The sequence below is a fragment of the Camellia sinensis genome, chromosome 9 (genome assembly GCF_055761805.1).
Source record: "Camellia sinensis isolate YWXY chromosome 9, ASM5576180v1, whole genome shotgun sequence".
NCBI classification, from domain to species: domain Eukaryota; kingdom Viridiplantae; phylum Streptophyta; class Magnoliopsida; order Ericales; family Theaceae; genus Camellia; species Camellia sinensis.
The window spans coordinates 183,629,935-183,702,023 of record NC_138969.1 but is presented as its reverse complement, the minus strand read 5'-3'; positions in this window follow the sequence as shown (position 1 = coordinate 183,702,023).

Here is a 72,089-nt window from a genome sequence, read left to right as displayed (position 1 = left end):
TGCTTCTATGAAGTTGCGTCTGTCCTTTGATTTCCGTTGCTTCCTGAATCTAGAGAGAGAGAGAGCGAGAGAAAGGTCTGGACTTGCTTGTTGATGAGTATTATATTTATTATTGTCCTTTATGCTAATTATATAAATGGTGTGTATCATAACTTGTCTTTGTAGTCATTTTACCTAAGGTTAAAATTATAATAAAAAATGAACTAATTAATGATTTGTCTTGAGAGGAAAAGTGGTGTGTAAATAGAGCCTCCCTTGTGTTGAATTCCACTTATCAAATTTACCTCATTGAAGAAGTCATCGGCCCATTGTCGTGAATCAAATGTACCTCAATGTTACATTATATTTTGAAGCTATTATATATATTCTGCCATTAGTGATAGTGATATATGGTATTCTTGCAATCTTTTGGCATCTTATGTTATCCGTGTTGCTTTATCATCAAAGATCACCTTAACTCTTTGAAGTTTTGAATTGTTATATGCATTTCTACTAAATTGGTTTATAAAATAAAATTATTTATATATGAGTTTAGATGTAATTGATAATATATTAACGTTTTCCTTATTTTTTTTTCTTTGCAGATTGGTTTTTGATGACGTTTGGAAGCATACTTGCAAATGAAGATCAACTATTGAATTTTTTTTTCTTAAACTGATACTTAGTTCTAGTTGCAAATCAAGATCGAGTGTTATTTTTATTTTTGGACTCAACGCTAGTTCGTTTTGGAATTTGCTATGATGGTTTTTGTTTATTATACTTAATGGATTATTAAATTCATTTGTGTGATGGATATATTTTCATTTATAATATAAATTGTTTAGTGAATTTTTTTGTGTAATGGTGTATAATAGCTAGTGAATTTATTAATACATTGAAAACACTATTGAGATATGAGCAGGGATATTTGTGAAATAATAATTTAAATTGGAATATAAAATATGGAACAAGTTCAATGACGAATTTTTTTCGTCATTTGTACTTGTTATTATGACAAAGTGATTATTTGTCGCTAATAAATATTTTTTGTGACAATTTATTATAGCTTATATATGAAATATTTGGTTCATTTTGTTGTTCGGTGACTAAAAATTTCGTCACGTATATATATATATTTGTGACGAAATATATTTCGTCACCCATGTATGACTTTTGGAGACAAACAATTTCGTCACCTTTACATCTTACTGTGACGAAATTATTTCCTCATCAATGATCAACATGTGTGACAAATTTATTCATCAACTAAAGTTATAAATATGGTACTGAATAATTATTTGGTGACGAAAATGAGAATTTTTGGCGACAAAATGTTGTTTTATTAGTGACAAAAAATTTCGTCACTGAAGTAATCTCATTGGTGACGAAATTATTTTTCGTCACGGTGGTTTTTAGTGACAAACATTCAATGACGAAACCGGTGACGAAAATATTTCCTCACAAATATCTATAGTGACGAAATTAGCTCTTTGGAGACAAAAAAATTTCGTCATTCAAGGCCCAACTTGTTGTAGTGATTTATTCCCTCTCTCTCTCTCTATCAATTCATCTTACACATCTGATGGATTGACCACATTAGAGAAGGACAAAGACTGGTTTGAGTAGAGCAATGTGCACTCTTTCGTACAAAATTGTCACATCCTTGGACTTGGGGCATTGTTGTACTACTTCCTGAGTCGCTGTCACCACGTAGTCATGACAAACATTGGTGGACAAATCGCCGTGACAAAGATAGAGACCATAAGCTATGGCGGGGAAGCTGCTGCTAGATTTGGAGTAATCAAAGCCATTATCGGACAGAGTGTTGAAGGAGAGGGAAGAGAGGAGGGTGTTGAGGTTGGATTGGTAGGTGCTGTTGGGAGTGTAAGTAGCTGTGTTTGTGCACCAAATATTAATGTAACTTGGGGTTGCTTTGGTTATGAGGCTAAGCAAGCAAAGGGTGCGAAGAAACTGAAGGACTCCAAAGATATTGAAGATAGCATCATGGTGATCAAGCTCTTTCATTCTCGAGCTCCATGGCACAGTGGTTGGTTATATCAAAATCAGATTCAATAATGCGGGCTATATTCCCTCTATGTAATTTATCAAAATAAATGGGAAATTATTCAATACTGGAGCATTGCTCGTTTCTATTCAGAAGTTAGAAACATTCTCAATTGTCTTCTATAATTCTAACATAAAAGTGGTGGATTCCATAATTTAAATCAATTATTACTATTTTAGAACACTACCTAACAATGTTCCAAGAGTATTGAATAATTTCCCCAAAATAAATAGATAAATAGAAAATTATATACAAGTCGACTTTTTAGGAGAAATTATAGAATATTCTTGAAATACCATGTATTCGTACTCCTGACCAATCATTATTTATTGTGTCCTCTCATGTCCATTAATCACCCAACACAATACCCTACCTATCCACATTTTCCACAAATCACAATATTATGGAGTATCACGCGTCTATACTCTAGGATTACTGAATAATTACCCACTTTTTAGACTCATTTTATAGATCCAATGATGTGTAAGTGATATAATTGATTGATAATTAGAGAAAATATGAGAGACACTATTACTTTTAATATTTTAATTGATTGCCACATCACTATTGAATTTAATTATTTTGTCTTGAATAACAATACTCTAGACAAATTTGATTTGAAAACGTAACATTTTTATTTTAGATTGGGCTACTCTTATGTTTACGTCTCAATATGGGAAAACTTGATGAGGTAAGGCCTAACATAGGTCTCGTTTCGATGATTTAAACTATTCATTTTATAAAGTCCTCAATATATATCATTCATTAAAAAAAATTAGTTCGTTCCAATAATTGTAACATTTTTATTTTATCTCATTTAAAAAAAATTTTGGACGGTAAATATATTTTGAAAATAGACAATTCATTTTTGTAGAGACAAACTCTATAAAATAAAATAAAATAAAAGTTATGATTTTCGAATCGATCTAATTATTTTCATGGATGATATAAATTGAGGGTTCTACAAAATGAATATTTCGGATTATCAAAATGGGACTCGTGTGACGCCCCAAATTTTTTTTTTTGAAACATTATAAGATTTAAATAACAATAACTTGCTAGATAAAATTTTAACTACTAATTAGGAACTTTTAAATTTTTACATAGTCAAAGCCCAACAACAAAATAAAATTACAAGTTCACACACAACGTTAGAACATAGTTAAACACTAATGCAAGAAATAACATTATTTTATTTCGATAAAATATTGACTCTAAGTTAGCCAAGGTTCGATATGAGCAGCAGCTCCAATTTCAGCCTCAGTCCCTTCCTCGACATAATCTGGCATGAAACGCCAGGGCAACAAAATATATGCCATGAGTTTTGCAACACAGTAAGAAAACATAACCAATCTACCATTATTTTTGAGAGAAAATAGTGAGATTATAAATTGTAAACACGAGATAATAATATAATTGTAAACATAAATTACAACCAATAAAATAATTCAAATAATTTTAATAACTTAGGTGACTTTTGAAATCTCGCCAAAGAGGTTTAACTTACCAACCACTAAGTCATGGCTACGGTTAATTTGGAAACCCCCCCTTGGTCAAATATTCAAGAACTATCAAAGATGTCCACGCCCGGAGTTATTTACCCAAGCCGTGACATCCGTGGTCTGCCCCAAGGGAACGGTCTGCCAGGGGTACGTAACTTCCCTGCGTGCCACCCGCACATCCACCCTTATTCCAAAACCAATTACCGATAAGGGTTCAAATAAGCCCCGTGCAACCTTAGGGTTTCGCGACACAATTTACTTCAAACTTATTAAAAACCAGGACTCACCCTAAATACCCAGTATTAACCCTTTATCAATAACTTATTATATGCCGTTAATCATTTTGGTTAATTTATATATTAAACACAAATTATTCAAATCTCAATCACCAATAACGTTATACCAACTAAAGAAAAACTCCCAACATAAAACATTATGCATGTCACACAATAATAGTTCAATGTACAAAATTTAGTAGACAATTACTTAAAACCATGGTATGAACATAATAACTTAGATACAAGAAATAAACCATAAATACACACATGCATACATTTTTGATTTATAAAATTAGACTAGCACAATATTAAAGTGATGATTTTATCCTGTCTAGAAAAATTTTCAGAATATATATCTTGTAAATAAAATTATAAATACATTACTTATACAACTCTAAAATTCATATCAATCTTCAAAATACTCAATAAACATGTTATGGTCATTTTTCAGAAAGCATTTTCCAAAAATAAATTATAAATAATTCTTAAACATTCCAAGGGTGTTTATGACACAGATTTGTCACATTTCTTTATATTAATTCCATGCTTAAATTTATAGATCAAACCCATAATCTAAAAATTTATCATGAAACTAGACTTCTCAAATTTCATCTTTTAGTTAGAAATTACCAGATTTGGCTTAGTATAGAATTTTAAATAAATTTTCAAATACTTGGTAAAATCTGTCTCACAGTTTCAGATTTAGTTAAAAATTTGTATAAATTCGTAGAAAGCTAAAAAATTGTTTCCAAAATTCCTGGATGAACTAGACATCATTATAAACAACTTTTTAGAAGAAATCATCTCGAATTTTGAGTATAAAATTGTCTAAAAATTCGGACAACATTCTGGCAGATTCAAAACATGCTATTTTCACCACAGTTTCAGATTTAGTTAAAAATTTGTATAAATTTGTAGAAAGTTGAAAAATTATTGCCAATATTCCTGGATGAACTAGACATCATTATCAACAACTTTGTAGAAGAAATCATCTCGAAATTGTGAGTATAAAATTGTCTGAAAGTTCGGGCAACATTCTGGCTGATTCAAAACAGACTATTTTCATCACAAAATTCCTACACATATATATAAAATTTCTATTTATGAGTAGTCATTTTAATCACAAGGAAGTAATCTGAAAATTTCACTAATAAAAAGAAATGAGAGGGTTGAGAGGGTTTTCTTACTTAGTAATAGGGTGACAAAATAGTTGAGAATTTTGGCTTCCTTAATCTCCTACTCTTCTTCCTCTCCTATCACTAAGCTTGGTTGCTTCAGGGATTTCTCTCCTTTTTTTTTTTTTTTTTTTTTTTTTCTCACCGAATGCTTGCATGCACCCTATAGACAATGAAGGCTTGCATGCATATATATATACAATGCTTGTTGCACAAATCTCTCTCTCTCTCTCTCTCTCTCTCTCTCTCTTCATTCTAAGTTTTCTTTCTCTTAATTCCAAGAGCATCATCAGCTCTTCTTCCCTAAACAAGCATGCAAACCAACATGTGGAAAGCCTCCACCGAATTTCTGTAAAGGTTTGATTCCCTTTTTTTTTTTTTTTTTGTATTTGTGTGGGTTTCTGAAAATTGATACACTAAGATTTTTAACTAAGGTATTTAGTAAGAATAATTATTATATTGAATCCTAATTAAAATAATTTATAAACAACAAATATTGAACACCCACAAAATTATTATTCTTAATAATGTCTTTGTTAGTGATTGAATTGAGTCAATTTAAAACTAACTTTTACACTAATATACAATTCAGATAGACTGTAGATAAAATTAATTAATTAATTAATTAATTTATTTTCTTTTAAGAATAATTAAATGTGGGGTTTTCACAACTCGTGATGGGTCTCACGAACCCTTCAAGTAGGGGTGAACATCAGCCCACTGACCCACCCAACCCAACCCTATTTTTTTAGGACTTGAAAATATTATTTTAGCTCAGAGGGTTAGGTTATAGCGATCCCGGTATTTCCTATTGTTGTTTAACTGTAATCCGGACTCGGTTCCGTAGATTTGTTGCTGTCTTATTCTCATTTCTATCCCTTACTCTTTGTTTTAGAGTTTTGGGTTGTGTTGGGCAAGTTGGGAATAAGTTGGTTGTGTTTCAAAACTTAGAATTGTGCCCAGGTTTTGGTCTCTTCGCTCAAGCGGCGCTTTGATGCTCAAGCGGGCTTTTGTTGTTACCTCTCCGCTCGAGCGATAGTTTGGACGCTCGAGCGTAAATTTCCTTCTCTCAGCATTTTGGTCGTCTGTAGAAAATTCTGGGAGGGTGCATCTAGCGCTCGAGCGGATCTTTGGACGCTCGAGCGTGAACCTGTGTCTGACGCTCGAGCAGGGTGTTTTACGCTCGAGCGGACATGTTTTATATTAGTCCGTGAAATCACTTTTTGAATTACTTTTCACTTTTCTTTTCTCTTTCTTACTTTCCCAAAACCATTTTTTGAGAGCTCCTCACTCTAAAACCTAACTTCTCTCTAGGGTTTGATCTAGTAGGAGTGTTTTTCTCACCTTGGGCCTTTGTAAGAAGTGTGTTGATCGTCGAGGGCTTCGTTTTGATCCAAGAAATTTAGGATTTGGAGCAATTCCGAGTTTTGCTCTTCTTTTCCTTGGGTTCTACATTTGAGGTAGGGATTTCCTTGTTCTTTTCAATACCTCGCGTATAGATAGACATGTGGCAATTTTGTATTGCATGAAAATCATATCCATGTTGGATTTGTTTGAAATCATGAGAAGGAACCTAGGGTTGGTGTTTGAAAAAAATGGTTATGTTATCATTGATGGTTGTTTTGGGCTAATTGGAGTGTAAATTAGCATGTTATAGTTGAAAGAGAAGAAAAGCCCTAAATTATATTTTGATTTGGTAAATTAAAATAGAGGGTAGTTAACCTATGTTGTAAATCTCTATTGTTATTGTGAGTTGGGTGAAGGTGTTAATGCCTATGAGATTAATCATGGCTTTGGAATGGGTTCGAAATGAATATAATGGACTAATATGAGTTATGGCTTTATTATCCATGGATTTGGTTTTGCGAGAACAAAAGGAAATGGAACTTGTTTTGTGAAATGAGAAAAGTGTTTTTGAAATACGTATGAAAATTGGATTGTTGTTTCTTGAGTGTTGAACACACACATGTGAGGGATTGTTTCTTTAACTACCATGTTAATGTTGTTGTTGGGTTTGCGGTCTCATAGTAGTTGAGTCTTTAACAGATGTACTAAATATTTGCATCTAGAGGTTTTGTCCTTGGTCATCTGTGGAGGATGACACGGTTGTGTTGAATTGTCGTGTGTGCATTATACCATTGTTGATTGAACATCGTATGTGATGAAGTGTTGAGATACATTATATATGTATACTTGCTCGGGAAGAGGTAGTTATGTGTTCATATACTTTAACACATTGCTTGTGTCTTGATGGTTTGTGTATATGTGTTATACATGTTGGTTATGCCCTGTTGTGTTTGGTTGGTGGCGTTATACCTTGCGCTAAAAATCAGAGGTGTCGTGACCTTCCAGCTAGTGCCTGGAGAACTGATTGCGCTGAGAATCTAAGGCACCATACCCTTCCAGCTAGCGCCTGGTAAACTGGCAAGTTGTTGTGAGAGGTGTATCTTTGGTTTACTACGCACATAGCTAGTAGAGCAAAGTTTTGTTGTTGATGTTTCAGTGTGTCTAGGAATATCATGGATTGTGTCGGTTACAGTTTTGGGAGGGCCGAGTTGCCTCATTGGTTTATCTTATGCATGTTGGTGAGTTGTTATCTCCCTTTTTATAACGGTGCATGTATAGATTTGATTGTATCGGGAAGAAGCCAAAATGTCATTTTTGTCTTTTGGAAAGTGTGAAGGAGAACGGATTTTTTTTTTAAAGAAATACATGTTTTGAAAAGGCACATCTGTGTATGTTTGGAAAATGGGAGAGAGTAGTGGGCTTAGTGAATTTATTTCCTAAGGAATTGTTAATGTTATGAAAGATTGGGAATGAGGGTTAATCAAAGGAAAAAAGGAAAGATGAATCGCCTATGGCGTTGATTAAACTGGTTGTTTTCAAGAAAAGTTTATACTTACGTATATTTTGTGCAAACTGTCACATTACTACCTTAGTATGAGATTGAGCATTCATGAACATAGCTATCTGTAAGTTGTTATTGTTGAGGGCTATGTTGAGATCCCTACTGGACTATATGTTCATCCCACGTTGTTGAATCTTTTTCAGGTGTTGAGCTGAATGTGCTGCAAGATTTGGATCTTCTTATTTGTTGGCCACGGGGCCTTTCTTGTATTGGCGGAATGCCATATGTGTAAAAGGGTTGCACCCATCTTCTTGATTTGTTAATGATGTAAGCCCAAGGGCAATTCATTTGTTATACTCATGTTGCATTTACTTGCATACGAATGAGAGCAATGTTATTTACTTCTATGAATTGAATATACGAGTTTATTTTCGCATGTTATCTCTGAAATGGAATTAAGTAAAGGAAAATGGTAATACTTCGAGTAATAAAAAGTAGGGCGTGACAACTTGGTATCAGAGCGAGCCGGGTTTGAATACTTTGGGCTCGTGGGAAGTTTTTTTTTACCACAGTGGGTTTACTACGTATAGTGAGGACGTTGCATATAGATATCATGAAAGTTAGGATTTGTGTGTTGCATTTATGTGAGCATGGGATTCAGTCTCTCAGATAGTATTTATAGTCGGTAAACTTGCTTTGAGGTCCTTTTGGAAACACGCCTGATCAACGTGGTTTCTGATAGGAATTCCTTGAGAGTTCCGGGATGAGTAGCTATCTTTATGGACTTGATTCGATTATGTGTTTACATGTTTAGATGATTATATGCAATAGAGATGTATATTTTGTGACTAAGTGAGTTTTGTGACTTAATAGTAGTGGTGTGTGCCTCGGAGAAGGCTATTGTGTTGTGCACTAAGCGTGGTATTTGCTTTTGTGCTTTATAGGATGTCTACACGAGGAAGTAGAGGACGGTTGAGTAGTAGGAGTATCGGTAGGGGCACAACAGTTCCTTTAGCGCCCGCCGTTGCAGCATCAACTGTCGGCGAGGATGTCGCACGTGAGATTGTGAGAGCAGTGCAAGACGCCCTAGCTCGCACTGAGGGTGGTAGCAGGCATGCTCTCAAGCTTACTAAGGAGTTTTTCCGCTCCGCCCTACCAGAGTTCGTAGGGGAGGCTAAACCGTTGGAGGCAGAGAATTAGTTGGAGCAGATTACTAAGACTCTTGATATGCTCAGAGTCGAAGAGGAGGAGTTGAGGGTTTCTTTGGCGACTTTTCAATTGAAGGGCGATGCTAGTTATTGGTGGAAGTATGCTAAGAATACCGTAGGTAGCACGTGGGTTGCTTTTACTGAGGCCTTTTAGGCCAAGTATTTCCCTCCTTCTGCTCGGGAAAGGTTGAGGGATTAGTTTTTGGAGTTGCGTCAGGATGACACTCCTGTGGCGCAGTTCGAGATGCGGTTTACCAGTTTGTCGAGGTTTGCTCCAGAGTTGGTGGCAACAGAGGAGCGTCGTTGTTATGAGTTTGAAAGGCGGTCGTGTTTCGATATTCGGGAGAAGGTAGCTAGATCCTTTTGGAAGGATTATTATAATTTAGTCGAGACAGCGGCCCATGTAGAGGCCATGGTTGTGAGTGATGGTCGGGATAGGGAAGAGACCATCTCAGTAAGTCCAACGGTTCCTAAGCGCTCTAGGCTCAGTAAGGGGTGGAGGCGGAAACATGCTCAGTCAGGGGCTAATTCCTCTTCTTCGCCAAGGGTTTTGGACTCTTCTGTTGGGAGGTCCGGGGAGGTGCAGATTTCAGACCAGTCTCAGAGTAGGGGGTTTGGTGGTTGTTTTGTTTGTGGTCAGCTGGGCCATGGTAGACATTTTTGTCCTTTGCGTGTAAATTCTTCGGGTGTTTCAAAACCCAGTCAGACTCAGTTGTACCCGTCCAGTCAATGGCGTTATCGGTACCACACAACGTAGCCTTTGTGTATCTCTCTCTCTCTAAAAACATTTCCCCTTTCTTCTCTCTACATTTCCTACCAAAAACCTCACAAGATCTTTGATTTCTCCAAATCCATTGGGATTTAGATCCAAGTCCTTCATCAAAGTTGGTTATCTACACAAAGGCTACGTTGTGTGCAGAGGAGATCAAGTGTAGGCATCGTTGATTTTGGGGTTTCAACTCATTTCTTTTTCAAACTTGAGGTAGGGATTTTCTACACTCTAATATGGTTTTTAGCTTAGTTATTTGTTATTGTGTATAGATGATGAGATTTGGTTATGGTTTGGACAAATCTAGGATTTGGGTGTGAAATGAAAAGAGGGGTTTTGATGAAGATGAGGTAGACGAGTATGATGCTTGAATATAAGATCATGTTGTTCCAAAATAGTTGATTTTTGTGTTTGGGTTGATATTTGGTGAAAGGGGGATTTTGTCCTAATTTTGATTAAATTATTATTTTGCATAGAAAAAAATTTGGGATGAATATTGAAAACGTGAAATTAGAAGGTTGTGATTATAAATGGTGACATTGGATATGTATTATCTCACCTATGGAAGTTTTCAATAAACTATTTATTTTGATATTGAACATCTCTTCAGAAATAATTGCATTGGACTATCGGTGGAGGATAGCTACGATTGTTGTAGAAATTGCATGAGGATTAGACGATTTAATGCTAACCCATTGTTGGTGTCATTGAATATGACCATGTTATAGATACATTGTATATGTATGTTTATTGGGAGGAGAAAGGGGATGTACTCCATATGTGATTATGTTTATAAATACATTGCATATGTATATCTATTTGGGAGAAGAAAGGGGATGGACTCCGTTTAAAGCAAGTTGGCCGAAGTGTCCTGGGTGGAAGACCCGAAATTTTATATATAAATGGGTGTTGATTCCTTCGGACGAATATCCGTAAAATGGCAGATTTGAAGTGTTTATGTGAGTTTTGCATAATTGGAAAATCATTGAGTTGTAGTCTCATTTTGATTATTGAAAGATAACGAATTTAACTCATGAATTGAGTAGCATATATGAACTGGAAATGAAATTAAAGGAAAATGGAATAAGGTTGGTCTTAGTGGCATATGGATATGCAGGTCATGTGGATGTTTCAGGCTCGGTATTGTTTATGTAAGTGGTATTTATTCCTTTGCTAAACCTCATAAATTGTGTTAGATTATTTCTACTGGGCTATTGGCTCACCCTATATGGGAATACCATTGTCAGGTACAAGTGAGATGCTTCCTCCAAGGCAATAGCGTGAATGGAGTTTTGGGAAGCAAGAGTTTTTTAATTATGCTTTATGTGTGTATGTTTGTTATTTGTAAAGCCAAGGGCTTAAGATATAATGAGCGAGACTCAATTTGTGTAACCAAGCAATGACTTGGAAACATGTAAGCCTACATGGCACTTAACTGGTTGTTAAACAGTGAACTCTGATATATGAAAATATGTTGTTTCTCATATTTATTCCGCATAAGAGTTATCTTTATTATATTATTTTGGGGGCGTGACACAGTTTTTATGCATTCGTTTGGGAAGTAGCATGGCTTAAAAAGCCTCGTTATGAATGAATTTTTTTATTTTTTTTGACTTTTATGAGAGAAAAATTGAAATGATTATGGTTTGGATGTAATATTTTACTTTTTAGTCTATTTTATCATTTTGTAACTATTTTAGCCCCAATCTATAATGCCAAATGAAGTATGTAAAAATATTTCCCCACTTAACACAATTCAGTTGTGATGATGGATTGACGAGAGCTTCTGTTGTGAAGATGTTTTTGGGATCAATAATTGTTGGTACTCCGTGATTAGTCAATGGATTGCATGAAAACTTCTGTTGTGATGATGTTTTTGGTATCAATATTTATTTTTTGAATTTTTACCAAATTATATATAACAAAGATTCAATACAGGCAATGGTTTCACTCAAACAACTTGTTTTCTTCTACATTTTCTTGTACTTGTGTGGCCATATAATGATCATGAGTTCTTTTATATAGAGCAATAATGATATAGGCCCCCACTATCTCCCACCCCCACCACCCCCACACACACGTGAGGGTTAGTGAAAATAAAAAATAAAAAATTGGGCCAATGACCACCCACTGGGGTCCTGGGGGTCTCCCCAGTGGGGGTCCCAAGCATTTTGGCTATATAGAGGACAGAGATGCATTTAGAATCTTACAATAAATATATTCATCTCATTTTCACATACATCAAGATTTATTACATAATTTTTAACTACCTAAGTGACTCTTCAAATCCTAAGAATCTAATACATGAACTATATCATTCAATGCATACAACTTAATTACTAATTCAATTCCAAATTACTCCCGTCCCATGGTATCGTATTTAAAGAATTCAGTTAATTTTGGAAATCTTTATCCATTTGATTCCTCAAATTAGAGTTTTGTAACGTTTACGTTTTTGGTTTATATTTACAAAAATTTTATAAACTAATTTTTGTTTATTTTTAGAATAACATAAATTACAAACGCATTTGATTTGGACAAAATGTTTAAAAATTTTTAAAAACATAAACAAAAAAACATGTTTATTAAGTCCTAAAATATTTATATTTATTTTTTATTATTTATGACAATAGGATCATACACATTATAATAAGCATCCATTATAACCATATTGATACAATACCAATCATTCTGATCACATCTTAGTTGTTGGATTCGTCAATGTTGGGAACCTCTTCATCGACGAATCACGTCTGACATCACCACACTGATCAGCGATGTTGATCTCCATCTGTCTCCTGTGGCCGTCCTCTTCCATCACCGCCATTGTCAGCAACATCTCCATCTTTAGATCTGAGATCGTGAACAGATCGTCATCCTCATCATCATCTTCATCGTCATCTACAGCCTTAACCAGAGGCCCACCAGAGTTATGAAGCACTTCTATTTCATCATCGATGTCTTCTTCCTTCTCATCATCGTCAACTGAGATGTTTTATTGTTGTTTTTGGAAGGTCAAAGTGGTCAACTGAATTTCTCTCTTTGGCTTTTGTGATTTGGAATTTAGGATAAAGTTGATGCGTTTTGGTGCTTGTTCTACATATATGTATGACGCAGCGGAATACACGAGGATTAGATATTGTTCTAGTAGCCAAAAGAGACTCTCGAATCTACAAGAAAAATAGAACCTTGAATTCACAAGGAATTCACAGGGAAGATAAAATATCTTATTATTATTGATTGAATGAATAAAAGTTGTCTCAATTACATATACTCGTAGGCTTATTTATAATAAACTAAATCTTATACTAGCAAGAAAAGCAGTTTTAAAATAAACTAGGAAACTTAAATCAACACAAATTAGGAAACAATAAGCTAATCTAATTCTTGGAAAACAAGAAACCTAAGAAATTAGAAAAACAAAATCAAAACAAATTAAGAAACTTAATAACTCTAAAATATTTATACTAAATTATAATAATCCTTATAAAATAATATATCAAAAATATTAAAATTAAAAATATAAAAATTCTTAAAATTTTGTCCTACATAGTCAGCGAAGTGGCAAATATGATAGGATTAAGATCACAAACTCCTCTACATAGGTACAATTCGGGTTGGATTCGGATCTAAAAGCTCATAGCCTTACTTAAATAAAAGAATGAATAAACATACAGCTAAAAGGAGTTTTTTCAAACGGGATTGCCAAGAATAAAAATCTAACATTCATATTAGAGATTTACTATCGTCCATGCCAAACAAAAAGATACTTGAAATATTTCAGTTGTTTATCTCTCTTCTCTTCCAAAAATTATATGCAGAGAAGTCTATTTTTTGAAAGTTATTGTCTATATGCTTCAACTGGTTGACAAGATTAATTAGACAAGTATTGAAAATCAAATTAAATTGCTCTACACCAAGAAAATCAACCAAATTTACTTTATGTAGAATTTGCATGCTCTCTTGATATTGCACCATGCCAGATTCAATTGATCCTTCAATTATCAACCTTGGAATATTAAGTGTAGCATCAACCAATTTCTTTGTTGCATGCAACGGTTGTATTATCTCTTCTTTTATTTTTACTTTGTTACTAGACTCAATCAGATCCTCTTTTTTCCTCAATATTTTTATGATTTGTTTGTTAAACTTTCTCCCCAATATTCAAATTACCATGTGTTGATGCATTATCAACACTCGAACAAGACTTTGTATCTTCTTCATTAGTTTTACAAACAATCTCACCACAAATAATATTTGGATACAAATTCTTTTCTTTTGCAACTACAATTTCATTAATTTTTTACCAAATCCATGGAAGTATCTTGATTTGTATATGACAATATATCTTCATGATCATGAAAGTAAAAATTTGTTGCCAAAAAATTTTTCATTGTTAACCATGAATGAAATTTGTCTTTACCTTGGCAAACTCGATTATCTTGTAATCCATTCCACCACTTTAATGCAATTTTATCAAGTTTATAGGATGCAAATATAACCTTCTTTTCATGAGGAATCTTCATGAATTCAAAGAAATTTTGAAGATCAAGCAACCAATCAAGAAAATCTTCTTTTTGAAACTTACTAGAACCGTTAAAATATGAAATTTTTGCAAAATAACGTAAGCTAACAGGTTGGCCTCAGGCGAATCCTTCGGCGCAATTGCTGTTAACTATTGGTTGCCTCTGGTTAACGATTAGTCCCAAATCGGCAAGTAGATTACAAATCTCATTGCAAAGTTCATGCACCTCTAGCCGATGTTTCTCAATCGCATCCCATATGGCTTCCACCCTACGATCAATGTCAATAGGGATTGTGTGCTCTCCATTGTCTTGTGTCATTGAGTTAGGCGAATCCATGCTCTGATACCACTTGATGCAGCGGAATATACGGGGACTAGATATCGTTTGAGTAGACGAAAAGGGATCTCGAATCCATGATAAAAATAGAACCTTGAATCCACAAGAAAGAGAAAATATCTTAATATTATTGATTGAATGAATAAAAGTTGTCTCAATTACATATGATCGTAAGCTTATTTATAATAAACTAAACCTAATACTTGTAAGAAAAGTAATTCTAAAATAAACTAGGAGACTTAAATCAACACGAATTAGGAAACAATAAACTAATCTAATTATTGGAAAACAAGAAACCAAAGAAATTAGAAAAAACAAAATCAAAACAAATTAAGAAACCTAATAATTTTAAAATAGTTATACTAAATTATATACTAAATTATAAGAATCCTAATAAGATAATATATCAAAAATATTAAAACTAAAAATATAAAAATTCTTAAAATCTTGTCCTACATCAATGGATTTGTGTGTGTATTTGATTTGATTTGTAATTTTTTTTTTGATTTGGTGTTTGTTGTGATTTAGGGATCTGAAAATGGAGATGGAGAGAGAGAGCTAGTGGAGTAGGTTGAACTCGTAAAGAAGGCGGCGGACTCTATGGCTGCCAACAGTTCTCCGTTGAGAGGTCCCAAGGTGGATCGATGCATTAATTAGGAAGCAAGTGTAAATCAACTCTCTACTTGTTGATCTGTTGATCTTTGTGTTCTCCAAATCTCAAGCATTCACTTCCATTGATGATGATGATGAAATAGAAGTAAGAGAGAGAGAGAGAGAGAGAGAGAGAGAGAGAGAGAGAGAAGTCTTCAAGCTCTTGGTGAAACACAGAGAGCGAGAGAGAGATAACTTCTAATATTAGAGCATCTCCAGTAAGGATAGTCAAAATAGCTATTCAAAATTTCACTCTACTACTTTAGGTAGTCATTTTTTTAATATACACTCCAATGAGGCTATCTACTTTAACTATCTTCTATTAAAATATTCTTAGAAACAAATGTTTGAATTTAAAAAGGATAAAAAAAATTAAAAGGTAGTGCACAGTGCCTCGTCTTTCCTAGCAAGGTACTGTAGCAAAATGTTAGTTTAGCTTCACATTAGCTAGGCTGCTGGAGAAGAATTTAAGCCTTTGGCTTGCTATTGTAGAGTTTTTGGTGAAATGAAGAGGTTGCGGGAGATGCTCTTACCGTTGTAATTTGGAACTTGAAAATTGCTTCTACTGCTTCTACGCAGTTTCGAACATGGCACCAACTTACTAATACTGTTCCTCCGCATTTTTTTTTCAGCTTTTGTTTCTATTTAAAAACCAACGTAAACTCATTTTTTGAGTTTATAATTTTTCCTCAAATTTATAAACTAAGACAACCATTTATAAACCAAACAAAAACTATCAAACAAGTTTTTATGATAGTTTTTAAAATTTTTGTAAATATAAACTGAAAATTGAAAACAAAAATGTTACAAAATAGCCCTTAACTGGCAGAAAGAGTCAAAACCAAAGAGGAAGACATACAAGCTTTTGTTGGGCATGCACTCATAGATGAGTAGTGACTCGTTTTCCTTCAAGCAATAGCCCAAGAGTCTGATAAGATTCCTATGTTGTAGCCTTGCAATTAAAATGACTTCATTCTTGAACTCTCTTAGTCCTTGGCTAGAAGTTCTTGAGAGCTTTTTTACTGCAATTTCTCTGCCTTCGGGTAATGTACCCTGCAAACAAATTTCAAGTCATGTAGTCACTTAAATAATGGTATTTTGAACCTAACATTGCATTGTCAATCACTTGACCCACAATGAATACAATTGATAAGCTATATATGATTTATACTATTCAAAGATTCATTTTGAACTTGGCAAAGTACCTTGTAAACTGGACCAAATCCACCTTCTCCGAGCTTATTTTTTTTTCAAAAAAATGTTCTGTTGCTGCAAGTATAATAACTAACTGAAATGAAGTCTTGTCTTGCAATTTGGCGTGCTTTTTTGCTTGCAAATTTTCACTGTTGTAGTCATTGCCAAATCTTCTTCTAGCCAAGTCAAGCAATTCAACTTCTGAGCTATTTCCATCATCTTCTACAGAAAAGAACAAAGAATTAACTAATAGTGGGTTGTAATTGTAATAGAATTATGGAAATCACTAGAAGATTGTAATTATCTTTCTGTAGATGTGTTATTTTACTTTTCCTTTGGTAGTAGATACAAGAACCAAGCAGTGTTACCACTAGGAATACTGATAGACTTGTGATTGTAATTATTTTTCCTTTCTTTCCTTCAGACAGCAAATGATCTTCATTTAGCAACTATTTATAGCATGGCCATTTGGTGTACAGTGCTCAATGATAATAAGAATTAAGGAGTAAATTACACTGTTCACCACTAAATTATTATCAAATTCTAACTTTGGTCTTTAAACTGTAGATTTTCTGAATTTGGTCATTAAACTATTGAATTTTTCTTAATATGACTCAGTTTATAATAACTAACATCCCAATTTTTTTTTTTTTTAATTTTTGGATAAGTAAGTCATATTATAACCAGAAAAGAAAGATATACAATGAAGTTCAATACACATCTTTTGTAGGGAGAACGAAAATAAATAAAAACAAACTACTCCCTCAAAAGAAACAAAACAAAGCGTATAGAAGACAAACACAACATCCACAACAAAAAGGATTCAAAATTTCCCTCTAACACTCTTCAAGTTATGAAGTTTCGTATTGAGTTTGCTTTTGTTATCCTCCTTTGTAGCATCCACATTACTGTGACTCCCTCTATTTTTTAGGCTCTTTATTTGGCACAACAACTCTTGACTTAATTCTCCATTCCGTAACTCTCTCATATCCCATGATTTAATGACATCAAAGGCATTAGATGCTGAGGGGGTGGAAGACTGCCTCTCTCTCTCTCTCTCTCTCTCTGTTTATCACCGTCTTTGAACTTTGCCCACCATCTCTTCTTTTTTTTTTCACCACTTTCCATTTAGTTGGAATTTGTATATTAGTCTCCTTAACTCTCCACTCTTATTTGAAAGAGTGAGGGTTCAAAGTCTTTGGCTTCTGAAAACAAAAATTAATAGTATAATCAAACGTCTTACAAACATCACACCTTTGAGGCTTTCATGGAACCTCAACTCGAATCTCATACAGGTCACTAAATTGCCATTGTATTTGTAGCAAATTCAGTAGAGCAATGCATATTTCTTAAGATATTGAGCATTAGGCTTCACCTGGTACCTAAAGTGCTAAAGTGGGATGCAAAGTTTAAGTGCAGTGAATTGCTTAAGTAAGAGGTTCAACAAACATGGAAGAGTTTTTTGATCCTTTAAAAAAAAATAAATAAATCAATAATTCGAAAATCCAAGAGATAAAAAAATCAAGAATGGATGGCAAATTATAGCCAATGTGAAAGGAAAATTTTGTAAGTGTTTATTTGAATGACATGTACATGGAAAAAAAATGTGAAGGCGTTTTTAAAAAAGATCAAAAAACAAAGTTTGCATATCCTATTGCCTTGAAAATTGTTGCAATTGAGAGAGATAGAAATATTGCATCTAAGCCCTCAAAAGTGATGTATTTGCAAAACAAAAATCGGGACATCAATTGAAAAATCAAGTTTAAAGAGGTGTTGGAAAATAAACTATTTTTTAGTAATTTGAGAGTTACTATCATGCACATCTATAGTTAATGGTTTTAACAGATGCGTTTTACTCCAAAATCACATTAGGATTTTCTGACTATATTTGAACCATATGGGGCTAAAATGTTCTGGCCTCAAACCAAAAGGGGCAAAATGAATTTTGCCCCAAAAAACTAATATGTCCCAACTATAAAAATTAAAAAAATAAATTAATTAATAAGCCTAGCTGAAAAAATTAAAAAAAAAAAAACTCGACTCCTATTTGGGAACATAGTATTTTTAGTGTATTTTTACCTTTTTGACTTTTTTATGAATAGAAAAAAAAAAAAAAACTAATGTATTTAAAATGGTGTTTTTAGTTGAATAAATAATTGTAAGAAAAAAATAATTAATTGATGTATATGATGTGACATTTTAATTAATTAATTTTTTTTATGACTTTCAATGTTATTAGCCCAAAAATTTGTTGCCAAATTAGCTTTCAACGTTTAATTTATCAAAAAGTCTACAATTCCAAAAAAAATAATCAGAAAATAAACCCTAATTTTTTATCAATGGCTCACATGTAAAGTTGTTTTTGTGAGCCCATATTTCAAGTGAATAATAACCTTTGATTTGAAATTATTTTCTTGGACTTCGGCAAGTTTAAGCAACTACCAACACAATTCAGTTTCAATAAGAACTCTGTTAGGTTTTTATTCTTGGCAATCTCATTTGACAAAACTCCTTTCAGTTATAATTTTATTCAATCTTTTATTTCAGTGAGGCTATGAGTTTTAGATGCGAATCCAACCCGAATTGTGCCTATGCAGAGGAGTTTGTGATCTTATCCCATCATGTTTGTCACTTCGCTGACTATGTCGGGGATTGCTGTGACAACCCTCGCCACTGATTACTGCTAAACTATGACTGAATATGATAAGTAACTGATTGATTGAAATTCTGAACTGGTTGATTGGGTGTATTAGTTTAAATGCATATCTATCTGTTTGACTGCTAAATGATCTGTTCATGTTTTGTGTTTTAAACTGCCAATTGAAGGCCTTATCGGTGGCCGAATCAGGAATTGATTGGTGTTTTATGCTAATTAGAATTTATGTGATTTTATGGTAGATTTAATTTAAATTTAATTTGGAGTGGTTAAATTAGATTAAAAAGTTGTATTACATCAATTTGAGTTATTTACCAAATTGCCATTAATGGACAATGCTAGGCCATCTATTAGTCTTGATTTATCTATGCTTGACATTACTCTTCATTCATCTTCCTAGAGACAAAACCGAGAGAGAGAGAGAGAGAGAGAGAGAGAGAGAGAGAGAGAGAGAGAGAGAGAGACTTGAGAGAGAGAATTGCTTCATCTAGAGAATTGCTTGGAAAATTAGAAGAATTGAAGAGTAATTGCACACAATGAGCTTCCATTCTAGGACCTAAGGTAGGAGAATCATCTTCTTGAACTTGTATTTAAGTTGTATCTTGCACGTTTCATGAAAGTTTGGTGATTAGAGTCCAGAATTGGTTCAAAATGTTGAATTGAAGCTTAAATCATGCATGCATGTACATGTTCTAGTATTTTGAGGTTGTTTTCATGGAAATTGCTACATGCATGTCCATATCTTGACTATAGTTCATGAATTCATCATGTTTTTGAGTGAATTGACTCTTTTGATCAAGTATTTGAAGCTTTGATTTCAATTGAACACTTGCATATTACATATACATTATGTTCATCATGTTCTTGAAGTCATTGTTGGAATTGTGTCTTATTTGAACTACCTATGGGCGTTGGTTTTGTAAATTGATCTTTGAAACATGTCATATTATGAGTTTTAAAGTGTTTTCCTGAAAATTAGTCCAAAAGGATCGAATTTGATGCTTTAAAAGTTGATTTGAGCTTGGAGGTTCAATCTGGAAATTTCAGATTTTGGACTCGCGCTCGAGCGTAAAATTTCACGCTCGAGCGTATACTCTGAGTACATGCATCTCGCTCGAGCGGGGAAAGTAACGCTCGAGTGTGAAATGCGTGTATCCAGTACTTTTTATGTGTTTACAGTCCGCTCGAGCGAGAGAGTTCACGCTCGAGCGAGGACCTGTGTCTCACGCTCGAACATGGATTGAGCGCCCATTGAGCGTGATTTTTGTGCATCCAGTACTTTTAATGTAGTTTACTGTCCACTTGAGCGCAGGAAGTCACGCTCAAGCGGAGATCCTTTGTCTGCGTGTCTGCTCGAGCGTAGAAAGCCACGCTCGAGCGAGACCCCTGTTTTCTGAAAATTTTGAAAAGTGTTTTTAAGTACATCTTTGCATCCTCTTTCCATCCTAGGCATTCCTAGGCCTAGTTTATGGCATCTTAATGAGGATATTGATGTAGAACTACACCGAGTCAAGTTAGGGACTAAGTCATTGATTCCCAAGTGTGTAACTTAGTGTGTGTTCATTCTGTAACTGTGTAGGGTTGGCACCCGAAGACGCTCATTAGCCGCTTATAGCCCAGTGCTCTGTGAGTAACAATGTTGTAAAAATATGTTCAATCATGAATATGTTCTGAATGATCAACTGTACTGCTTTCTGGAATGATATTTCTTATTGAATGAATGCTTGTCCTATTTGCGAACTGTATTCGTGGCATCCATAACAATTTACTGTTACTGTACTGTACTGTACTGCTACTGTCACAGAGATCTCTGTCGGTTCCCATGTTTGGAACCGCTACTGTTTACTGATATGATGGCCATCAACTGACTGTTCGGTCTGTTAAGACCTACTGTACTGTTTGCTATTGGATGTACCACTTATGACTGTTATGATCGAATAACTGATATACTGTTCAAATGACTGTTTTAAATACTAAAAGGACATTCATTCCTAACCCCTTTATGCATATGTTATTCACTGGGCTTTAGCTCACTGTTTATATATATATGTAGGTGTCCAGGCACCGGATCAGACCTAGGAGCGTTGGGTTAAAGTTCATTTTTGTCCAGCCAACCACTGTGCCTCACTGCGAGGTTCCAAGTGCTGCCAAGCTAAGGCTGTTTTGGGATGTTTTAGATTTCCCCCTTTCTATTTCTGTTTTGTATAAACTGTATAGACTTGTACCGTACTGTACTGTTATGTAGGGATTTGGTCCCTAACCTGATTGTCTATATATGATGTATGTACATATTACTTTTGTTCCGAATGTGAATGTGTTATGAAAAGTCTTTTTGCATGCAGACTGTCACAGCTCATTGGACATCTTTCATTTACTGTTTTGGCTTCCGCCAGCCCCTGTACTCTGTATTACTGTCTTTACTGTTAACCATGCCTTCAGTAGTCACAGATTGCTAGCCGGTTATGGTGCTAAACCCATAGGGGCGAGTTTGGGTTGTGACAGAGTGGTATCAGAGCGATAATAAACCACGAGTTATACCGCACACACGTGTCCAATTGAGCTATAGGATGTCCTAGAAAAATAATTGGGGCATTGTATGAGCATGAAAAAATGTGTGTGGCCGTGACATGAATACATGTGCTAATGTGCTAATGTGTTTAAGTATGCAACTGCCTATGTTTATTATCATTGTATTGCATATAGTGAAATGGACAATGCAAGGAATGCCGATGAAACAGAATCATCTGATGCCAAAATGGCAAGATTGGAAAGGACAGTTGAACTGTTGACCGAGGCCTTAAGGCTACAACAGAACCAACATCCCCCATCTCCTCCAGTTCAACCCGAGTAGAATGTTAATGATGATATAATTGCTCTAACACAGAAGTTCAGCAAAATGAAACCACCATCCTTTCAGGGAGGCCTTGAATCGCTAAAGGCCGAAGCATGGGTGCTAGAAACAGAGAAGTTGTTTGAAGTGTTTCCGTGTTCCGAGGCACACAAGGTATTGTTGGCTACCTTCACTTTACAAGAAGAGGCCAAACGGTAGTGGATGCTTGTCCGTGACACCGACACTGTTGTGATTTGGGCTCAGTTTAAGGGAGCCTTCTTTGAGAAATATTTTTCTCAGTGTGTCAGGGATCGTAAAGTAACCGAATTTGAACAGTTGAAGCAAGGTACTATGTCAGTGGCAGAATATGAATCAAAGTTTACTGAACTCGCCAAATACGCGCCACATGGTGGACACTGATTACAAAAAGGCCAGGAAGTTTGAAGGCGACCTTAATGTTGAAATACTTGACAGAATCAATGTTCTGAAATTACTGAAATATGTGGATGTTCTTGACCGAACAATAATGGCCGAGTCAAATATCGAAACATTGAAACAGACTGAAGCACCAGCAACTGAATGGTGTGGTAAGAGACGGGGCTTCAAGTTTAAGAAAGGCCGGAACAGTTCATTGAACAAGAAGCAAAACACTAGGTCTTCAAACAGTTCTAGCCAGGGTAACAATTCCATACCGCCCTGTTCAGAGTGTGGCAAGAGACACAAAGGGGTATGCTATAAAATTTTTGGAGCTTGTTACAGGTGTGGCAAGGTGGACCACATGGTCAAAGATTGCCCTTCCACTTCTAAAGGCAATAGTAAAGCTGCAGCCAGCGCAACAGTATTAACTGCTCCACCAAAGCCTAATCCGAAAGCTATCGGAAAAGAGCCTATGAGGCAAGGCCGAGTGTTTGCACTCGTACCGGGAGATGCATAGAATACCGAGACCGTCGTGTCAGGTATACTCTCAATCTGTACTCAAAATGCTTATGTCCTGATTGATTCGGGGTCTACACATTCATATGTATCACATGCTTTTTCACGGAAATTGAATAGACCACAGGAACCCATTAATTATTTGTTAGCTATATCTTCACCTGTTAGAGGATCTATGACTTGTGCTCATATGTACCCTGCATGTGAAATTATTGTTGGGGATATTCATTTGTATTTTGATTTACTGCCTCTGAATATTGATCACTTTGATGTGATATTGGGAATGGACTGGTTAATGAAATATCATGCTACCATAGACTGTGTAACAAAACAAGTTGTTTTCTGTTCACCTAGACTGCCTGAATTCGTGTTTAATGGAGTTGGTGTAGTACCTCCCCCGTATCTGATTTCATCCATGAAAGCTTTTAAACTGATTAAAAAGTGGTATAAAGGGTATCTGTGTTGTGTATTGACTGTACCTACTGATGCTAAAACTGATGTGAATAATATTCCTATAGTCAGAGAATTCCCAGATGTTTTTCCAAATGATTTACCAGGGGATTTGATTGATAGGGAGATTGAGTTCACCATTGATGTGATTCCGGATACACGACCAGTATCTAAAGCTCCTTACAGAATGGCCCCGACTGAATTGAAAGAGTAGAAAGTTCAGCTGCAAGAACTGTTAGATAAGAAGTTCATCAGGCCCAGTACTTCACCGTGGGGCGCGCCGGTCTTATTTGTGAAAAAGAAAGACGGGTCATTGAGACTCTGCATTGACTACCGTGAACTAAACAAGGTAACAGTGAAAAATAAATATCCATTGCCTCGTATTGATGATTTATTTGACCAGTTATAGGGTGCCCATGTATTCTCCAAAATTGACCTTAGATCTGGATACCACGAGTTGAAAGTCAAGATAGGAGACACTAAAAAGACTCCTTTCGAACGAGGTATGGACATTACGAATTTCTTGTTATGCCTTTCGGAGTCACTAATGCACCTGCTGCATTTATGGACCTTATGAACAGAATTTTCAAACCATTCCTTGATGAATTTGTGGTCGTTTTTATTGATGACATTTTGATTTATTCCAAAAGAACGAAATAACATGAACATCATTTGAGAATTGCCTTGCAGACCCTAAGAGAATAGAAACTGTATGCAAAACTGACTGTAGACGTCCCTGAACGTCCCGGGAAAAATCCCGTTTTGTTCATCTGGGCTCACTACAGCTCAGACTCAAATGTCATGGTTCTTAATTTGATCTCGCAAAGTGCAATGCGAGATTGATAAATCACCAAAGAGTCCAAATCCGGCAAATCGCTTTGAAAAACTGATTTTTAGAAAGAAGTGCCAAACATGGACTGCTTTGCCAGATACAAAGTTGCCACCTAAATATTTTATTTTGGGGAAATTTAGGAAACCCTGACTCGTGCCTAAGGCCACGTGTCCGTCATCACCAAAGTTGCCTCGGCTCGGGAACTTGGGTACGATTGGGGTAGGTCATTTCATGAGCACCCCCGCTCGCCCGATCAAAGATCGGCCACTACTAAGCATGATATCTTGTTTTTGAAAACACATGTGCTCTTATTCCAGTTATTAACCAAGAATTACTATGTGATGCACACAACATACAAGTATAGACTAGATTGCTTAAGTTGGAACAAAACATCGCATATCCGTTTGTTTTGAAAATGGATTGAAGTTTGCTACTCGCAAGTAGGCTAAAACACGGGTTTCGACGAAGTATTCCAATTCAAGCAACCCAACCTTCACCCACAGGCATTCAGGTATTTATATCGCATAAGCACATAGCCTCATTCTAAGCATGCTATCATGGCAGTCACTCACACGCATACAAGGATGCTAAAGCATAAACACTTACTGAGTACTCCGAGCCAAAACAGAAACTAGTTAGTAATCAATACATGATCCTAGTTCATGTTAAGATGGCTAGTGCAACACATGCAAAATGAGACTAAGATAGGCTCGGCTATTCTAAGATGGCATATGAGATGCTACAGGTAACATGTATTCAACTTAGAATTGAAATACGATGCAGTTAGTCTGATGCGCCGAGCCCGGTGCATGCAAAATAAATGAATAGATGCAAACATACGAGCATAAGGATGCTAATTGAAACGTGCCCTAAGGCTAACCATCATAAGCTGGTAAATAAAAGGGAGAAAGACGTGGGGTTGGAAGACATGCATCACACACACGCACACTAATTGCAACATTGCCCTCTCTCGGAGGGTCCGAATGAATAATACAGAATCGAATTAACTAATTATTACACAACACTAGCTAATTAACAAATAAAAAAAACTAGCATGCAAACTATCTAAATTGGGCTGCCTCAGCTCTGCTTTGAATGATAAAGGATGCAAGCATGCTCGAGTCGCCTTGTTGGGAAATCCATTGCGATGCCCTAGCTCGCCTTTGTTTGTAATTGATTTTAGAAACTTGCACAAAGCTTCCAAGGAGATGAAACTCCACCTTGGGAATTTGTGGGAAGGATGCCGACCAGCTTACGGGCATTGGAGACCACCTACCGGCCACCCTTGGTGGTGAAAATCAGAAAAGGTGGTCGGCCTACCAGAAAACCTAGTCGGCCGACCAGTTTCTTCTCCTGGTTTCTGCATTTTCTACAACAAAGGCAAGAGAGAGAGAGAAAGCAAGGTATTTGCAACACATGTGTGCACGACCACTCTGCCCATCATTGCATAAGCTCTAGGGAGTGTAGTCCTTGATCCTCGGGCCACCAATCACGCATGTCGATGCATGATGGCCGAGGAGTCGGATTGCACGACTCAATGTGAAATGAATGCACATATAAACACGTAAATGCCTAAACTCCATCCTGTGTTAGTCAAGAGTGTCGGCGACCGAGAATCAAGGCACGTTTCATCACTTGGAGTATGAAACGTCATTCATTTCCCATGTTTGGACTAACTCCTATTCCAAACACAATACAACAAGTAGAATGGCATGCATAATGCGACCTCAAGCATGCAATCCTAAGGCGATGCAACGAAGTCATGCGAACATGCAAAGGATGACGTGCAAACATGCAAACTAGCATACGCAATGCTACGAACTAACAATGGCATACTCAATGCACATGATACTATATGTCATACACAATGCACGTGTGAAGACTATCATACACAATGAAGTGAACAAGGCATGCGCAATGTAATGATCAAACATGCGACAACGCGGCATACTCAATGCTATGAACTACAATAGCATACTCGATGTAAAATGGACTTAAACCAAAATGAATGGGCCTCAGCAACACCCAAATCAGTGGCCATACATGATGAAAATAAGGCAACAAAACACAGGCAAACATGCAAGATGCAAGGGCCCAAAGCCTAGGGCACAAGATACAATTGTATGAAAGCATGGAAATGATGAAATATCGCATACAACAACACATGTTCCAACTCTAAAATGACATACAAAATGGTCCCGAATCATGCAAACAACTCATGTTATGCATGTTGAATGGCTCAAATACCGCAACTAGTGAAATGCATTACACTAGAGGTATGCAAAGCAATGCCCAAATGAACAAACCAACCCCAAACAGTCCCTATGCAGGCCCAAAACAGTGACAAAATGGACTAAGATGATGACTTGAAATGCATAAAAATAAAGCTCATGCAAGGGAACATAAATGAGGTATACAAGTACAACTCTCAAACGCATTTAAAGAGTGGAAAACACAGGAACATGGCACAAGTATAGGCTCTAAAATCATGGTAGGAATGATGCTAAATCATGCTAAAAGCCCAAGTAACGAATGCTAGTGGACCCAATGTATAAAGCTAGTAAGTTTGGTTGAACCATGACCATATACAACAATGCATGGATGACCCAAAACACTTCAAACAGAGTTAAGGCAGCCTAAAATATGAATAAAATTAGTTTGGACCATGGCCAAAATATGCTAGAATCAATGGCCAAAACAACATGCAATGTAAGCTAGTGAGCATGGTTTACACTACAAGCATGTGAAGCATTCAAGAGGCCACTAAACCAGTCAAAGAAAGAGCTATGATATGCCAAATAATGACCAAATACCCACTGAAACATGACCAATACATGCAAGAATGACATGCTCCTTTGATAAGCTATGAAGAGGATTATTCTGCACATGCAAGAGGCAAACATGAGGTGACCAAACCAGCCCTGGACAGAGTCTAGGAAGGTCCTAAAAGTCACTAAAAATGGCCTGAACCAAGGCTAGGAAGTATGGAAATATAGGCTCATTTGAAAGGCCAAAAATGCCAACAAATAAGGCCAAAAGAGAGAGGGTCACCCCTCTCTGATTTTGGCCCTCAACACAGGATGCCAACCACTGAAAATCTGCTGGATTTTAGTGGCTAAAAGGCCAAGCAAAGGTCAACACAAAGGCCTTAAGTCATGGCCCAAAACAAGACTAAATGAAGCATGCAAGAGGGTAGATGACCCCCAATAGGAAAATGACCTTAAACAAACATGAAAAGGACCTCAAAACAAGAATTTTTTCAGTTGACAACAAAGCTCAAATATGCATGCAAGTATAACTAAAAGAAGGATCAAAATAATGCTAGAAAGAGGGAAAGATGATTACCCTTGAAGCTCAGCCAAAACCAGCAACTTCTGGACCAAAAACTCAACCTTTGAGACCTCTCAAGACCCTCCAAGAACTCAGTAATAATGGTGGAGGTGTTAGGCTATTAGGTTGTGTGCAATGGTGCAAGAACAAGGCACACTTGAGACCAAAATAGGGAGATATATATATATATATATATATTGCCTTCAAACAAAATCTAAACCCTCACAAAGGAGGGGGGCCCTCCTTTATAGAGATCCAAGGCCTTAGCTTCTCAAAGAAGCTAAAAACCAAGGCCAAAGATCCTCCATACACGTGTATGGAAGATGCAGTCTGTGCCTTCTAGCTGGCACAACTGCCAACAGCTCATAGAGACAAGACTGGGGGAGGCAGGCCGACCAGTTCAGGTGGTCGGCCGACCACTTTCCCTAGCCGGCCGACTAGTTCAAAAGGGTCAACCCAAAGAAAGGTGGTCGGCAGCCCCATTTGGTGGTCTCCCAACTGAATGCAAGCTAGTGGAGTGGTGGGAGACCAGCAATTATGGCCCAAAAACCAAGGAGACCAGCTTCCTGACAAGAAAATCGACCGGCGGGGAAAAAGTGATCTCCAAGAACAAAAGGTGGTCTCCCACCCTTGTACCACCTTCCAAACAATGAAAACAAGGTCCATGCCAAAAATGAACCAAGACGGATGCAAAACGAGGGTTCGGGGGTCAAAACGCGCAGCCGGGTACCCCGAAAATAGGCTGTTAAGCCTCGAAAGTGGCGTGCGACCACAAAGGTAGTCTCCCGGGCCACAGTGTCCCTCCAGAGAGAGGAAGCGAGGTGTGTGCCAAAAACTGGGCCAAACAGAGAAATTTAAGCGGTCCCGAACCGAGGCGCACGGCCGATGGCTCCGAAAACTGAAAACTGGTCTACAAACGGGAAAAGTGCCCTACGACCACGAAAGTAGCCTACGGCCACTGAGAGATGGTCTACGTGACCTCTCCCTCCCTTCGGGAAGAGAAAACAAGACCTGGTTCTCAAACCGAGGCAAAGCAAAAAAGGGTCCCGAGGTCCGGGCATAAGGCTCTCAGTCGAAACTCTGAAACCTCGAAACGAGCACAAAATGCGCGAATACCGAGCGCTCAATCGATGACGCCTGAGTCTTAAGGTCGGTCAAAAATGGGGTGTCTACAGTTGCCCCTCTTTGACAGAACTCGAAAGTCATAAGTGACGGGAGTGAATGTCAAAGCCCAGAGACGACCCATTTTTGACAAGGCCGAAGACTTAGACAAATAGGCAAGATAATCAAAGAGATGTGCCCGCAGGCATGGGACAAGATGCAAAAGACATGCATGAGGCCAAACATACCTTATGATCAAGCAAAGAAAGCTCTAACGAAGCATAACATGCAGCAATTTTAAGCAAGCACATACAAATCTGACTACATTTCATGCAGAAATGACGTAAGAGAATTATACAATTCTCACTACGTCTCATGCGGAAAATACAATACCATCCGGTTCATCTAGTTGCACCAGCTTCAAATGAACCGTACATACAATATCGTCTGGTCGCACCAGCCTCGAATGAACTGTACATATAATATTGTGCCTCAAGCTACTGGGGATCTTTCGCTTCTTCTTGGTTGAACCACAAGTGCTACATTTCTCCCTGACTATAGTCGCAGCTTTCCCTATTCTCCAACAGGATGACAGACTAGGTTGGTTTAGTATTCAGAATTGAGGCGCATACACATGCCATCTCAATCTATGGGGCTCCCATACAGATTTCAAGCCGAGGATATACCTTTGGGTATTCAAACTAGACTTTAGTCTCGGAAATCCCAAACCTTTGCGTTCTAGGCATGAGCCATTCGAACTCTAGTTTCTACTGTCTCAGTTGGTCTCTAGGAACTCACCGTAAACACAAGTAGGTGGCTATACCAGACCACCGGAAGTCATTCGGGCACGACAAACACCAAAGAAATTGCACCTTTAGAGGATTTAAGGTCTCCTAGACCGGAATAAAATAGATATGATGCAATGGATGTAACAGATAGAGCAATAGATGCAAATGGGGTAACGCACTCCAACCACGCTGGAATTGTGAGAGGAGAAAAAACAAACAATCAGGCGCGCATACGATGCAACCTATGTCAAATTCCAAACACGCTGAAATCGCATGAGGAAAGGGACACTCAAACCACGCTGAAATCGTGAGAGGAGGTCCAAAACAAACCGCCCAGCGCGTCTACAACGCAACCTGAGATAAAACCCGCCCAAGCCCGCACATCAGGCGTCCTGAGATAAATTCCAAACGCGCTGAAATCGCGTAAGGAACGGGACACTCAAATCATGCTAAAATCGTGAGGAGGTCCAACAATCCGCCCAGCGCGTCTACAACGCAACCTGAGATAAAACCCACCTAGGCCCGCACATCAGACATCCTGAGATAAATTCCAAACACGCTGAAATCGCGTAAGGAATGGGACACTCAAACCACGCTGAAATCGTGAGAGGAGGTCCAATAATCCGCCCAGTGCGTCTACAATGCAACCTGAGATAAAACCCACCCAGGCCTGCACATCAGGCGTCCTGAGATAAATTCCAAACACGTTGAAATCGCGTAAGGAACGGAACACTCAAACCACGCTGAAATCATGAGAGGAGGTCCAACAACCCGCCCAGCGCGTCTACAACACAACCTGAGATAAAACTCGCCCAGGCCCGCACATCAGGCGTCCTGAGATAAATTCCAAACACGCTAAAATCGTGTAAGGAACGGGACACTCAAACCACGCTGAAATCGTGAGAGAAGGTCCAACAACCCGCCCAGCGCGTCTACAACGCAACCTGAGATAAAACTCGCCCAGGCTCGTACATCAGGCGTCCTGAGATAAATTCCAAACACGCTGAAATTGTGTAAGGAAAGGAACACTCTAACCACGCTAAAATCGTAAGAAGAGGTCCGAAACAAACTATCAGGTGCGTGCTCGGCGCAACCTGAAAATGTCTCGGAGGACAACGATCCTAAACGTAGCTCGACGTAAAAGGATAAATGATACAAGATAACACAAGATGCAAATAAACGTAATAAGTGCGATGATACGATACATGTTACAAGCAATGTAGAGCATGATGCTTAGGGATTGCAGTAAAGAAACAAAACGACACTTTAGAAAGCACCTCACGGGCTGAGTGGTGATGAACCGCTCTACTCTGATGGGAATCTCCTCTTGTATTCTTCGAATACTTACCTTCAACTCACAGTATACAGGTTCTGAAATGCTGACAAGGAGCAACATCTGCATGTAGAAACCACAAATTCCATTTTCCGTCCTGATCATATTCATAACTTTCCTTAAGAACTCATTGTAAACACAGCCAAGATGCCTCTGGCATGGAATGGTACTCAGAGAGAGCACTTCTGATCGCCATTCTGGCTTTGAAGCAGACTTGATCTTGAGCTTGAGGTAGAGGCGCACTTATACTTCGGAGTATTGACAAGGCTTAAAGAGGCACCTCCGGAGTACAATCACGGAATTTTTCTGAAATTGAAACAAACTCAGACGCTTCAATTTTCCTTCATTTCTTTTGCTGTGCAGTCTGGAACCTATATAGCTTCAGATAGGTCCTTGTTCTATTATTCACACATGACCTGGGTTGAACCCTGTAGTTTTATGAAAGAACAAATCTTGTTTTGCACAAATGTGGAGAACAGCACAGCACTTCGATCACAAAACAATTTTATTTTTGAATTTGAAATTAAGAAACGAGTTCTTAACTGGGTATTGAGCCGACGACTAGCCTTAGCCAAAACGACTCGACAAAGGAAAAACAAAGGTAAAACAACCTAAACACATCCGTTGACACTCAAAACGACTTAAGACAAGAATTAAGACAAACAAAGACACAAACGTGACACTCGGATGTGTATCACCAATGGCAAGAGACCTCTCAGTTCACGAGGAGCCAGTTTCTTCGGGTATTGTTCCTCACCCTTTTCTCATTTGTGATTCTCACATCACTCGGCCCTCAGGCTCTATTTTTTTGAAAAAGCCATTTCCTCACTTTTTCTCTCAACGTATGCCTCTCTATTCTTCAATCTCTCATTTTTTATCCCTCCCCTGGGTGGTTGATGGATAAGCAGGAAGTTGTGGGTTCTTGCCCCTGGTATTCTACCAGATTCTCATTCTTGTTCACAACAGTGAGTTTCTCCCACAGAGGGGTTGCAATACGACCAGACGCGCAACAGATCTACAATTGACATCGGTTGACGATGCTCTGCTGGGGAGTTTGGACGTGATCAGATCTGTCCGGATGAGGGAGTGGAATACCTTGTTCCATTCCAGTTCATTAGCTTAATACCTCATCGCTTGGAGGATGTGGAGAGCTTTCAGCCCTTTGTTGTTAGCTTCAGTTGTGCCATTTTCTGACAGGTAGAGTGCCCTTTCTAGCAAGTAGAGTGCCCTTTTTTGGCAAGTATGTTGACAATGGGGAAAAGACAGAACACCTGACTCAACTGTGCCCCTAGTTCATTATTTTGATCATTTTTTTGTTTTTGCTTTCTACTAAAACAATTTTGACCAATATGAGGGTTAGATTAACACACTTGTTCGATTTTCTGATTTGAAATCATGCAAGTTAGGTTATGAGCACTGAAAATTTCCTTTTTGGGTCCAAGAAATGGTCCAGTTTTGGAAAAGTGGAATAATTTTCGAGAGAATTAGTCAACCTCAGTAAAACTTCTCAAAACTGTTTTTGCAAACGGCCACTGCTCAACGAGCATGGAACCTACTCTTGAGATGCACAACCTTAGACCCCAAATCAATGGAAAATTGCCCATTGTTTAAATGGCACTGCATGGCAACGGAAAGTTGCCCCTTGTTTGAATGGCACCGCAGCGCATCGTGTGGCAACAGAAAGTTGCCGCTTTGTTTGAATAGCACCGCAGCACATTGTAACCAGTTTTCAAGGTGACAATCATAACCGAACTCTCGGATACAGAGAAGACAACGACGATCAGAACCATTACATGGACACAGTCGATTTGGAAGTGTTTGTGGATGGACTTCAAAATGAAGTTGCCTACGTACCCCAAACATGGGAATTAAGCCTTACGTAGTTCGGGGTTAAGGTACACTCGGGTATTAACCTCTCCTTTTGCGCTCTAACTTTTGCGAAGGCCGCCCTTTCTGGGTTTTCAACCTTGCGAGCTTTGTTCTTCTTTTCTTTTCATTTCTTTTCTTCTTTTTTCTTTTTCATCTTTTCCTTTCATTTTCTTCATTTTTCTTCTTTTTCTTTTTTTCATCCTTTGCATTTTTCTTTTTTTGTTCTTTTTGTTCTTTTTTCCTTGCTCTAACTTTTGCTTGGGTCGCCCTTTCGAGTTTTCGGCCCAGCGAGCCTCTCAAGGGTAAAAGTGTAGCTTTGTCCATGTCGAATGGTTTTGAGATCCTGAAGTCATCTGAATCCAGGAGAATGGCTGTTGTTCACTGACGATGCAAGAGCCCATCCAATGGGGGGCTGAATTTGCCCGTAGTGTTGTGGATAGGAACTCGGTTATCCTTCAGCAATACTTTCTTCTTTCCTCCATTCTGGGATTTGGCATTCTTGCTGATCTTTGTTAGCTTGAGAAACATCCCAATTTTTTGGACTCTTCGAGCACCTTTGACATTTTTTTCCCTAGTTCGAGGGGTGCTTCTGATCTAGCTTTGCAAGCTTCTTTTGACGACATCTGATCTTCTTGATCTGACTTCCCTGCTCCTAGTTCGAGGGCTGCTTCGAATCTAGCCATACAAGCCTCACATTGTAGTTGACCGTTGAACATTCTGAGTCTGAGTTCGAGGTTTGAAAGAAAGGGGTCGAGTCTCGAGGTTGAGAGCGATCCTAAGCTGCACAATCTCAAGAGCGATTCCACATAGGTCTTTGCAGGATCGCGCAAAACATTTTTTGAAATTTTTTAAGAAAGCGACAAATCGCTCGCGCTGAAGATAGTGTAGAACCAATCTGGATCAAGCTAGGATCCTTCTCAGTACTCACACTAACAAATATGATTTCATTCATTAAGGGCTTAGCATGCCTCTTTTTCTCTCAATTGATCAAATTTTTGCAAAACCTAAGGAATTCCTTCCTTTTCGTTTTCACCACAGTGTTTAAAAAAGTTTTGAAAAACATTTAGGTCAATGCAATGACTTAAAAGCACAGAAGAAGTAGGTGAAATGTGCTACCGTCTCCTTCAAAATTCTGGCACAACTGGCACAAAGCAGAAATGAGCACAACAACATGAAAACCAACTGGCTGTTCGTTCAGATCTGTTGACACCACTGGCTCCACAACTGAAACAGACTCAAAAGAAAACAAAAAGACAAACACAAAGTAAGCAAGTGATATCCGGGGCGACATCCCCGGAATCACCTGACTTCTATACAACAAGACTGACTCGGTACAACAAGATAGACCCTTAATAAAAAAAAAAACTGACTCAAAACAAAGAGACAAACTCAAAATAAACCACAAAACTGACTCAACACCCAAGTCAGAACGTAAAACTAGCATTCACAAATGCTCAAAACAGTGCGTGCCATATGCCATATCTGGAGTAAACTGAGCACTGCCCGCGGGTGGTCCAACCTCTGATCACATACTTGCATTATCCTCGAAGTTCACCGACTTAGTGATGACAGACTTTGCTAAGCTAGGTGGGAGGACAACCCCGTTATCAAACAAATCATGTACTTCGTGGTGAAGACGGAAGCAATTGTCGGTGCCATGGCCGGTCTGCTGATGGTACGCGCAGTACTGGGTGGCATCATGACTAGATGGAAGACGACTAGGGAGAGGTCGAGGCTCGAGAGGTTTGAGATGCCCCTTTTCAGCAAGGATTTGAAGAGCCTTGGAGAAAGGCATATAGAGGGCATGGAAGACCCTGCGACCTCGGGGTAGATACTTCGAGGTTTATGAATTTTTGCTGGACGCACTAGCAAAGGGGTCGGCAGGTGCAAGCTTGGTCTGCTGATCTTTTCTGGGTACAAAATTAGGGTTGGAGGGAACGGTTCTAGTATGATGACCCTTCTCTCGAGTTTTTCCTTGACTTAAACTGCCCTCGGTTTGAGTGACGAAAGTATCCTCCACAGTTTTTGTAGCAATTGCGAGCACTTGTTGTCTGTTCAATCCCCCGGCTTTCAAAGCCTCAACAGCCTGCAGAAGTTGTTCATAGGGGTCAGTGTCTACCCCCGCCTTGTTCTTACCACTAGCCTCAGCTTGGTTGAAGGTTTGGGTTGCTACCTCAGAGCGGAGCCCGGTTGTTGTCGACATGTCATTGCCGGAGCTTGAGACAGCTTCCGGTTGGCTGAGCTCAATTACAATTCGCCCCAGTAGTGGGGGCTCCTCCGGCATGAAGTTTCCGGCATACAATGTGGTTGGTGGTGGAGTCGACATTCCGTAGGCTAGATCAGCCATAGATCTCTAAAGATCACCAATCATTCCCATCAACTCGAAAGTAGTGGGCTTACAGGTTTGAAATAACTGGGGTTCCCAGATCGGATGTGCGGCAGGTGACCTGGGTGGGTGTGGCATGTCAACATCGGTCTCACCCTGCATGGTGATTCCTTGATTCAATGTTGTTGCCATGACCATAATTTGTTCTGAATTCTGCGTCATCACGATTCTGCTGAACTGATCGGAGGTGATGTGACTGGTGACTGACGGATCAGATGAATCGGCGAGCCCTAACTGGCCTTTCTCTGCCTTGCCTCAATGAAGGAAGGCACTGACTGCTCTGAACTGAATCTTCGAACCCCTTGAAAGAGAAAACAGGCGACATCTCAGCCCAATTTCACTAGGACAGATATAAGCATAGCTGGATAACTATAATCAACCACTGATCACTGTTTCCCAAATTACTGCCCAAAAACTGAATCTGATACCCGCATATATAACTGATTCTCGAAACACTGATACTGATGCCCGCATGCCTGATACCTAGACTTGCAAACTAATACATGCATTCCTGTAGAGACACACTCTAAAAGCACATAGCAAGCAAGCGAGAACCAAAACACCCTATGTTGGGATAGGGTTTCCCTGTCCTATTTTGTCAGGAGCTAGGGTTTCACTACACACGCAGCAGTTTCAAACAACCTATAATCGGGTAAGCAACTTGTCCAAGCTTGGAATGGTCACTATGGATTTCAAATATGCACTAGGTCGAATGGTCAAAAAGGGTGCCTCTGTAAAAATCGGGGTTTGTGTTCCCATCATGGCAGAGCCCGTAACCGGTCAGCCTTATGGCACGCTTCTCAAAGCGAGCCTTCGACAAACCGTTCAGGAATAACAGATGGTGAACACGGTGTCCTAGGCGCACCAATGCAAATGCAATGCAAAGAAACACATAAAATAGTCAAAATAAGATATCATAAGTTCGAGTCAAGTTCTTTAAGTCCCAGCAGAGTCACCAGAAACTGTAGACGTCCCCGAACGTCTCGGAAAAAATCCCGTTTTGTTCATCTGGGCTCACTACAGCTCGGACTCAAATGTCACGGTTCTTAATCTGATCTCGCAAAGTGCAATGTGAGATTGATAAATCACCAAAGAGTCCAAATCTGGCAAATCGTTTTGAAAAACTGATATTTAGAAAGAAGTGCCAAACATGGACTGTTTTGCCAAATACATAGTTGCCACCTAAATATTTTTATTTTGGGAAAATTTAAGAAACCCTGACTCGCGCCTAAGGCCATGTGTCCGTCATCACCAAAGTTGCCTTGGCTCGGGAACTTGGGTACGATTGGAGAAGGTCATTTCATGAGCACCCCCACTCGCCCGATCAAAGATCGGCCACTACTAAGCATGATATCTTGTTTTTGAAAATACATGTGCTCTTATTCCGGTTATTAACCTAGAATTACTATGTGATGCGCACAGCACACAAGTATAGACTAGATTGCCTAAGTTGGAATAAAACATCTCATATCCGTTTGTTTTGAAAATGGATTGAAGTTTGCTACTCACAGGTAGGCTAAAACACGGGTTTCGCCGAATTATTCCAATTTAAGCAACCCAACCTTCACCCACAGGCATTCAGGCAGTTATATCGCATAAGCACATAGCCTCATGGTAAGCATGCTATCATGGCAGTCACTCACATGCATGCAAGGATGCTAAAGTATAAACACTTACCGAGTACTCCGAGCCAAAACAGAAACTAGTTAGTGATCAATGCATGATCCTAGTTCATGTTAAGATGGCTAGTGCAACACATGCAAAATGCGACTAAGATAGGCTCGGCTATTCTAAAATGGCATATGAGATACTACAAGTAACATGTATTCAACTTGGAATTAAAATACGATGCAGTTAGTATGATGCGCCGAGCCCGGTGCATGCAAAACAAACGAATGGATGCAAACATACGAGCATAAGGATGCTAATTGAAACGTGCCCTAAAGCTAACCATCATAAGCTGGTAAATAAAAGGGAGAAAGACGTGGGGTTGGAAGACATGCATCACACACACGCACACTTATTACAACATTGCCCTTTCTTGGAGGGTCCGAATAAATAATACAGAATCAAATTAACTAATTATTACACAACACTAGCAAATTAACAAATTAACTAAACTAGCATGCAAACTATGTAAAATGGGCTGCCTCAGCTCTGCTTTGAATGATAAAGGATGCATGCATGCTCGAGTCGCCTTGTCGGGAAATCCATCGCAATGCCCCGGCTCGCCTTTGTTTGCAATTTCAGAAACTTGCACAAAGCTTCCGAGGAGATGAAACTCCACCCTGGGAATCTGTGGGAAGGCTACCGACCACCTTATGGGCATTGGTGACCACCTACCGACCACCCTTGGTGGTGAAAACTAGAAAAGGTGGTCGGCCTGCTAGAAAACCTGGTCGGCCGACCAGTTTCTTCTCCTGATTTCTGCATTTTCTACAACAAAGGCAAGAGAGAAAGAAAGCAAATTATTTGCAACACATGTGTGCACGACCACTCTCCCCATCATTGCATAAGCTTTAGGGAGTGTAGTCTTTGATCCTCGGGCCACCAATTACGCATCTCAATGCATGATGGCCGAGGAGTCAAATTGCACGACTCAATGTGAAACGAATGCACATATAAACACGTAAATGCCTAAACTCCATCATGTGTTAGTCAAGAGTGTCGGCGATTGAGAATCGAGGCACGTTTCATCACTTGGAGTATGAAACGTCATTCGTTTCTCGTGTTTGGACTAACTCCTATTCCAAACACAATACAACAAGTAGAATGGCATGCACAATGCGACCTCAAGCATGCAATCCTAAGGCGATGCAACCAAGTCATGCAAACATGCAAAGGATGACGTGCAAATATGCAAACTAGCATACGCAATGCTACAAACTAACAATGGCATACTCAATTCACATGATACTATATGTCATACACAATGCACGTGTGAAGACTATTATACACAATGAAGTGAACAAGGCATGCGCAATGCAATGATCAAACATGCGACATGCAATGATCAAACATGCGACAACGCGGAATACTCAATGTTATGAACTACAATGGCATACTCAATGTAAAATGGACTTAAACCAAAATGAATGGGCCTCAGCCACACCCAAATCAATGGCCATACATTATGAAAATAAGGCAACAAAACACATGCAAACATGCAAGATGCAAGGGCCCAAAGCCTAGGGCACAAGATACAACTATATGAAAGCATGGAAAGGATGAAATATCGCATACAAAAACACATGTTCCAACTCTAAAATGACATACAAAATGGTCCCAAATCATGCAAACAACTCATGTTATGCATGTTGAATGGCTCAAATACCGAAACTAGTGAAGTGCATTACACTAGAGGTATGCAAAGCAATGCCCAAATGAACAAACCAACCCCAAACAGTCCCTATGCAGGTCCAAAACAGTGGCAAAATGGACTAAGATGATGGCTTGAAATGCATAAAAATGAAGCTCATGCAATGGCCTATAAATGAGGTATACAAGCACAACTCTCAAACACATTTAAAGAGTGGAAAACACGGGAACATGGCACAAGTATAGGCTCTGAAATCATGGTAGGAATGATGCTAAATCATGCTAAAAGCCCAAGTAACGCATGCTAGTGGACCCAATGTACAAAGCTAGTAAGCTTGATTGAACCATGACTATATACAACAATGCATGCATGGCCCAAAACACTTCAAACAGAGTTAAGGCAACCCAAAATGTGAATAAAATTAGTTTGGACCATGGCCAAAATATGCTAGAATCAATGGCCAAAACAACATGCAATGTAAGCTAGTGAACATGGTTTACACTACAAGCATGTGAAGCATTCAAGAGGCCACTAAAACAGCCAAAGAAAGAGCTATGATATGCCAAATAATGACCAAATACCCACTGAAACATGGCCAATACATGCAAGAATGATATGCTCCTTTGATAAGCTATGAAGAGGATTATTCTGCACATGCAAGACGCAAACATGAGGTGGCCAAACTAGCCTGAGGCAGAGTCTAGGCAGGTCCTAAAAGTAACAAAAAATGGCCTGAACCAAGGCTAGGAAGTGTGGAAATATAGGCTCCTTTGAAAGGCCAAAAATGCCAACAAATAAGGCCAAAAGAGAGAGGGTCACCCCTCTCTGATTTTGGCCCTCAAAACAACATGTCAACCACTGAAAATACGCTGGATTTCAGTGGCTAGAAGGGCAAGCAAAGTTCAACACAAAGGCCTTAAGGCCTGGCCCAAAACAAGACTAAATGAAGCATGCAAGAGGGTAGATGACCCCCAACAGGAAAATGACCTTAAACAAACATGAAAAGGACCTCAAAAAAAGAATTTTTGCAGTTGACAACAAAGCTCAAATATGCATTCAAGTATAGCTAAAAGAAGGATCAAAATAATACTAGAAAGAGGGAAAGATGATTACCCTTGAAGCTCAGCCAAAACCAGCAACTTCTGGACCAAAAACTCAACCTTTGAGACCTCTCAAGACCCTCCAAGAACTCATTAACAATGGTGGAGGTGTTAAGCTATTAGGTTGTGTGCAATGGTGCAAGAACAAGGCACACTTGAGACCAAAATAGAGAGATATAGAGATATATATATATATATATATATTTCGCCTTCAAACAAAATTTGAACCCTCACAAAGGAGAGGGAGGCTCTCTTTTATAGAGATCCAAGGCCTTATCTTCTCAAAGAAGCTAAAAATAAGGCGAAAGATCCTCCATGTATGGAGGATGCAGTCTGTGCCTTCCAGCTGGCACAGCTGGCAACAACTCATAGAGACAAGACTGGGGGAGGCAGGCCGATCAGTTCAGGTGATCGGCCGACCACTTCCCCTGGTTGGCCGACCAGTTCAAAAGGGTCAACCCAAAGAAAGGTGGTCCGCAGCCCCATTTGGTGGTCTTCTAACTGAATGCAAGCTAGTGGTGTGGTGGGAGACCAGTAATTATGGCCCAAAAACCAAGAAGACCAGCTTCCTGATAAAAAAACTGACCGGAGGGGGAAAAGTGGTCTCCAAGGAGAAAAGGTGGTCTCCCGCCCTTGTACCACCTTCCAAACAATGAAAACAAGGTCCATGCCAAAAATGAACCAAGACGGAGCAAAAATGAGGGTTCGGGTGTCAAAACGCGTAGCCGGGTACCCCGAAAACAGACTGTTAAGCATCGAAAGTGGCGTGCGACCACAAAGGTGGTCTCCCGGGCCATAGTGTCCCTCAAGGGAGAGGAAGCAAGGTATGTGCCAAAAACAGGGCTAAACGGAGAAAGTTAAGCGGTCCTGAACCGAGGTGCACGGTCGACGGCTTCGAAAACCAGAAACTGGTCTACAAATGGGAAAAGTGGCCTACGACCAGGAAAAGTAGCCTACGGCCACTGAGAGATGGTCTACGAGACCTCTCCCTCCCTTCAGAAAGAAAAAACAAGACTTGGTTCGCAAATCGAGGCAAAGCACAAAAGGGTCCCGAGGTCCGGGGGTAAGGCTCTCAGCCGAAACTCCGAAACCTCGAAATGAGCACAAAATGCGCGATCACCGAGCGCTCAATTAATGATGTCTGAGTCTTAAGGTCGGTCAAAAATGGGGTGTCTACACTGAAAAAATGTGAATTTTGGCTTGATAATGTTATGTTTTTGGGACATGTAATTAGTAAAGATGGAATTTCAGTTTATTCGTAGAAAATTAAAGCAATAGTAAATTGGCCCAGGCCGTCCAATGTTACTGAAGTCCAAAGTTTCCTAGGCTTAGCGGGGTACTACAGAAGGTTTGTCAAAGACTTCTCCAAAATCGCCCTACCACTGACTTAATTGACTCAAAGGAGATATCATTTGACTGGACCGATCAGAGAGAATCAGCCTTTCAAGAGTTAAAGACTCGACTTATGGCTGCACCGATTCTTACTCTACCCTTAGGTATGGATGGTTATACTATATTCAGTGATGCTTCTTATAAGGGTTTGGGATGTGTTTTAATGCAGAATGGTAAAGTTATTGCGTATGCTTCCCGACAATTGAGACCGCATGAAAAGAACTACCCGACCCGTGATTTGGAACTTGCTGCAGTAGTGTTTGCATTGAAAATCTAGCGTCACTACCTTTATGGGGCAACATGTGAGGTGTATACAGACCACAAGAGTTTGAAGTACTTCTTCACACAGAAAGAACTGAACATGAGGCAGCGGAGATGGTTAGAACTGATAAAGGACTATGATTTGCAAATTTTGTACCATCCGAGGAAAGCTAACACCGTTGCCGATGCATTGAGTCGGAAATCGATCAGAAATTTAGCCCGTTTACTCACCGGACAGAAAGAGTTTCTATGTGACCTTGAAAGACTTGAAGTTGCGATCGTTTTGCGGGAACAAGGTGGAACCTTAGCTGCTATTTTTGCTCAACCGACACTTATCGAAGAGATTAAAGAGAAACAGCAACAGGATGACTTTTTGAAAAAGGTCATCGAGGAACGAGAATCTGGACTGAGGCTGGTTTCAAATTTGAAAACAATGTACTAAAATTTCAGGGAAGGTTATGTGTACCGAGTGATTCTGAACTGAAAAGAAGAATTCTGCAAGAGGGCCAGAATTCAAAATTGTCTATCCATCCAGGAAATACGAAGATGTACCAAGACTTGAAACTGAATTTATGGTGGCCGGGAATGAAGAAAGAGATTGCTGACTTTGTGTCGAAATGTCTTCATTGCCAACAAGTTAAAGCCGAACATCAACTACCCGCAGGCTTACTGCAACCCTTGCTGATACCAGAGTGGAAATGGGAACATATCACCATGGATTTTATTGTTGGTCTATCTCGCTCTAGTAAAGGTATGGACTCAATTTGGGTTATTGTTGATAGACTGACTAAATCTGCTCACTTCTTACCTGTCAAAACAATTTATAATGCGGACAAATTGTCTATACTCTATATTGATGAGATTGTTAGATTACATGGAGTGCCAGTGTCTATTGTTTCTGATAGGGACTCAAAGTTTACGTCTAGATTTTGGCAAAGTTTGTAAACAACATTGGGTACTGAACTGAGACTGAGTAGTGCCTACCATCCTTAGACAGATGGCCTGTCAGAAAGAACCATCCAGACTCTGGAGGATTTACTGCAAATGTGTGTTCTAGATTTCTAAGGAAATTGGGAAAGTCATTTACCTTTGGCCGAGTTCGCCTACAATAACAGTTTTCATTCGAGCATTGGTATGGCGCCTTTCGAGGCTTTGTATTGCAGGAAATGTCGATCTTCGATTTGCTGGGCCGAAGTTAGAGATATTCCTTTGCTTGGGTCCGAGATTGTACATGAAACTACTGAAAAAGTGAAACTGATTCAACAGAGATTGAAAACCGCACAGAGCCGGAAGAAAAGTTATGCAGATGTCCGAAGGCGAGACAGAGAATATGAAGTAGGTGATCATGTTTTTGTTAAAGTGACACCGATGAAAGGCCAGACTCGTTTTGGAGTCAAGGGCAAGCTAGCGCCGAGATATGTCGGACCGTATGAGATTATTGAGAAAATCAATCCGGTGGCGTATCAAGTAGCGCTTCCTCCTGAAATGGACCATATGCATAATGTCTTCCATATATCAATGTTGAGGGATTATCTGTGGGATCCCTTCCATGTGATTGAGCTTACTCGTGTAGTGCTAAGTGATGACTACACTTATAAAGAACGGCCTATTCAGATTGTAAACAGACGGATCAAGAAGTTAAGGAACAAAGAAATTCCGTTAGTAAAAGTTGATTGGCAAAACTATGGTGGTGTATATGCCACTTGGGAAAGGGAAGACGATATGATCAAGAGGTATCCTGAACTGTTCCCTCTGAATCCAGTATTATACCAGAATGAACGTAATTCGAGTTTGGAGGACCAAACTCTTTGTAAGGAGGGGAGGCTATGACAACCCTCGCCACTAATTACTGCTAAACTGTGACTAAATATGACAAGTAACTGATTGATTGAAATTCTGAACTGATTGAGTGGGTGTATTAGTTTAAATGCATATCTATCTGTTTGACTGCTAAATGATCTGTTCATGTTTTGTGTTTTAAACTGCCAATTAAAGGCCTTACCGGCGACCGAATCAGGAATTGATTGGTGTTTTATGCTAATTAGAATTTATGTGATTTTATGGTAGATTTAATTTAAATTTGATTTGGAGTGGTTAAATTAGATTAAAAAGTTATATTACATCAATTTGAGTTATTTACCAAATTGCCATTAATGGACAATGCTAGGCCATCTATTAGTCTTGATTTATCTATGCTTGGCATCACTCTTCATTCACCTTCCTAGAGACAAAATCGAGAGAGAGAGAGAGAGACTTGAGAGAGAGAATTGTTTCATCTAGAGAATTGCTTGAAAAATTAGAAGAATTGAAGAGTAATTGCACACAATGAGCTTCCATTCTAGAAATTGAGGACCTAAGGTAGGAGAATCATCTTCTTGAACTTGTATTTAAGTTGTATCTTGCATGTTTCAGGAAAGTTTGGTGATTAGAGTCTAGAATTGGTTCGAAATGTTGAATTGAAGCTTAAATCATGCATGCATGTACATGTTCTAGCATTTTGAGGTTGTTTTCATGGAAACTGCTACATGTATGTCCATATCTTGATTATAGTTCATGAATTCATCATGTTTTGAGTGAATTGACTCTTTTGATCAAGTATTTGAAGCTTTGATTTCAATTGAAAACTTGCATGTCACATATACATTATGTTCATCATGTTCTTGAAGTCATTGTTGGAATTGTGTCTTATTTGAACTACCTTTGGGCTTTGGCTTTGTAAATTGATCTTTGAAACATGTCATATTATGAGTTTTAAAGTGTTTTCCAGAAAATTATCCCAAAAGGATCGAATTTGATGCTTTAAAAGTTGATTTTGAGCTTGGAGGTTCAATCTGGAAATTTCAGATTTTGGACCCATGCTCGAGCGTAAGACTTCACGCTTGAGCGTACACTCTGAGTACATGCATCCCAATCGAGCAGGAAAAGTAACTCCCGAGCATGAAATGCGTATATCCAGTACTTTTCATGTGTTTACAGTCTGCTCGAGCGAAAGAGTTCACGCTCGAGCGAGGACCTGTGTCTCACGCTCGAACGTGGATCGAGCGCCCATCAAGCGTGATTTTTGTGCATCCAGTACTTTTACTGTAGTTTACAGTCCACTCGAGTGAAGGAAGTCACGCTCAAGCGAAGATCCTTTGTCTGCATGTCTGCTCGAGCGTAGAAAGTCATGCTCGAGCAAGACCCCTGTTTTTTGAAAATTTTGAAAAGTGTTTTTAAGTACATCTTTGCATCCTCTTTCCATCCTAGGCATTCCTAGGCCTAGTTTAAGGCATCTTAATGAGGATATTGATGTAAAACCACACCGAGTCAAGTTAGGGACTAAGTCATTGATTCCCAAGTGTGTAACTTAGTGCGTGTTCATTCTGTAATTGTGTAGGGTTGGCATCCGAAGACGCTCATTAGCCGCTTATAGCCCAGTGCTCTGTGAGTAACAATGTTGTAAAGATATGTTCAATCATGAATATGTTCTGAATGATCAACTGTACTGCTTTCTGGAATGATATTTCTTACTGAATGAATGCTTGTCTTATTTACGAACTGTATTCCTGGCATCCATAACAATTTACTGTTACTGTACTGTACTGCTACTGTCACAGAGATCTCTGTCAGTTCCCATGTTTGGAACCACTACTGTTTACTGATATGATGGCCATCAACTAACTGTTCAGTCTGTTAAGACCTACTGTACTGTTTGCTATTAGATGTACCACTTATGACTGTTATGATCGAATAACTGATATACTGTTCAAATGACTGTTTTAAATACTGAAGGGACATTCATTCCTAACCCCTTTACACATATGTTATTCACGGGGCTTTAGCTCACTGTTTATATATATATATATATATGTAGGTGTCCAGGCACCGGATCAGAGCTAGGAGCGTTGGGTTAAACTCCATTTTTGTCAAGCCAACCACTGTGCCTCACTGCGAGGTTCCAAGTGCTGCCAAGCTAAGGCTGCTTTGGGGTGTTTTAGATTTCCCCCTTTCTGTTTCTGTTTTGTATAGACTGTATAGCCTTGTACTATACTGTACTGTTATGTAGGGATTTGGTCCCTAACCTGAATGCCTATATATGATGTATGTACATACTGCTTTTGTTCTGAATGAGAATGTGTTATGAAAGTCTTTTTGCATGCAGACTGTCATAGCTCATTGGACATCTTTCATTTACTATTTTGGCTTCCGCCAGCCCCTGTACTCTGTATTACTGTCTTCACTGTTAAGCAGGCCTTCGGTAATCATAGATTACTGGCCGGTTACAGTGCTAAACCCATAGGGGCGGGTTTGGGTTGTGACAATTGGGGCAGTGCCCAGGCGGGGCCGAGGGGCAGCGCCTCCGAAGCAAAAAGAAAAGTTGCAGTCGAAGTTGTTTGTCCGCTTGAGCAGCCATTCCTGCGCTTGAGCAGAGATCGCGGCCTTTTAGAAGTTTCACTTGCCTGCAAAAGTACTAGGAGTTGTATTTTTCCGCTCAAGCGGCAATTCTTGCGCTTAAGCATAAGTTCGCTCGAGCAGACATTCCTGCGCTCGAGCGAAGATTGCGTCCCTATTTTCTATAAATATGTGGTTCTATCAAATTTTAGGGTTACGGCTTCTAGATCCTCTTTTTTGGGAATTATGATTTTCTTCTGGAGCTTCTTTGCTTGTTTGCTTTGATATCTGTGAGAGTTTAATCATGAATTGAGTGGATTATATCAAAGGATTTGTTTGTTTTGTTTCACTCAAAAAGAGAGTGTTATTCTTCGATTGATTCTGTGGAATTTGGGCTTGAAGCTTTGGTGGATTCTGGAGTGGTTCATCGTTGTGGATTTGACATCGGCGTTGTGTGATTCAACGTTGGGCAAGACAATTCTGAGGTGAAGACGGGGCTGGAAGAGGCACATAGGGGTCGGTTCGATTCGGGCGTGGATTCGCTAGGTAATTGAGAGTACACTTGTGTAATTCCTTTATGTCTTCTTAGTGGATTGTTTTGTGTCTTTTGCCTGTGGTTTTTTATCACAATTGGACGTGTTCCAATTGCGGTTTTTCAATGTAAAATCGTTGTGTTGATTTGTCTTTGATTGTTTGATGATGATTGCTATTTACTAGTTTAAATTGATACATAATCACAAATCAATATTTAGGGGATTTCTAGATTTTTCAAACTCTCGTAACCTAACCAAATTTGTAACCTAATCAAATTAGTCTTGAATTAAGATTAAAAATAAGAAATCTATCATTAAAGATCAAAAGCTCACCACAAATGATACGAGGGAAATTACACTGATACCCCCGATATGTTTTCAAAATATCACTGTTACTCCTTTTATTCTCTGAAATATCACTGTACTTATTACTTTACAAAAATATGTAGCAATGGCTCACACGTAAAGTTGTTTTCGTGAGCCCATATTTCAAGTGAATCATTGTAAATCGACTTTTCGTGCTCCTTTCGGAAGACGATAAGCCCTACAGTTCGGACTCCTGCGGTTTTGAATCTGATTCCACAAGTGCAATGTGAAATAGATAAACACAAAAGAGTCCAAGTTCGACAAATCTTTTGGAAAATCAATTTTGAATCAAGATTCCAAAAAATGGACTGCTTTGCTAGATACAAAGTCGCCACCTAAATATTTTTGAAAAATTTAGGAAACCCGAGCCTTGTGCCGAAGGCCATGTGTCGGCCATCACCAAGAGTGTCTCGGCTTGGGACCTTAGGTACGAGAGGGGAAGGTCATGAATTAAGCACCCCCACTCGCCCGATCAAAGATCAGCCTCTACTAATCATGATGTGATTCTTATTTACATTATATGCTCTTGTTTCGATTTATTAGGCTAACTTACTATGTGACGCACACAAGTATGGACTAATTTGCAAAAATTGGAATGCTTGATTTCATGTTTGTTTTGAAAAAGTTTGTAAATGTGCCACTTAAAAAAGTGGGCTTAAATTTACATTAATCAAATCATTCCAATTCAAGCAATTAGCCTTCATCTATAAGCATTCAAACAGTTTATCATTTAAGCATTAGCCTTGTGGTGAACATGCTTGACATGGAAACAACCACACTTGTGCAATATGCTAAAACAAGTAAAAGCTCACCTAGTATTCCAAGCCAAAAAAAGATGAAAGAGTTAGTAAAATGCATGATCCTAACTAATGCACTATGACTAATGCATCACATGCGATATGTAACTAATAGGCTCGGCTACTTAACATAACATGTGAATCAATTTGATAGCATGCAGCCTAAGCACGTATTCAAATAAGTTTTTAGAATGATGAACCGAGCCTCGATACATGCAATACAAGTGGATGCAAACATAAAGTATACTAAATGAAATATGATGCTCTAATCTAACCATCATAAGCAGGTAAATAAAAAGGGAGAAAGATGTGGGGTTGGAAGACATACACATTACTACAACTGTGCCCTCGCTCAAGAGGATCCAAATAAACTAACTAGCTAACTACTACGAGTTAACTAACTATTACAAATCAGTTAAAATAAACTAACTATGTTAGCTAATTATTACAAATTGGATTTACACTAACTAACTAATTACAAATTAGAATGAATTAATTAATTACACTATGAATACAACATGAAATAAGTAAATGAGCTAACTAATTAGTCTTGGGAAGTGAGGAATGCTCATGCATGTGCAGATTTCCACTCGAAAAGCCCATTGTTCTGCTACTAGAATGCCTCTGTTGTACAGTGAAAACATTTGCATTGTTTTTCACCTCAGAATCAGCTCTGTTCTGTATCAAAAAGGGACTGCTTGGTTTGACAAAAATGGCCGGCAGGCCAGAAGTAGTGGTCGGCCGGCCATAAAAGGTTGCCTGCCATCAAAAAAAGTTAGCCTAACGGCCAGAAAAAGTGGCCGGCCGGCCACTGGAGCCTGGTTTCTCTTGCTGTAATAGAGAGCAAACAGAGCACAAACAAGGTATTCTTAAGGGATGTTTGTATAACTTACCCCTCCTTATCATCAAATAGCTCAAACGAGTGGCAAGTTTGATTCACAAGCCATCAATCGATACAATTTTATTGCATGATAGCCAATGAATCAAGGGGCACAATTTCAATAAATGCACAATACAAGGCTCTCAAACCTCCTCCCTATCATGGATTGATCAGGGGAAGTGGTTGACCTTGAAAACTTGAACCATTTCATCAATAGCAAGTATGAAATCCCTCAAGTTTCCATGTGTTTAATTAACGTTTGATTGAACACCAAATTGATTTATTATCTTGCATTATTTTTTAGTCCCAAATTTTATTACTTCATTTTAATTACAAACCATTGTTTAGTTCCTTGAGTGCAATAGTGATCTTTAAGTCCTCTAATGGAAAGAAGTATCAAACCAAGAGTTGTTTTGGGCATGATAGAGACATCATGCCGTTGGTAATGAACCCCAAAGGGATTAAACCATTAAGCACAATACCTCAATCTAATGCTTAAATAAGTGCTTGGCTTGAAACCACTTTCAAAACAAAGAAAAAGCCAAGAAAGGAGGGAGGTTGCAAAAGTGTTTAGAAGTGATCACAAGTATGAAAAGCAAGAAATAAATGTTATCAACTCAAATAGGTTGGTGGCTAAGTCCTAAACCTCCAAACCCATGAGGACTATTACACTACAAGCATGCAATACAAGGCATGAATAGAACAAACACACTAAAACAGCCCTAAATGAGGCAAAAATAGTGTTGAAAATGAAGTACCAAGAGCTAAAAGAGTAAACTATAACATGGAGCTATGTAAGCTAGTAAACAAACACAAGGAGGGGAGGCTAACCCCTCCATTTTTGGGATTTTAAAACATGATTTTTGCCTCTAAAAGGCCTTTGAAAATAAGTATTAAAAAGCTCAAAACAAGTTGACAAAAAGGTGGGAAATACAAGGGCAAAGGCCTAAGAAGCTAGGTGTAAAGAAGGGTGATCCACTGCTCCACCCTTATTGGCCTTAAATCACAAGTTTCAGCTCAAAATTTCAGAGTTTAAACAGTCCAAAAACAGTCTAAAAATAATAGGAAAAATAGCAAATAAATCAAAGAAACAAGCTAAGACTTATACCTCTTGAAGAGGAGAACACTTTCTAAATGATAAATCAACACTTACATGCCCTCAAAAGTACCTCAGCTCAAAGACCACAAGGTTTGGTTTAGAGTGTATAGGCAAAGGCTTAAGAATTTGCAAGAGAGAGAGAGAGAAAATATTTTGCTCCAAATTTTCTAACCCACAAAAATGGAAGGGAAGGTCTTCTATTTATAGAAAAATATGAAACTCCCTCAGAAACATCCATACATACATGTGTGGGCAGATGCAAGCACCTGTGGAAACAGCTGGCATAAATATTGTAGAAACACACAAGTGGCTGGTAGGTCAATAATGTTGGTCGGCAGGCCACACAAGCGGCCAACAGCCCACACTAGGGGACCTGCAGGTCCCAAGGTTTTTAGGCTTGAAAAATTATTGTTTTGGTCCAAAACAAGGCACAAGGTGTGTAGTGTTTTGAGGCTCAAAGCTCTGGCATTCTGCTGAGGATTTCGAGCACTTAACAAGCACATACAAATTCATCATTGGGTGCACAACCGGTGGCACCCAAGTCGTAAGGGCCATAAAAAATGGGGTGTACAATTATCACCTTTGATTTCAAATTATTTTCTTAGACTTGGGCAAGTTTAAGCAACTACGAACAGAATTCAATTTCAGCCAGAACTCTCATAGCCTAACCAAATTAGTCTTGAATTAAGATTAAAAATAAGAAATTTATCATTAAAGGTCAAAAGCTCACCACCAACGATACGAAGGAAATTACACTGATACCTCCAATATGTTTTCAAAGTATCACTGTTACCACTTTTATTCTCTGAAATATCACTCTACTTGTTACTTTACAAAAATAAGTAACAATTAGTCCAATCATCAGGCAATTGTCTATTCATTGAAAAACATGACATCAACACAAATGATTCTTTAAATGTCTACTTTGCTTTTCTGTACATCTACTTTTTTTTTTCTTCGTCTTTAAAAATCTAGGAACAAAATCATCACCCAAAGAAATCACCATAACCAAACCATGGAGATTTCTTATCACATCACTCACAAATACACCTTCTCCAAACTGATTTAATCAATACTAATGTAATATCCACCCCACAGAGGATTCATTGTTGTTGGAACTCTAAGTTCATCCAATCGTTACAATGTACACTTGTATAGAAAAAATTATACTCTTTGGCAGAAGAAATTATATATTTTGTAAGATAAAAGTTATGATTTTTGTGATGAAAGTTATGACTTTTAAAGTTATGATGTGTGAGTGAATTCTCGACCACACTGCCAACTCAGTATTAGACTGGAGAGTACTGGAAGAATAGGATAAGCCCGAACGACCTACAACAGAAAGAAGAGATTCCGACAGTGGTTCATCCACCCGGGGGCACTCCGATGATTAAGTCAGTAATCAAATATCTCTAAAAAATAATCAATAGTGCTTACTCACTGCTCTAAATATAAATTGCGTACCTTAGACCCATGTGGGTGCCTTTCTTTTATAGCCAACACAGTCCTAGTCCCAATAGAAGCCAAGCTTCAATGGACTTCTGCCCAGTGCTTAGCTTGGATTCTCCAATAGATAAAGATAAACTCCTTAAGAGCTTTATCCTTATCCAGGCTGAAGTCCTTCCTTATTTTAGGACTCTTGCCCCTTATCCGCTTATCCCAGACTCTGATATCTTCGGAGATAACCTCGACCTAGTTGAGATCACCTCGGCATCACGACCAGGACACGTGGCACCCCGGCTGACACGTCAGCATCGCCTTGGCCACATGTTGGTATTCAGAAAATATATGCCCACAACTGCCCCCTAGGTTCTATTACCTCGGCATCCTGAGGTGATGGAACCTATATCAGTACTTCCTTTTATAACGTCGGCTAAGCTTGCTCTTAATTCATTGCCGAAGTAAGAACTCGTTGGCTTAGTATGACCAAGACCCACAGTCTGCTTCCATCAATGCCTCAGAACCATTAACCAGGATTTTGTTCAAGTTTCTCAGCCGATATCATCCTCCAAGCCAAGGTACTGCTCCATGAAATCAAGAATTCCAAGAGCTTTATCACACGTATGAGCTGTCACGCATGACTATTCAACCGTTCTTGCCACGCGTCTCTCTCTCTCTTTGGGTTGTTCCTGACACACGCCACTAAGTCGATTTGTTCTCGCGTGTGCCATTTGACACGTACGTTGTTTTAGGCACATTAATTGCCTTTTGCAGCCGTTTTTGTGTTTAGACAAAACTTTCTTTCCTCTTTCTGTCTTTTCACTTTACACCACCGTTTCTAAAGCTTTTCCTTTCTCTAACTTTTTCTCCTAAGTCTGCTATTGTTGCTCTCGTGAAGCTTTCTGCAATTACTTTCGTTCACTCCCCTCCGGTGAGGATTTTTGCTGCAATTTTCCAGTTGCTGCCACCGTTTGATCTCGGCGACTCTAATTTTCCCTTGTAAGTCACTGTTCCTTCGTTTCGCTTTTTATTCTTCCTTTAACTGTTATATCTGTATACTGTATTTGTAATGTTGTTCATTTTTGTCTTTTTGAACCCAACCATGTATTCTGAGCATATTTTCCTCATGATTTTGCTTTTTGCCCAAACCGTTCTTTAATATACACATAATACCCACATACTTGTTCATTCTGCCACTGTTCTTGGCCTTGCACCCTGGCACACACTTTATCATAGTGTTCTTGATGATTCACCCCTATTCTTGATTCTGAGTCATTGCTCTTGTTTCTGTTTGCCGTGTTTTTTCCAGATTCTTGCCTCCCATCTTCGTTTCCATAGATCTAAGTTTGGGATTTGTTTATAGAACCCACAAATTCTAAGAAGAACTGAAACAATCCCCAAAAATTCTTACCCAGCTCACTTTTAGGTTTTTGCTGAGGTCCCTATAACCCTTACAAAAACACCTTCTTTCTGAAATCCAACTCCTCCGAGTTAAGCCGAAGTTATGGGTATGTGGAAGCATAGGGTAGACACCCTGACCAAGTTAGAACACTTTAGGCGGGAGTTTGACATCCCGGTCGACGTTCATCTGAGGTTGGCTGGGGAGGATGACTCCATCATCCCCACGACTGATTCTATGCCCTTCCCCGTTGTAGCTTTCATTGAGTGCGGACTTAGGCTCCCACTCGACATCCTCTTTCGTGAGATAATCCATTACTATAAATTGAACCCAATGCAACTTGCCATCAACTCCTACTGAGTCATAAATGGTATAATAGCCTTAGCCAAACAAGAAAATGCTAGGGTTACCTTACCCGACATCCAATACTGCTACACCATGTGTGGCCTCAAAAGCGAGAAAGACTATATTTACTACCTCAAACCGAGGTCTACAGAGTACAAAATTGTTGCCGACCTCCCAGACTCCAACAAGGGAGCTGGAGATGATTACTTCATTATCTCGGGGAACTGAGAGTTCGCTCCAGATGAGGACCTCTACCTCTACCCTCTTCCTTGAATAGTTTTTGTAGAGGGTAATGGTAAGAGCCCAATGTTTATACTTACTTGTTTTTAAAGTCTTCAATACTTCGTTTGTTTCTAATGTTTGTTTTTCTTGCAGCTCTTCCCCAACCAGAAAAAGGCTTCTGTAAGTGAGTTTTTCCCAGCAAGGGTTTGAAGAAGCTATTGGATTTGCCAGTCCACAAGCGCAGAGCCCCTTTGGTACTCAACTTTGTCCCGACCTACAAGTCGGTACTCCCCGACGTCCCAAAGAGGAAGAAAAACCATTCTCCCCCTTCTGCCACAACTCCTCTAGCAGCGTCCTCATCTCGGCCAGATCAAGGATCAACCTCAGATCCAGTAAAGCAGCCATCCACCTCAGCTCCACAACTGATCCCACCATCCCAATGTTGATGACGACGACGAACTGTTTTTGCTGCTGAGATGGGCCGCCAGAAAGCAGTCGCTAAAGACCTCTTGGCCAACATTCCATCCACCATAGATGCCTAACCAGCGCAGTCCCAGCCTCCACCAAAGTCAAAGCAAAAAAGAATAAAGAAGGCTTAGTCAAAGGCAATGGTGACTTAGATTGATACTAAGGACACCTTGCCAATTTCAAAATTGGCTAAGAGTGATAAGTCCCATTTTGCTGCCGAGAATAGGCTCGCTGAGGCCCAACCATCTCAATCCACTCGGTCAAAAATGCCGAGGTCTGAATCTGCAACAGCTTTGGGCTCCATGAAGTCTGACTCCCCCTGGGGCCCCCAAATCACACTAAAGGACAGGTCGGTCAGAGCTGGTGATAGTGCTGATGACGTTAACGTCGGTGTTGCCCTTAGCACAGCTTTGCTCCTTCCTGGAGATCTCGACCGAAACGCCGAGATGAGCGAGTATGAAAACTTTGCTCTAATGCTCCAGCATTCTGTTCAAGTAAGTCTTTCACACTTGGTAGCTTTCTTTCTCTATCCCTTCTTACTCAGAGAATTTTACTAACTTTTGTTTTGTTTATTTTCTTTTAGGTGATCCAGCATGCCGATTCCTTCTTAATGCAGGCTTTTGAAAACCCGAAGGATTTGGCCGACAAGACGAGGGAGGTCTCTGGTTTGCCGAAAACCCTTAAGAAGACAGAGGCCGAAATGAAAACTTTATCCGACCAGGCTGCGTTGGCCGTTAAAGCCAAAGACGAGGCCGAGAAAAAGGCGGATGCTGCTGAGGCCATCAACAAGGTTCTTGAGGCCCAGAAGAAAGAGGCCAAAGAAAAAACGGCCGACGCCCAGAAAGAGCTGCAGGATGCCTTGGCTATAAAAGACGCTGAGCTCAAGGCCGCCGATGAGAAAGGATACAATGAGGGGGTGTCCGATGTCACGGCGGACTACGACAAATAGGTGAAGTAGGCATGCAACAAGGGTTTCACCCTTGGTTGGATGACTTTACTGTAAAATCTTGAAATCCCCGAGGACTCCCCTCTCAGGAACACCGACATCCTCGCCCTGCCGTTCCCCCCAACTCCAAGCCAATCCGATGACGATTCTGGGTCTGAGGAGGAAGTTTTGGTGAGGAAGTCAAAGGAAGCTGCTGGGGCCAAGTCCCCTACTCAAAATGATCAAGTCCTGGACTTGACTGAAGATGAGGAGGGTGAGGAGGTTCCCAAAGACGCTACTCCTGAGAAGGCAACGTCGGAAGTGCCTATTGTCGATAAGAGCCTTGACCAAACCCTTGAAGAAATAGACGCCGAGCTCGCGGCTGAGAAGGCCGCCGAGATGTCTTCTCAGCAGTCCTCTGAGCTCCAGACCCAACCTACCAGTGGCGCCGAAGAATCTTAGTTTTATGCTTTTCTCTTCTTTCTGTGCCTTGTATTTTTTCTTTCTTTGAAACAATGCAAGCTCTCGATGTGGCCAATGTGCCTTCTTTTGAATGTTAATACAACTTTCTCTCCTGAATGTTTGTATCTTTGTCCTTTTTTTACTGTCTTGTATGATTCTATACTTAGAATAATTTTGCATGCTTTCAAGCACACACCTTATCTGTATAATTTCCTCGGGGTAATATACCTCGGTAAATACATAAGTACTTCTCTTAAGGCAACCTTGGCTTTAACTTGTAAATTTTTTTCACAAATTTCAACAAGTGTTCAGTTCAACTTCAACTTGTAAATTTTTTACAAATTTCAACAATTGTTAAACATGATCTCGGTTTTACTTCAACTTGTAAATTTTTCACAAATTTCAATAAGTGTTCAACTAATTTTAGGTTGTATATTTTACCTTACCAGGAACCATTTTCCAACTTTCTGCCTCCTAATGTGAACTTAAGTTCCACTTGGGTTCTCCTTATGCATGTATTCTAGAAACATCATCAACTATCTTATCAGTCACAAGTGTGAAAAATCAAGCTTTATTTATAACTTCGGATAATAACAAAGAACAAGAAAATTTAATGATAAAAAAACTTAAGATTGCAAGTATTCCAGGGCCTTGGCAACTCCTTCCCTCATTATCTTCAAGCCGATATGCCCCATTGCTCAGTACCGAGATGATTCTATAGGGTCCCTCCCAATTTGGGCCAAGCTTGCCCTCTCTGGGATCCTTCTTGTTGCCGATGACTTTTCTCAAGACGAGGTCACCGATTTGAAACTCCCTTGGGTTGACCTTCTTATTATAAGCCCTGGCAAGCTGTTGCTGGTATGCCGCCAGCTGAATTGCAGCTCTCTCCCTTCTTTCTTCTAGCAGATCCAGATCTCGGGCTAATAATACATCATTAGTCCCATTCTTTACTCCCTAGGTTCTAATTCTTGGGATGCCGACTTCTAGAGGAATGACTATTTCTGTGCCATAAGCCATGGCAAATGGGGATTCCCCAGTTGATCTTCTCGGCGTAGTCCGATATGCCCAGAGTACACTTGGCAGTTCATCTACCCACTTTCCTTTTGCTACTTGCAGCCTCTTCTTAATTCCATCCAAGATGACTTTGTTGGATGCTTCTACTTGTCCATTGCTTTGAGGAAAACTTGGGGTGGAAAAATAATTCTTGATTTTGAACTTTGCACAGAAGCTCTTGATTAGCTTACTGTCAAACTGTGTTCCATTGTCTGCAACTAGTGCTCTTGGGATCCCAAACCTGGTGATGATGTTCTTCCATATGAAGCTCTTCACATCCACGCCTCGAATCTTGGCAAGGGGTTCAGTTTCTATCAATTTGGTGAAGTAATCTGTTGCTACCAGCAGGTACTTCCTTTGCCTAGTTGCTTGGGGCAGTTGCCCAACGAGATCCATGCCCCATTGGGCAAACAGCCAAGGACTGGATATTGAGTTTAGGTTTGCTGCTGGTTGGTGTATCAAAGGTGCAAACCTTTGACACTTTTCACACTTCTTGACATAGGCCTCTGCATCTTTCTGCATGTAAGGCCACCAATACCCCTGGGTAATGACCCTATGAGCAAGTGATCTACCCCCAGCGTGGCTTCCACATATTCCTTCATGTATTTCATATAAAAAATCTTCAACTTGCGAAGGATGTACACACCTCAAAAGGGGTCTAGTGAAGGATCTTTTGTAGAGATGTCCCTCTGCTGTCAGACTAAATCTTGTCGACTTCAATTTGATCTTGTGTGCCGCTTTGTGATCATCTGGCAGTTTTCCTTCTTTCAGGAATGCTACTATTGCATCCATCCAGCTTGGTCCCATATCCACACACATTGCTTCACGCTCTATGATCAGTGGTTCAATGCTCGGGCCCGACAAGTAGTCGACCATTATCGTCCTTGCTTTTCCAGGTTGTATTGCACTAGCCAGGTTGGCCAGTGCATCAGCGTGACTGTTATCATCTCAGCTAACCTGATGCAGTTGGCAATTCTGAAACAAGGCCACTTCCTTGCGTAGGCCGACATCCTATCATCTCGGGCTGCAAACTCGCCCGTTGTCTGGTTGATTATGAGCTGGGAGTCACAAAAGACTATCACCTCATCTGCTTCTACTACTATTGTCAGTTTCAGTCCTGCAATTAGTGCTTCATACTCTACTTCATTGTTTGAGGCCTTGAACCCCAAACGAATGGATTGTTCTTGTATCTGTCCATCTGGAGATGCCAGTACTACTCCTGCCCCCGCTCTTTGTCGGTTTGAACTCCCATCAACAAACACTTGAAAGGAGTCGCCGATGTAAATCCTGTAGGGCCTGAGTTTTTCCTCATTTCTTTGTTCTGTTGCCCTCGGCTGAGCTCCTCTTTACTCGCTTGGACATCGTTCACCTCGGCTCAACGGAGCCCGATGTACGATGGCTCCTGGAGTGAACTCAGCCATGAAGTCAGCCAAGACTTGGCCTTTGATTGCTGTTCTGGGTCTGTATTCCATGTCATACTGGCCCAAGGCCACTGCCCACCTAGCTATTCTGCTTGTTAGATCTCCCTGTTGTAACAGGGACTTCAAAAGATGTTCAATTAGCACTACAATTTTGTGGGCTTGAAAGTAATAGTTCACCTTCTTTGAAGCCATTGCTAAGGCCAGCGTTAACTTCTCCAAGGGCAAATACCTGGTTTCTGCATCAGCCAGGGTTTTGCTTACATAGTAAACAGCCCTTTGTTTCCCTTTTTCTTCTTGAATTACCACGACGCTTACCGCATGTTCTGAAACTGCTAAGTATAGGAACAACTCCTCTCCAAGTTCTGAATTTGAGAGAACTGGAGCCGTGGTCAGATACTCCTTCAAGTTGGCCAGGGCGACTTCGCATTCTTCTGTCCATAAGAAGTCTATGGCATTTTTCACTAAGCTGAAGAAGGGCTTGCATTTGTTAGAACTTCTGCTTATGAACCTATTCAAGACTGCAGCCCTTCCCGTCAACATCTGTACTTGCTTCGCCGATGTAGGGCTTTTCAGTTCTAGGATGGCCTTGATCTGATCTGGGCTGGCCTCAATGCCCCTTCCGGTCACCAAGTATCCCTAAAACTTACCAGATCTAACTCCAAATGCTCATTTCGATGCATTGAGTCGGAGCGGTATGTTTTAAGGATATCAAAAACTGTTTTAAGGTTGGCCAGATGACCCTCAGGTTCTTTGGTCTTCACGACCATGTCATCGATGTAAACTTCCATTGTTCTGCCAATTAGATGTTTGAACATCTTGGTTACCAATCTCTGGTAAGTTGCTCATGCGTTTTTCAACCTAAAAGGCATCACTCTATAGCAATACAGCCCTTTTGGGGTGATGAACGCAGTCTTCTCCTCATTTGGCGGGTCCATAGCTATCTGATGATATCCCCTGTAGGCATCCAGGAAGCTCATCCTTCCATGCCCTGAAGTGGTATCCACCAGTTGGTCAATCTTAGGTAAAGGAAAACTGTCTTTAGGACAGGCTTTGTTTAGGTTGGTAAAGTCCACGCAGACGCTCCATTTACCATTCTTTTTCTTCACCACCATTGTATTCAATAGCCATGTCGGGTAATTTACCTCTCAAATGGCTCGGGCCTCCAGAAGTTTGTTTACTTCCTCTTCTACTGCCTCAACATGCATCAACGTCGGTCTTCTTGCCCATTGGATTACAGGTTTGGCCGACCTGTCTACGTTCAGTTTATGGCAAGTGACCTCGGGGTCAATGCCTGGCATTTCGTAAGGCGTCCAGGCAAACACTTCAATGTTTGCTCTCAAGAAAGCCTCCAATTTTTTTTCTCTTCTTTGGCTAAGCTCGAGCCGAGAAGTAAGAAGTGGTCTTCGTCTCCCTGCTGGACGAGGATTTTCTTTAGGGCTTCTTCACTCTTCTCGGCTGGCTCCTTGCCAACGTCCTCTAGGACCTCCACGTCCTCGTCTTCGATCTCTGCCCTTTCTGGTTCTCGTATGCTGCAGGTGGATTTCATTGCTGCCGTGGAATAATTTTTTGCTTGTAGCTAATCTCCTCTGACCTCCTCTATCCCATGCTCTGTTGGGAATCGCAATAGTTGATGCAATGTTGAGGGAACAGCCCCCATTGCATGCAACCATGGTTTTCCTAGGATAACGTTGTAAGGGGAGGGTGTGTCGATTATGGTGAATTCTGTCTTTATCTTCTTGGTGCCAGCCTGCACATCCAAGCTTACTGCTCCCAGTGGCCATGTCGGCATTCCATTGAACCCGACCACTGGTCCATTAGATTGCTGCATATCATTTGAGTGAAGGCCAAGCTCCTTGTAACATCTGACATACATGATGTTACAAGAGCTGCCTTGGTCAATTAGGATGCGCTTCACTTGGCACTCCCCAACCTGGGGGGATACTACCAAGGCATCGTTGTGCGGATGTTGTACCATCTCCAGGTCGGCTTCAGTAAAGGACACTACTGGTCCCTGGCACTCCTCGGCCCGAGGTCGTTTCTCCCGGACCTGGTACACATGCTGCAAGTGCTTCACGTTCTAGGTCTGCCCTCGTATTTCGTTTTTGTTGACCTTTGAGTGAATTACATTAATTAGCCGAGGTCCGCTAGCCTGCGACTATTGTGCTGGGGGAGGTGGAGCTGCTGGTGCCTGAGAAGTCTTGCTTGCTCTTCCCTTGTCCTGGCCTCATCTACAAGGTCCCTCAAATGGCCTTGCCTTACCAGGTCTTCGAGGTGTGACTTCAGGGCTCTGCAACCCTGAGTCAGATGCTCATCTTCATTATGGTAAGCACAATGCTTCCTAAGGCTTCTTTCCATAAATGTCGGTGCTCTAAAATAGGGTTGGGTTCGGATTTTATCCAGGACTTTGTGAATTGGGATTCGGAATACAGTCGTGATTGCATGTACGGTTCTCAGTCCTATCTCTTGTTTATAGGATCCGTTGTTGCCTTAGCCTCGCTTCGGCGAGCCGTTTGCTTTCTCTTGCTTTATTGCCTTAATCCCTGGCGTGTCTTCCTCGACTCTGGCGTATTTCTCAATTATGGCCATAAGCTCCTCCATGCTTTTTGGCAATGTCTTTGCTAATGATTTTCGTAGTGCACAATCGTCTTTTAGGCCGTTCTTGAAAGACACGACCGCCACCTCTTGGTTGCATTCGGGTATTCGGTTGAACACCTCATAATACCTTTTTGCAGAGGCCCTAAGGCCTTCATCCTCACTAATTCTCAGAGCCATCAGGGCATCCACCCTTAATGGCTGTAGTTTGTTTGTCACGAACCTGGCCACGGACATCTCAGCCTGGCCTTCCCAGGTCTTCACACTTCCCTTCGGCAATTTGTAAAACCAATCCGATGCAATCTGCCCGAAGGATTGGGGGGAGCACCTTTCAGAGCAACGGCTCGTTCCCAGTGTACAGTGCCATCGAGTTCAGGTATAATCTGACATGAAAGTTAGGTTCCGACTTCCCATCGTATATCTGGAACTTCGGCACACTGAATCTTTGTGGTGCCTCAAATTTGTCCAACTCCACCGAGAATGGTGTTCTCGGCTTAACAGGGGAAGTTACCTTGACATTTTGTTGCTTCCTCTTGAGGTAATCTCTTAAGTCCTCCTTGGTCCGCCCAGGAGCTCGGCTATCTCCTGATTTCAATCTTTTAGGTGCACTGCCCTCAGCTTCGTTATGAGCCCTTTTCGACCTTTCTCTATTGGTTGCGTCGAAGCACAACTCCTGTCTTTGAACATGCCGATGTTCTCTCGGGTCTGCCTCCTTGGTGCGATGTGTCCTTCGAGATTCTTCTTTTCTCGACTCTCCTCGCCCGACCTCCCTTGATGGCCGATAAGAGTGTTTTTCGCTCTTGGCGTGCTGGGGGGCTACAGGGATTGTTTTCTGCCCTCCCTTCTGGGCATTGGCCGTTGGAATCGGCGTGTCCTGCAACGAGAATAGTGGCTACATGACGTTGTTTTGCATCATGAAATTGACGACCGATTGTAGGTCTACCAATTTGGTCATCATCCCCTTCATCTCTTCGTCCCTCCGTAGGCATCTATCTTTCCATACCTGGAGGTTATCCTCGTTATAGTACCCGCCTTGGTCTGTTTTCTTTGGTACGTCGCCTTCCTGGCTGACGTCCTTCTCTCCATGATTCTGGTCACGAGTTTCTTCATTATAATTGTCTTCTTCGACATCAAGGTCAATAGGTATCCCAGTTCCAATAGGAGTGTTATCCCTAATCTTCTCTTTCTGTCCGTCGTTGGCCATCTATTCTCATTTCTTTCCAACAGACGGCGCCAAATTGTGTGAGTGAATTCCCGACCACATTGCCAACTCAGTATTCAACTGGAGAGCACTGGCAGAATAGGATAAGCCCGAACGACCTACAACAGAAAGAAGAGATTCCGGCGGTGGTTCGTCCACCCGGGAGCACTTCGATGATTAAATCAGTAATCAAATATCTCTCAAAGATAATCAATAGTGTTTACTCATTGTTCTGAATATAAATTGCGTACCTTAGACCCATGGGGGTGTCTTTTTTTTATAGCCAACACAGTCCTAGTCCTAATAGAAGCCTAGCTTCAATGGACTTCTGCCCAGTGCTTAGCTTGGACTCTCCAATAGATAAAGATAAACTCTCTAAGAGCTTTATCCTTATCCAGGCTAAAGTCCTTCCTCATTTTAGGACTCTTGTCCCTTATCCGCTTATCCCAGACTCCGATATCTTCGGAGATAACCTCGGCCTAGCCAAGATCATCTCGGCGTCACGACCAGGACACGTGGCACCCTGGCTGACACGTCGGCGTCACCTTGGCCACGTGTTGGCATTCAGAAAATATATCCCCACAGTTATGTATAACTAAAGTTATACATTTTGTGATGAAAGTTATACATTTTGTGAGAACAAAAAAAGTTATATTTTTTGTGAAGAAATAAATTATATTTTTTATAACAAAATTTATACATTTTGTAAGAAAAATTATACATTTTGCATAAAGTGCATGCCATAACAAGAGGTACACATTGTAGACTTTTCCTTCAGTTGGGATCATTACATTTTGTCTGGTGGATAGTGGGTTTCATATGGCAGTGATGGTTATGCGGCTAAATTCCAGGTAGTAATTGTTAATATTGAAACAAAACACATTGATTTTGGATATAGCAAAGAACTATTTCAATTTTTTTTTTTTATAAAAAGAGTCTAAAAAATTAATTTGGTGAAAAAAATATTAAAAAAAAAAGAACTTATCGTTTTTATGTAGTTTAATTTTTTGGAGTACAAAAATAATTTTTAAAAATTCAAAAAAATATTTTTGATGCTTATTTTTGTCAAATTAGTTTCTATTTTTTTGAAAACAAATTCAAAAAATAGAGAATCAAACCAAACATGGCTAATATTTTTTCATGAAAATAGATAAGTAGATAAGTAAGTGCTAGTAATTTGTTAGCTATATATTATTTTATACTTATCTATCTGTATTGTAGATGTATCTCTTCGTATCTCTGTATTGTAGATATATCTCATCTTATCTCTGATGTATCTCTATCTCCTTCTATACTTATATAGGTTTCTTCTCAGCCTATATATACAGGCTTCTCCTATTGTATTATTTATTCAATTCAATATATCAGAATTACTCTTTTCTCTTCTCTCTTTACTCTCATAACATAATTAAATAAAAATGTAAAGAACGATGGGTCTTTATTTATTTAATTTTTTTTGCCCTAATAATAAAAGTGACCGGCTAGATGTCCACCTGGATGACCAGGTGAAACACTTGTCTACGCGGTTATCACCTTGTCGATCATAGTTGTCAGCCTTGTCGCCGGACGACCCGTAAGATGAATTTCGAGCAATTCATGCCAAGCTCAAATTCGAGCTACACAGCAATGCTCATCTATATATAAAGATGATGATGGTAGATGAGATGGTGGGAAGAGTATTATAGTGATAACGATATTTTTTGCAATTGCACAATTAAAGTAATGTTGTTAACTAATAATATAGATGGCAATGTGATTTCAAAAAAATAAAGAGACTAGTAGTGTGATTTTGAGACAATAGAGGAGTCTTAGTGTGATATAACCATAATACAAACAGGCTGATATTTATATCTAGGGGTGCTCGCGGAATGGATTAAATCGGGTGACCTCCCATCTACTATTTATTTGAACCTAGACGGATTAGAAAAAATCAATATGTATCCGTTCGCTCTGTTAGCGAACACTGATTGAGCGAGTTGTGTGGGTTAGCAGGTGGATGTGAATCGATTTTGTAGCAATCCCAGTTTCAACCCTTCTTTCATGTTTTGCCACTTCGACTAGGCAGGTCGGGGATCGAGCTGCCTGGTCAGCTCGCGAGGGTCCAAGGGACAGCGCCCCTTGGCCGGTCCGAGGGTAGCACCCTGGCGGGGTCGAGGGGCAGCACCCCTGAAGCAAAAATGAAAATGCATTCGAAGTTGCTTGGCCACTCGAGTGGTCGTTTATGTGCTCGAGCGGAGAATGTTTGGTTCCAGAAGTTTGACCTGTCTGTAAAAGTACTAGGAAAGTGTATTCGACACTCGAGCGGGCCTTTCCACGCTCGAGCGGACCATGTTATATGAGTTCGTGAATTTGATAATTCAGATCACTTTTGTATATCTCTCTAAACACATTTCCTTTCTCTTCTCTTTACATTTTCCTACGCCAAATTGGATCAAAACTGTGATTTCTCAAGATCCATTGGGAGTTAGACAGAAGTTCTTCATCAAAGTTGTGTAACTTCTCGAGGGCTTCGTTGTGTGTGGTGGAGATCGACTTTCGACACCATAAATTTTGGGGTTTCATCTCATTTCTTCTTCAAAACTTGAGGTAGGGATTTTCTTAGAGTTATATATATATATATATATATATATTTTGCAAAATCTATATGATTTTTGAAATCATCTTTCGATAGCTTCGAAAATTGATTGTTGATTCAAGAAGTTGAACGATTTTGAAAGTGGGCTTGTCTCTTGTTCTTTTAAAATTATCTTATGGGTTTTGATCTTCGTTGATTGAAGAAAAGATGATTTTGGAAAGTTTTCTTTCAAAAGATTTCAGTTGTATAGTTTTGGTGAGAAAACCTAGAATTTGGGGATTTTTTTTACAAGACTGAAAATCCATAAATGGTATTGTTATATTTATTTTGTGTGTCAAAATAAATGGATGTTTGGGAAGTTTCTTATTTATATTTATATAAATGATGAATTTCAGGGAATATGAGAATTATTGCTCATTTTGGAAATTATTGTTCAAAACGTTGAAATAGTCTTGAAATGACTAATTGTCGATGATACTTGAGAAGAGGGAATTGTGTTTTTCCTTGGATGATGAATTGGAATAAAAGTATTTGTATTCATCTTGTGTTATTGGCATATCATTTCATTTGATTACATTAAACTTTGAAAGTTAATTTGAAAACTTGCATTGAGAAAAGAATGTTGAGAAACAAGTTTTAATGGAATGGTTTTGGGATAAATACGTTGGTAAGTCTTGATAGGTGGTGTAGTTGATATTGAATAAGTTGGCCTGAGAGTCCGGGGTGAAAGACCAAAAACCCGCACGGATAGGTGTCGAGCCTTCCGGTTAATGCCGGTAAAAATGACAAATTGGTAGTACTTGTATAGTCTACTTGCAGACACCAACCTAGGGATTACCAGAGTCGTATTTACCGCTCTTGAAATGGATGGTTAAGTTTTGAAGAATTGAAATTGCATGACATCATTGAGCATTATGGTTTTCAAAGAAGAAGATGTGATTTTCTTTCAAAAGGGCATAGCATGGCATGTGCATTTCATCTCTTGAGAATTGTATAAAATGTATATACTTTGTTAAGGATTTTCTACTGGGCTTTATGCTCATCCTACGGGATTTTTGTGCAAGAAAAGATGTGGTGATGCCACCTAACTAAAGGCGAGGAAATGTGTGTTGAGAGTATAAGACTCTCATTTTGTTGGGACTCTATGTGTAAGCCAAGGGGTGCATGTGTGTGGGTTTGAATAACCGTTTTGTGTAACCAGGCTCAAGCCTTAGAAACTTGTAAACCCTTGGGGGTATTTATTTGTTTATTTACTTGTTGTTGGATTAATGTATTGTTGCATGAAGAACTATTGTATTATGCAATGTAAGTTTGGAGATTTATATTCGATTTTCCTTGAAAGAGCCATGATTGTTGTATTATCATTTGGGCCAGAAATTTGGGTGTTACAACTTGGTATCAGAGCTACCGGGTTTGAATACTTGGAGCTCGTAGGAAGTGGTTGTTTAACCACAATGGGTTCATTTAGCATGCTTGGGAAGTGTCATGCATTTTGTGACTATGTGATAACATGCTTATGTGACTAAATGGGTATAGGACTGGACTTTTGGGATGTTGTTTACGCCTGTTAAATTCCTTGAGGTCTCACTAGAAGGGTACTTGATCAATAATCGTTCTACTAAGAATTCTTGGTATTTCATGGGACGGATTTCATTGTAAAAGAATAGTTCGTATGTGCTTACATGACTAAGTGCTTATGTGGAGTGAAATTGATATGGTAGAGAAATATATGGAATTGTTGTAGTCAAATGTGTGAGTCAAGTTACGAGCACATATGAGTTCATGTGCTAAATTATTTCTCTCGTGTCCTTTTTTAGGATGTCAGGAAGGGGTCAAGTCCGTGGTGGTAGAGGCGAGAGGCGTGGTAGGGCTCGCCGAGGTGTGCATGAGGTACCGGTCCATAGGGTTCTGGTGCAAGAAGAAAGGTTCGGCCAAGCTAATATGGCTGAGCAAGCAAGCCAAGCTAATGTGGCCAAGTAGGTAGGACAAGCGGGTCAAACCGCAATAGGGGCCCTAGCTCGAGAAATGGTAGGGGATTTAAGAGAGTCTATGAATTTGTTGAGGGTGGAGAATCAAGCCTGAGAGAACGCCGCGGAGTCAAGGGCGAGTTTCCTTACTAGAGAGTTCTTGCAGGCCAAACCGGATGAGTTCCATAGTGGTCCTGAGCCCAAAAACGTGGATGAGTGGCTCGAACAAACTATGAAGACATTTGAAATGCTTCACATCGAAGATAGTGAACTAAGAGTGACTCTAGCGAGTTACTACCTTAAGGGAGATGCGAGTCAATGGTGGAAATATGCCAAGAGTAGAGTGGAGTTGACATGGGAAGCCTTTGCGGTTGCTTTCCAAGATAAGTACATACCTCCCACTGCTAGGAAGAAATTGAGGCAAGAGTTTAAAGACCTCAAACAACTCGACATGCCCGTGGCCGAGTTTGAGGCGATCTTCTCTAGTTTGTCTAGATTTGCACCAGAGTTGGTGGAAACGGAAGAGCACCATTGCATTGAATTTCAAAAGAAATTGAAAACAAAAATTATGTTCAAGCTTGTCGGAAATATGATTTGGGAATATGACTGTCTTGTGGAGACGGCGACACACGTAGAAATTTCCATACAAGCCGAGGAGGAGAGACTTCGGAGTTCAAGGTCTAGGGACCAAGAGTCTCAAGGAGACTATAGGCAGAACAAGAAGAGCAGAAACACCTATCTATCCCAATCTCAACCATAGCAGTCTAGATCCACTTTTCCTTTGCCAAGTGCAGGTTTGGGAAAAAGTGCATCGAGTAGCTTCTCGTGTTTCAAGTGTGGCCAACCGGGTCACAAAGCCTTCTCATGCCCACAAAAGAGAGGAGGGCAGTTAATGTTACCACCACCTAACCGATCTCAAAGTCAGTCTCAATCTCAGAATAAAGGTCAAGGGTTTAATTGTTATCAGTGTGGTCAGCCGGGGCATATGAAGAGAACTTGCCCATAGTTGGAAGGCGTATTTGGCGCATCGAGGTCGAGGCAGACTCAGAGCCACCAACAGGCTCAATCAGTCCAAGCTTCGCGAGTTAATCAGGGAGCCACTTTGGCTAAGTCAGTACAACAGGCTTATGCTCTGAGAGGGGAGCAAGTTAATCAGCGGCCATAGGGGCGTGTGTATGCTGTTACCGTGCCAGAGAAGTTGCCAGAATCCTCAGTTGTGAGAGGTATTTTTGTTGTGTGTAATTCTTTGGCTAATGTATTGATAGACACGGGTGCGTCTCATTCATTTATATCTACTGCATTTGCTTCTGCATTGGGGTTAGAGGTAGCACGGCTAGTGCCTCCACTCAGAGTAGAGTCACCTATTGGTGGTACAGTTGATTTAGACCGGGTTGTCGTGATTATGAAATAGAAGTTGCTTGGCGTCGACTTCCGTTTGCTTTTGTGTTGCTAGATATGTCGAGTTTTGATGTCATTTTAGGCATGGACTGGTTGTGTTCTTATCAAGCCGTGATTGATTGTTACCATCAGAGAGTTACGGTTTGCACTTCGGGTGGTGATCATTTCTATTTTCTAGGTAACCGAGTTTATAGAGCCTTGTTTCTAGTTGTTAACCCTCATAGTAGGAGCAACCTTAGTGGCCTTGTTGCAACTATCTTAGATAGTGAGAGTGACGGGGCTCGTGTTAAGTTACCAATGGTAGTTTGTGAATACCCGGATGTCTTTCTACAAGATCTTACTAGTTTAGCACCTCACTGGGAGATCGAGTTCCCCATTGAATTAGTGTCTAGCATGGCACCGATTTCCATGTCACCATATAGATTTGCACCCACCGAATTGCATGAGTTGTAGATTCAACTCTAAGAACTTTTAGACAAGGGCTTCATTCGCCCTAGTACATCACCTTTGGGAGCGCCGGCTCTCTTTGTGAAGAAGAAGGATGGGTCATTGCGGTTGTGTATTACTTATCGCAAGTTGAATAGAGTTACAGTTAAGAACAAGTATCCTCTACCCAGAATAGATGATTTGTTTGACCAACTTAGAGGGTCTCGTTACTTCTCAAAAATAGATTTGAGATCGGGGTACCATCAGTTGAGAGTCCGGGAGGAGGACATTCAGAAGACGGCCTTTCGTACTCGTTATGGCCACTATGAATTCTTTGTAATGCCTTTTGGGTTGACCAATGCACCGGCTTCCTTTATGGATTTGATGAACAAAATTTTTCAAGAATACTTGGACCGTTTTGTGGTCGTCTTTGTGGACGACATCTTGATTTATTCAACCTCTGAAGAGGAACATGAGACTCACTTGAGGGTAGTGTTAGGTTTAATTAGTGAGCACCAATTGTATGCCAAATTTGAAAAATGCGAGTTTTGGTTAACAGATGTGAAGTTTTTAGGGCATGTAGTATCTAGAGAGGGAGTGACTGTGGACTCCTCGAAGATAGATGTCGTATAGGGTTGGGAACAACCCAAGAATATTTTTGAAATCCGGATTTTCTTGGGATTAGCGAGGTATTATCGACGTTTTGTAAGGGACTTCTCTAGACTAGCTGCACCTTTGACTAGGTTGACTAGAAATGGTATCAAATTTGTGTGGAGTGAGGCTTGTGAAAGTCATTCCAAGAGCTTAAGACTAGATTGACTACCGCATCGGTTTTGATAATTCCAGAAAAGGGTTTGAATTACACTGTCTATTGTGATGCGTTCGGGGATGGACTTGGTTGTGTCTTGATGCAAGAGGGAAAAGTTGTGGCCTACGGTTCACGACAATTGGAAACTCATGAGAAAAATTACCCCACCCATGATCTAGAATTAGCAGCGGTGATTTTTGCTTTGAAAATTTGGAGGCATTACTTGTACGGTGAGAAGTTTGAAGTCTTCTCCGATCATAAGAGTCTAAAGTATTTGTTTTCTCAAAAAGACTTGAATTTATGACAACGGAGGTGGATAGAATTCATGGAGGATTATGACTTTGAGTTACACTATCATCCAGGTAAGGCCAATGTGGTGGCCAATGCTTTGAGTCGAAAATCTATGAGTAGTTTGGCAAGTGTGGCCATTCAGGAATGGGATATACTTGATGTTATTGGCAAGTTTGATTTGCACTTGGGTGAGTCTGGGGAGAGTGTTACCTTGTTTACTTTGAATGCTCAGGCTACCTTGGTTAATAAGGTCATAGAGGCACAACGAGGAGACTGTGATGTGGAATCAATCCGTGTTAAGATTTCCAATGGAAAGGAAGAGAAAGGTTTGAACATTCACTTGGATCAGAGTGTACGTTACCTAGACCGTTTGTTTGTACCAGAATCTTGTAGAGAGGAAGTACTTCGGGAGTTCCATTACTCACGCCTTGCAGTACATCCGGGAGGCACTAAAATGTATCATGATCTTAGTCGTCAGTTTTGGTGGAGGGGTATGAAACGGGATGTCACTTTATTTGTATCGAAGTGCCTTACTTGTCAACAAGTGAAGGCCGAACACCAAAGACCAGTGGGTTTGTTACAACCCTTACCGATAGCCTAGTGGAAGTGGGAACATGTTACCATGGATTTTGTAGTTGGGCTTCCTAGAACACAACGAGGCAATGACGCTATTGGGGTGATTGTTGATAGGTTGACTAAGTCTACCCATTTCATTCCGATGTGCACCAGCGACTCAGTTGAACGCTTGGCAGAGTCGTACATTAGAGAGATAGTTCGACTTCATGAAGTCCCTGTGACTATTGTGTCAGATAGGGATCCTCGTTTTACTGCCCGGTTATGGCAAAGCCTTCAAGAGGCATTGAGAACTAAGTTAACTTTTAGCACCGCTTATCACCCTCAAACCGATGGACAGCCGAAGCGTACCATTCAAATTTTGGAGGACATGCTTAGAGCTTGTGTCCTTAATTTTAAGGGGCCTTGGGAAAGGCACTTACCATTGATTGAGTTTGCTTACAACAATAGTTATCAAGCTAGTATTGGGATGGCACCATTTGAGGCCTTGTATGGCCGACCTTGTAGATCACTAGTTTGTTGGGCCGAAGTGGGTGATGCACCGTTACTGGGTTTGGAAATTGTTAGAGAGACAACCGAGAAAGTTGTTCTCATTCGGTAGAGGTTAGCTACGGCCCAACGCCGACAAAAGAGTTATGCCGATAAGAGGAGACGACCTTTATCTTTTAAAGTTGGTGACCATGTATTTCTAAAAATCTCACCAAGGCAGGGTTTGATGAGATTTGGTAAGAGTGGTAAATTATCTCCAAGGTTCATTGGGCCTTTTCAGATCTTAGAGCAAATTGGGGAAGTGGCATACCGGTTAGCTTTACCGCCACAACTTTCGGGAGTTCACAACGTATTTCATGTATCTATGCTTAGGAAGTATGAACCCGATTCTTCTCATGTTCTTGATTGGGTTGACTTGGAGGTAGATGAGGATGCCTCTTACGAAGAACGATCGGTTCAAATATTAGATACCCGGGAGCAAGTGCTATGGGGCAAAACTATATCGTTGGTAAAGGTGTTGTGGAGACACCATGGGGTTGAAGAAGTGACGTGGGAACGGGAGTGTAGACGTGCCCCGAGAACTCCCCGAGCTCCGCACTGCGAGGGCACGAATTTCGTTTTGTTCTCTAGCTACTACAAGTTTGGACTCGTGTCACGGTTCTGAATCTAATCTCGCAAAGTGCAATGCAAGACTGATAAATCACCAAAGAGTCCAAATCCAACAAATCGTTTGGGAAAACAAATTTTTAATAAAGAAGTGCCAAACATGGACAGCTTTTCGAGATACAGAGTCGCCACCTAAATGTTTTATTTTGAAAAATTTACAAAACCCTGACTCGTGCTTAAGGCCACGTGTCCGTCATCACCAAAGTTGCCTCAGCTCGGGAACTTGGATACGAGTGGGGAAGGTCATGCAATGAGCACCCCGCTCGCCCGATCAAAAGATCAGCCTTTACTAACATGATATATTGTTTTCGAAAACATATGTGTTCTTATTCCGGTTATTAACCTAGAATTACTATGTGATGCGCACAGCATACAAGTATAGACTAGATCGCCTAAGTTGGAACAAAACATTGCATGTTCGCTTGTTTGAAAACGGTTTGAAGTTTGCTACTCATAAGTAGGCTAAAATACGGATTTCAATGAATTGTTTCAATTCAAGTAATCCAACCTTCACCCACAGACATTCAAGCAATTATATCAAATAAGCAGTTAGCCTCATGGCAAGCATGTTTTCATGGCAATATTAACACACATGCAGTATGCTAAAGCGTAAATACTCACAGTGTACTCCAAGCCAAAAAAAAGAACAAGTTAGAAATCATGCATGATCCTAGTTCATGTTAAGATGGCTAATGCAACACATGCAGAAATGCAACTGAGATAGGCTCGGCTATCCTAAGATGTCATGTGAAATGCAACTTGGTACATGTATTCAAATTGAAATTGAAATACAATGCAGTTAGTATGATGCGCCGAGCCCGGTGCATGCAATACAAATGAATGATGCATGCATGCAAGCATAAGGTATGCTAATCGAAATATGCCCTAAAACTAACCATCGTAAGCGGTAAGTAAAAGGGAGAAAGAAATGGGGGTTGGAAGACATGCATTACACACACGCACGCTTATTACAACAGTTGGCCCTCTCAAGGGAGAGTTCGAATAAGAAGCTAACTAGCTAATCTAAGCTAATTAAACTAATTTTTACACAACAAACTAGCTAACTAATCCTAGTTAACTGATTAAGCTATTACAAAACAAATGAGCAGCTAAACGCATTAACTACTTAATTACAAAACCAAAGCATAAACTAGCTAAGCAAATTAGCTAAGTAAAGCAGTAAAGCAGGAGCCTCAACGCGAGAAGTATATGCATGCCTGGTCGCCTCGTTCGGAAATCCGTCGCGATGCCGCAACTTACCTCTGTTTGCAATTGTTCTCAGAACCTTGCACAAAGCTCCAAAAAGCTTCCAACTCACCTTAAGGACCTGTGGGAGGGTGGCCGACCACCTAGGGGTGTTACCAGCCACTGCCGACCACCTATCGTTGCTGAAAACTAGAAAAAATGGTCGGCCAGCTACTTTAACTGGTTGGCCGACCAATTGTTGCTGCCTGACTCCAATTTGCTGTAACAGAGAGCAAGAAAGGGCATGGCAATGTATTTGCAAGATATGTGTGCACGACCACCCTCCCTATCGTTTCATAAGCTTAAGGAAGTATGGTTCCCGACCCTCGAGCCACCAATCACGCATCTCGATGCATGATGGCCGAGAAGCCAAATTGCAATATTCAATATGAAATGAATGCACACATAAACACATAAAACCTAGAACTTTATCATGTATGATCAAGAGCGTCGGCGACCGAGAATTGAGGTACGTTTCATCATTTCAAGTATGAAACGTCCCTCGTTTCTCGTGCTCGGATTAACACTTAATCCAAACAATAATGCAAAACAAGCATGGCATACACAATGCAATGCAACTTAATGTAATGCAACATAATAATGAGACTCAAGCATGCAAACATGCAATGCAATAAAACAAGCATGCAAACAACATGTGAGGGACAAGCATGCAAACATGCAATGCAATGTTGCAACTCAATGTAATGCAACATAAAAATGAGACTCAAGCATGCAAACATGCAATGTAATAAAACAAGCATGCAAACAACATATGAGGGACAAGCATGCAAACATGCAATGCAATGTAACATAGCATACTCAATGCAAAGAGCATGGCATACTCAATGCAATGTAACATAAGCATACACAATGCAAAGAACATGGCATACACAATGCAATGAACAATATGGCATACTCAATGCTCAATGGACTTAAACCAAAATGGACAGACCTCGGTCATACCCA